The following is a 72089-nucleotide window of genomic DNA, read 5'->3' as shown; positions in this document are numbered from 1 at the left end:
TGGACTGAGCCAGGCAACTCTTGGGAACTCCTGAAGGTTACAAATAGACATGAGCTCCTAGCAATTTGCTGCCAAGTATTGGTGACAGCAATTCTCTACAGTCAGATAAGCAGATTAGACAAACTTTCAAAAACTTGACCAATTTCCTAGTTAAAACAGGAAAACTGCTTCATCAAAATGAACTTCCTATGAATAAGCAATTTTCTGAAATTAGGAGACACAATATGCTTCCAAAGAAGAAAGAAATCGCAAGTACCAGACCCTGTGTAAGAAAGATTTTCTTTGCTTTACCCCAAATCTCATGAATCTTATACTTTGTTTCAGCCTATGCTTTGGAAAACCAATTTCCCCCACACACTTCCCACGAGGACTCTGCACATATAGGGATGATTTTTCAACCCAGGAAGCTGAGTTTGATTATTTTAGACTTAAAGTTTTGGTTATTTTCATTTTGTTTTTAAGGCAAGTCAGAGAAAATCAAAAAGATTTTTTTAAAGTGATTTGTTAACATGCCCTGATTGGATAATAATTATAAGAAGATTATTTACAAATTGAATCATGCTAGAAAATGCTGCTAAATCTTGTCATGAGTTTCATAGAACCTTCACCCCTAATATGATTGCTTTATTGATACCCTTCTCAATCATATTCTCTGAGATTTCCAAAAGAGATTTTGTTTGGCCCTTGTGTTTAAAAGAATATTAACATAAGCTTTACGGGGTTGGCCTGCCATAACATCTTGTGTTGCCCTGAATTATTGGATCACATGAATTCTTTAAGAAAGCCTGATACGCTCACATTTACCCTTTGGTTTCTCACTGACAACAGCCGCACAGGCCCAGCTGTTCCCAGCAGCTGTTCAGTTCAGATCTGCCTGAGCTAAAATGCCTTCCAGCTAATGGAGGTCCCTAGGAGGGCTGCAGACAATCACCACGCCTGGGAATGGAGGCCAGTCCAAAGGGGGACAACCGGGGCCAAGAGAAGTAAGCAAATAACCCCCAGCCTGCCTCTGCCTCTCGTAGAGGAAAAAACTTAACTGTAAATGATTTCTGCCCTCCCGGGGCTTCACCTTCATAATGAGCTAAACCAGAGAAGGAGATCCCATTCCGCTCCAAGTGCATTATCACTGTAATAGGCGTCCAGGCTGCCCATCAAAGATCCCAGACCTGGGGTAGCAGTGCGGTGGAGGGGGTAAGCAAGAGGAGGGGGAGAAATTTACATACAGAGATAAGCTCGGACAGTCATTAAGAGAACCGGCCTTCACTTCAAAAAGACACGAACTCGGCACAGGTCTCCTGCCTGTTAAATATGTACAGCGTATGCTTATTTGATGATGAAAATCAGACGATGGCTATTTGAATGGAAATGAATTTTAATAAGCATTGGAGGCAGAAGTGGAAACTGGAAACCCTCCGTTCTCCCCTCTATAGCCAGGCACTGTCTTGAGCATTGTTACCACGAAGGGAAGAATGCTGGCTTGCTAACCATCAGTGAGGAAGAGTGCTCCCTCCTGCAGGTCTTTGTGGGTGACCATTAACCTTGTGGGTGGTCAGGCAGCGGAGGACCGCTGTCCCAGGGACATTTCCATATCCCTTAAGAAAAGCTAAATGTTGGGCTAGCCTCAGGGATCCTGCCTACAGAAAAAAAAAAAAAAAAAAAGGAGAATGCTCCCTTAGGAATTAGCATTTAGCACTTATATCACACTATTTTAAATTTGAAAAATTTTGCAGATACTTTGCACTTTTATAAAATTAAGTATAATGTGGTTATTGCTCATATCTTAGCCTGACAGAGAGACAGAAGAATCATCTGGTATTGGAAATCCTAATCTCCACCTCCTTTCTGAAATGAAAACTAACAAGAATCTTCTTGGGTTATTTACTTCTTATTGGCATTTTAGGACAGCCCAAGGAGACAGACATATTCTGGTGACCTTAAGAATTTATGACATATCTCCCTTTACTCCTAGCAAAACCACATGAAAACCATCCTGATAAAAAACAACAGAATAATTTTGAAATCCTTCCAAATAAATTTAGATTCTCAATGGCGGCCTTCATTTGGGAAACCCTGGATTCTCCAGTAACTATCTTTTCCCAGTTTTTTTTTCACACAAATTCATGTGGCTATTGTTTGTATCGCTCTGCAGGAGACCTGAATTTGTAAGATCACTGACCTTAAATTAATCCAAGCTCATTAAACCTGACCTTAAAAGGCACCACTTAAACCTTTCAGTAAAAATCCTGTGAGATAATAAACCCTAATAAAAGGGTTCTCTCTCTCTATCTCTTTTTCTTCTCTCTCTATCTCTCTCTTTTTCTCTCTCTCTCTCTCTCTCTCTCTCTCTCTCTCTCTCTCTCTCTCTCTCTCTCTCTCTCTCTCTCTCTCTCTCCTCTCTCCTTTTCCCCTCTCTCTCCTTCTCCATCTCTCTCTTTCTCAGTAACATGCATACAACCTGTTTGTTCATGCATTCTCTCTCCATAGCAGCCAAGCAGGCCTAGCAAACCTAGAAGTCACTTGTGGCCCAAGGCAGATGGCGTGGGCTACGAGCAGGGGGCTGGGCACAGCACTAGCTGGAGCTCAACGGGAACAGACTAAACTAGCCAGATGGGGACAGGGACTGAACTGGACTGAACCACTGGCAAAGAATTTCTAGATCTTGGCCTTTGTTCTGAGCCCAATGAAGACAAGACTGCACTTCTTTCACAGCAGGATGGAGGCGAACCTGGGACAGTTCTTTGATTTTGCTTCTATAATAAACCTTACCAAACCTTACCCTCCCAGAAGGGGGTCCCTGGAATGCTTTTCTTGAGACTCGGCGAAAGGGCCTTATTTTCCACCGTGACACATGCTGCTAAAGAGAGCCTGGAGCCTTTGTTAAGTTTCTCTATATTTTCTCCAAAGAGAGGAGGCTTTCTTTCAAACTATCCGATCTCTTTCCAGGCTTTTCCTGGGCGTGTGTTCTTATTCTACCTGATCTCTTTCCCAGATTTTCTCAGATTTGTCTCCTCTTTTTTGGTCACCATTCTGGCTTCTACTGTGCATGCACGAGGTAAAGGAACTTCCCCCTTAACCATTTTTCCCTCCCTGCTAATCTGAGGGAACTGGCCCGTTGTTGCCTGGGGTGATTGGAAAGCCAGACACTAATCCCTGTGGTGGAGTGACTCTGCTATTCCCTGAAGTATCTGTGAGACTGTAGCTTCCCAATCTCATGGCTCTCAGCCAATTGGCTCCCTTCTCTCTTGTTAATACCTAACTAGCTGTTTATGCTAACAAGATCTCATGATCCCACTGCCATCTCTAATGGTTCATTCAAGCTAGTAAATTTATTCTAGTTGATTTCATCCCAAACCAAATAAATTATGAAATTTTATGAAGGAAAGGAAGAAAATATTCCCATTGTCAACGTAACAGAATATCTGATACCTTTCATATCTCGATGTAGATTTTGTCATCAGCAAGAGCTGTGGCCTCTCTCTACAAGGTCCATGTCATGCTGTCAGAGATACTGAAGCCACTAACCCTGCTGTCCTCCAAAGCCTTAGGGAGAGAAGAGGGACCAGGAGGTCCTAGTGAGTCTTCCTTTCTTCCCACCCCAAAGCAAGCACTGCTCTCTTAACAGCATTTGCAAATGAATTTTCACCTATATGTGTGTCTACCATGTATTTTATATTGGAGGATTTGCCTTCTGAGGATTAAGACTTAGTCTCTGAGATTTTACCATGCAGTCCTTAACATTAGATAGAGAGATATAGATATAGATATAGATATAGATATAGATATAGATAGATGCATTTTTTTCTAAATTTCAATATTTAATGAGCAGGAGAGTGCAAGCACAAAGCGATCCTCTTACACACACACACACACACACACACACACACACAGTCAGCTGTCCCCCCACTCTGGAAAACTAACATTAACCTCTGTATTCCTTTTTGCTAGAAAGGTGCATTTTAAATTTTTAATGATGTGTTTAATGAAGTTATTCTTTCCCACTTTCATGTCCTCTTGAGCAACAATTACCAGCCCCACTCCTGGGGTCCCAGACGTAGGTAGCACAAAATAGTAAGAAGCTGGGACTGGGCTTGCAAAGGTCTCAGCCATTTTTCTCCCCATTATCGCCCTGTTAAACTGCTCCGGCTCCGACAGCCTAACAAGGTGCTAATGGGCCATACGTTCTAGCCCAGTTCACAGCAGGTTGTTTCAAATGGGGCGGGAGGTTGATTTGCATTGGAAATCTTCCCTTCTCTCCCTTGCTTTTTTGTTGGGCCCTTTGATTTCTCCTCCCCAGACACTCTCCAGGCTGACTTAGAATGGCACCAAATCACATCAGTTCAGAATCTGAATTGCCCGAGTTTAGCTTTTAAACGTGCCCCATTATTTCATCAAGTTGTGGAAACGGGGAGGAGTGAGGGGAAAGAAACAGAGTAGAGAGATTTTGAAATGAAAGGGGAGAGATGATGACAGATGGATGCAAATGTTGCTTTTAAAAGTGGCGAGGAGCAGCTGATGTTGGGGCATGAAATTAAATTAGTGCATCTGTGGCTGGATGCGTGTCATTCAGCCTCCTATTTTCTCCTCCGGAGGAGCTGGGCTACCTCATGATTAGCCAGCTTGCTTTCACAGGGCCGGGAACGCGTCCCTGCGTGCAAGACAGAGGCCCCTTTCATACAATGAGGCAGCTTGTGGGAAAACCTATCACACCAGGCGGCCCTCTCACCTCAGGATGTCCCTACTATCCTGGGCAGGAGCTGAAACCCTAGTTCCTGAGGCTAAAGGGAGGCCAAAGGGAGGTGTGTGTCAGGGTGAGGGGTAGTGGGATGGCGAGGATGAAAGAGAAATCAGCACACTTTCCAAGGAGACCGTGTTTACTAGTGGCCTGCGGTGAGCTGAACAAGTGGACAATCTGCCTTTGAAAACCCTGCCTGCCACGTGCCGGAAATGCTCAGAATGCATACATGTTTACAGCCATTTCTGCAGAGTAACGGACCGGGCTGTTTCTTCAGGGCGAGACGCCAGGATGCTCCCCATGAAGAACAGTGCTCAGTGGTCCACTTCCCTCCTGAAAGCTAAGCAGTCAGTCCCCCAGCGTCAGGGCCACGGCCAGGAAGGTTTATGGCACAGGGCAGCTCCCGGCTCTCTAGTCTTCACCCTTCATCTCACATCTCGATTCCCGTCCTCTCGTTCACCCCAAAGCTAACAGTCTAAGCCGGTTGTCCTCCAACCAGTGAGGTCAAGGTCGCTGCCTAATAGGCATAGCCTTGCTTTGGAACGATGGGCAGGAGAATAGGCTGCCCCAAATGTGCCCCTCGGACGTGTGGACTGTATTGAGCTGGGGACAATCAAGGCCCCAAAACTCAAAGAGTTTTGGTTTTTTGGGTTTTGGTTTGTTTGTTTGTTGTTGTTTTTTAGCTCCCCCTTAACTGCCTAAAAGAATTTAGGTAGAAAGCCTGGTCCAGAAAGAGAATTAACACCAGAAATAACTACAAAGTGTATAGGCTAGGTGTGCTGGGCTGAGGGAGCGCGGTAGGGCCTGTTTGTTCAGTCTCTGTTCCACACATGGCATGGGAAACATCTGTTTGCCAAACCTTTGCTGTTTCCATCTTCCTGTTAATTGCTTCCTTCCCTTAAAGCCCCAGATCCCTACCCCCTTGTCCTTAGCTCAGGATGTCATATAAGCCTGGATCGCCCGTCTTTTAACCTGCCCATGTGAGGCTTCTGTATGTACAAAATTAAATTTGCTTTTCTCTTCTTCATCTGCCTTGTGTCAATTTAATTATTAGACCAGCTGAGAGAACCCAGAAGGGTAGAATAAAATGTTCCTCCCCTAGAGTAAAAGCCAAATTAATAGGGGAGCCACATTATTCAGAAAGTTACATGAAACTTTAAAAAAAAAAAAATTTTAAGCAAAAGTTAATTTCTGGATATTTACAAAAGTTAATTCCTGGCTATTTACAGATCTAATCAAGACCCTTGCCCACTGACCATGGCCATATTCTATGGGTGGGATCACAGAGGTTGTTTTAGTAGGACATTATCCAGTGTCAACTTGAATCTATTTTTTTTTTAAAGAAAAACCATTAACTTAAAAGTATTATCATCAAGATAAAGGGGTCATTAAAATCTCCCTTTACCCACCAAACTATGCCATGGACTGAAAAACGAAAATAAAAAACTCTCACTATTTCTTGTTTCTTCTCTCAGCAAGGATGGGGTTCAGAACACACTAGTCCAAAATATGAAGTGAATTCGCATAGTGAATATTTTAAGTTGAAGGAATTTGAGAAATGGTGGGTTTAGAAAGGACTTTCTGACCTTCCCCTGAAACAGGTCACAAGACCCTCATGGGAAAGGTGCCCTTCCCACACCTGGAGGAAAGCAGCATCCTATCTTCAACACGGAGAGACTCTGATAGGGATCTATTGTAGATGGATGGACCTTGCTAAAATTCCCCAAGTTTACTACTCTTAGCTCATACCCCTCTGTTCTCTCACATTTCCCCACTACTGGCCACTCTCATCACACCTAGTTTGAAAACACTCAGCTTTGACCATTACTTTGGGTTTTTGCTTCTATATGAAGTCTCCCATATCATATAAAATGCATCCTATATAATAAAAGGCTAATATGCAAATTGACAAAACAGTGGAATAACCAATGGCTGTGACACGCACTGACCACCAGGGGGCAGATGCTAAAAGCAAGAGGAGCTCCCCTCTCACAGGGGGAGCTCCCCTCAGCCAGAAGCTGGGCTCACCACTGGGGAGTTCAGTGGTGGTGGCAGGAGCCTTTGCTGCCTCCGCGGAAGCGCTTAGGATGTCCAACTGGGAAGTGGGAGCGGGCCTAAGCGTCAGTTGGACATCCCCTGAGGACTCCCAGATTGGGAGAGGGTGCAGGCTGGGCTGAGGGGATAACACTCACCCCCCTACCTTCCGCCCCCCCCCCCCCAAGTTCATGAATTTCCTGTGTCAGGCCTCTAGTATTAAATAAATATGTATGTTCCCCCCCCCCTTGTATGTCTTTTGTTACAGAGCTTCAGATGAGAACCTATAATGGTAAATGGAAAATATTGATTTCTGCCCTACAGCAAGCAAAAGAGAAATAAGCGGGAAAGACATGCCCTTTCCATACAGACCATATAGGTGTTTTATGAAAAATACTTTCTCCAAATGGTTCTCACTATCAAGGAGGTGGCCCAGGTGTTGCTATTCACATCACCTGCTCAGGCAGAGCACCTGGCGAACACCATGTGGTCTGTCTTCAGGCAATTTTCAAGTTGTCTTTTTAGATTTCTTACGCTGGAATTGCATGCACACCAAAGATGAGGAATATATAACATCAGGGGAGGGGGGAAAAAGAAGAGAGTCCCATGTAAATGCATCGTGCAAGGTGTTCTTCCTGGATCCTCCCTCGCCTTACAGTTGCTTCACGTTATGCCTTACAGTCCAGGAAAATTCCCCATAGCATTTTTCGAGCAAGAGCATCACTGTACTGCTTGGTCCCCCCTCAGAGGTGATTAGCTAACAGCCCGTATTTGGCTCCTGTTGCTATTTCTTTCTCAGCCAAGTCTTGATTCCCTGAAGCACTTCTGATGTGGTTCTTGGAACTGTCTCCAATGTGCTAGCACTGATCTGCCCCAAGCAAAATGCTTTGCCCATCTGTGCCAGGAAGATTTTTGCATTGTTTTCCATCAATCTTGCTCTCTCCAAAGGAAGTGGATGAGAAAGAATGTCTCATTCCATTGTTGCCACTGTCCCATAACAAGAACCTTTGGTTCTCACTTAAGGAACATCAAGCCAGGAAAGTCAAATTGCATTGCTTTGGTAGTTGAACCTTAGTGGATATAAGACTGTGAAGTAGGTGATGTGTATCTTGAATTCTTTCTCACTTTCCTCTGCAGAGCACCCCTTGCTGTAGCATCTCCACTTCCTATCATTGTCCCCAGAGACCCCCACTATCAACTTTGACTGTTTTTACTATCTGTTTTCTAAGACTTTTTTTCCCCCCAAATTCACATAACAGCAGTTTATCTTATCGTTCCCACTGATGTGACAAAGGAATTAGAATAAAAATAATAATAATTGTGACATAATTTTGAGGCCCCTGTGGGCCACCACTAAGCTATTTTTGAGAGAAAGCAACTATATTGACTCATCACTTCACAGCGCATAGAAACACCGACCAGCTGTCCAATAGGGATTCGATAACTATTTGCTGGTTTCATTTTAGCAATAGGAGATAAACCTTCTCATTGTTCCCATCATTTCAAGTTGAACTGTACCTACAGATACCAACGTTCATTTGAAAATAAAGTGATTCTGGAACAAGTATCTGGTAACATTTTAACTGCCTTTAAAACTTCACTGTACACAGGAATCACTAGGGAATCTTGCTAAAATGCATATTTTTATTTATAAGGTTTGGGGAGGGGTCTGAAATCCTACTCTGATTCCATGCCTATGCCACCAAGTTTTCTGAGTTCTTATACCTAATTATTTAACTGGTGGCCTTGAGGAACTCCCAAACTTGCAATGGGTGTCAGAAATGATTGGTCTTGCAGACTAGACTGTTTCCTCTAACTTATCAACTTTGAAAACATTGTGCCAAGTGAATGAAGGGAGACAGAAAATGCCACATATCATATGATTGCATTTTTATGAAATGTTCAGCATAGGCAAATCCATAGGCACATGGAAAGTGGATTAGTGGTTACCAGGGGCTTAGACAGGGAAGAATGGGGAGTGACTGCTAAGAGGTGCAGGTAGGGTTGTTTTTTTTTGGAGCGATGAAAATGTTTTGGAATTAGATATGGTGATGGTTGCACAACTTTGTTAATATAATAAAACCCAGGGAATTGTATACTTTAAAAGGTTGAATTTTATAGTGTGTAGCTCAGTCTTGGCACCCAGTAGATTACCCTTGAACAGGCCCAGAGATGAAGAAAAAAAAATGGGGGGTATCTGGAGCTGGTAATTCAGCTTTCCCAATGCACCTCTGAGCATAAATCTGGGGGTGTAATTCTTCAGCACCCTCTGTTGGACTCCTCAGGAGCAACCCCTGGGAGAAGCTGGGGAGGAGCAGTAACAACCTGAAGTCAGCAGCCCTGGGCTGTGCTTCCTCATCTCACCAATACCCTTTGGATGGCAGTAAAGTTCAGCACCAGGTTCTCCATAGCCAAAGAACAAAACTCTTGTTTTAAAAAGTTGTTTTAAAAATAAACACCTTCTCTGTTTGTGTTTCTCATTACAGTGCCACTTTTGAGTCCTCCAGAAAGGGTCCGGTTGGATATTGGCTCTTAGACTTTTGACAGCTACTCCAGATGCCAGGAGATCCACTAGCAGTGATGGCTCTCAGAATTTTAATTGTGAAGTTTCTGCCAAGCCATTAACGTGGAACCAGAGTCCAGAAATGAAAGAAAATTAGAAATGAGAAGAAAACCAACCTCACCTGCTTCTGGATGGTCACCTCTCCCCTGGGCCAGGACAGGTTTTCCTCCGAAGTTGCTCTTTGCTGACATAGTGGGAGGAACTCTAGGATATGATTCCTGGTTCTGCCACTGATTCAGCACATGGTCTCGGGCAAGTCATTGTGCCGCACCAGTGTCACAATGACACTGAGAGGGGGCGGTGAAGGATTAGAAAAGACAGATAAGAGAAGAAAGCTGGGTCTGGGTGGGACACTGCCCTTTCTGATGGAGACAATGCCACAGCCTGTAAGCTGTGTCTTTATTTGATAGACAGATTCCACAAGGCAAAGTAAGAATGTGGTCAAGATGTTTACAACATTCTCCTTGGTTTCAAACCTACTCAATTACATGCACCTGAACTCTATCAAGCCCACATCACTCAGGCACATGGGGCCACGTGTTCGGACCATAGGTTCAAGCTTACAACTATAGGCTCTGGCTGTAACTGTGCTGGGAGGACTCTGCCCTCCAAGCTGGGACTTGCACATGGCCATGAGAGGACTGTGCCCTCTCCTTAGTCCGAGGCTTGAACCTGTCCAAACACTGTAGCCACTCTCCACAAGTCATTAAGCATTTCTGGTATTCCTAAAGATAGGATACCAATGCCTCGCCTTCTCAGCTCTCTAAGTGTTACCTGGACAAGGCACTTCTGTAGAAAATTTCTGCAGAGTGAGGCAGGGTGAAGAGGGATGCATGCCCAGGGCTCCCCAGGAACACCCCAAAAGAGCAGCCACTAAACCTAAGGTTGGGTTGGAAAAGCTTTCTGCACAGAGACACAAGTGGATTAAAAGAAAACATTCTTTCTCAAGAATTTGTTCGCTGTTAAAGACTATAAGAGGACACATCTAAAAACAAACATTTTTAGCCCCACACAGTTTGGCTCAGTGGATAGAGCATCAGCTCATAGACTGAAGCGTTCCAGGTTCTATTCTGGTCAAGGGCATGTACCTTGGTTGCAGGCTTGGTCTCTTCCCCTCCCTTCCACTCTCTAAAAATCAATGGAAAAATATCCTTCAGGTGAGGATTAATATAAATAAATAAATAAAATCAATTAAAAATAAGAATTCTTTATTTTATTTTATTTTATTATTATTATTTTTTTACAGAGAGGTAGGGAGAGAGAGGGATAGAGAGTTAGAAACATTGATGAGAGAAAAACAATTAGCTGCCTCCTGCACACCCCCTACTAGGGTTGTGCCCACAATTGAACCTGGGACCTTTTAGTCCTCAGGCGGAGGCTCCATCTACTGAGCCAAACTGATTTGGGCTAAAAAAGCATTTTTAATGGGTTTTCAAACTGATTGTGTCTCAAGCATCGTGGTGGCAATTTCACTTCCTCCATGGACATGTAATCACATTTAATCCTTTTCCTGAATCCTTGCAACAAACATTCCAGAGGTTATTATGCTCCCCGTCCTACAGATGAGAACATTAAGCACACAAAGTTTTCATAACTTGCTTAAATTTCATGTGACTGGTCCGTGACAGAGATGGGTTTTGAACCACAGCTTTCAGACCATAACACCCAAGTTCTGTCTACACTACAGTGCTGCGGTTCTCAGATCTGATGATAATCAAAACTGCCTCAGGCGTTATGAGGATTAATAGGCCCAGGACCAACTGCTACATCCTGTTATCCGTCTCCTCTATCCTTAAGGGGCTTCTTAAAATTTCATTTTTAACAGTGTTGCATCTTGCATGTTCTCCCTGCCTATTTCTTTCCCAGAAAATCCTCTGGATCATGTCCAGGAGGCAGCATAGAATAGTGGGCACATCCACAAGTTTGGAGTCGGTATCTGAGCTGGAATCTTTGCCAGCTATATAACCTTAAGCAACTTATTTAACTTAGTTAAACCAGCTAATTCAACTGTGCAAGGGAAATAATGCCTCCTGGGAGGGATTGTTACAAAGATTAAATCAGTTAATGACCAAAAATGGCTAACAAAGGGCTAGGCACAGGGTAAGTACGGAATAAATTGCACCTTGTGTTGCTTGACTCCACCCTGTTTAGAGGACAAGGAACAGCAGTGAAAGGAGCCAAAATCCAAATCCCTTTAAAGTCTGTCCCTGATAAGGGACAGTTCTGCCCAGGTGACCTCCACCAAGCACATGAATGCTGCCTCAAGAAATCCAAATGTTTCCTGTGACTCTTGTTTTCCAAAAGAACTTAGAAATGACAAAACAAAGATTACACTGCTTCACAATTAGGCATTTGGATGCTGATGAAAATCCCCTTGTTTTTAAAATATATTTTTCTCAATTTCAGAGAGGAAGAAAGGGAAAGAAACATCAATGAAGAGAGGGAATCATTGATTGGCTGACTTGTGCACGCCCCCTACTAGGGATCAAGTCTGAAGCCCTGCCATGTGCCCTGACCAGGGAATCTAACCCTGACCTCCTGATTCACAGGTATACGTTCAACCACTGAGCCGCACCAGCTGGGCTCAATCATTAATCAAAGATCACCTACTATATACTAGTCACTGGGAGATAAAAGAGAGATAAGCAGAACACAATCCCTGCCCTTGAACTCATGGTTTATTACAGAGGGTTAGATGAGGCCATAAATGACCACAATATAAGGAGCAATACGAGAAGCCCCATGAGAGAAGAAAAGTACTCTGAGAGTTCCAGGGAGGGAGAATTTAACCTTCATTTGGATCAAGACTTCATGAAGGAGGAGAATTCACACAACATTGAAAGATAGATAGGATTTTAAAAAAGTGAATATGAAACCAGACAACCAATGGGCTCGGGCTGCCTGTCACTACTTGAGCCAATTAAGCAGAGACAGGATTGAATCCAATCCTGCTTCCAGTATGAAAGAGCAGCAGGTCATCCACGAAAATCTGCTCTGCTTCCCTTCCTCCCCCCCATAAGCCTGTTGCTTATATTGGGCAGGAGGAAGATTACAGGGGGAAATAGGCAAAAGGAATAAGAATGGGTATCCAAAATGGGTATTACAGGCAATGTGGGCTAGGCGGGCCTCCATTGTTTGGGCAACAAGAATATTAATCTTGCCATATAATAGGAAGTTCTTCTTTTTTAAAATATCTTATTGATTTTTACCGAGAAGAAGGGAGAGGGATAGAGAGTTAGAGACATTGATGAGAGAGAGAGAGAGAGAGAGAGAGAGAGAGAGAGAGAGAGAGAGAGAGAAACATCAATCAGCTGCTTCCTGCACACCCCCTACTGGGGATGTGCCCACAACCAAATTACATGCCCTTGACCAGAATGGAACCTGGGACGCCTGAGTCCACAGGCTGACGATCAATCCACTGAGCCAAACTGGTTAGGCTAATAGGAAGTTCTTGAATGAGACTGAATTGCATTTCAAGGTTGACTTTCAGGTCCAAGGCTGACTCCCGGATCCTGGGGGCATACATCTCCCTCCCAGTCCGGTTAGAATGTGCTTTCTTTAATCAGAACAAAACAATCATGGTTAACAGAACATGATTACTATTTCTTACAACCAATAGTCCCCAATATTCTATTTCTGCCCCTAACCAAGGGGGCAGGCCAGAGATGTCAAGAGAAGACTGCAGGTGGAGGGGATAGCATCAGCCAAGGCAGGAAGGTGGTGTGAGGTCTGTCTTGTCTGAAGAACATCAAGAAGTCGCCTTTGTCCAGCACCAAAGCGAGACACGCATGTAAGTGGTGGGAGGAAAAGCAGGAGAGGTGGGTGGTGGCCATACATGGGGAAGCTTTCTAATTCTGGGGAGGAGGGAGGCAGAGATGAACTCAATTTAGGAATAAAGAGCCAATAACGCATTTTGAATGGGGGAGCAATATGATTGGATGTTTTTGTCACAGTTCATTAATCATGTGCTAAACAATACCTCTCAGGAGGTGATAAAGATGAAATGAGTCCAAATCAGTAAAGCATCTGACAAAACTTAAAAAGTGCAACATTGATTCTACTTCTCCCTTTTACAGCACTCCCTTTTCTGATTCTGAGTGTCTGCAACCTGCAAAAAATTGGGCCTAGGGTCTTGTTAAGACTCTGCTGGATGTGAATCTTTTCTTCCTTCCCAGGATCCAGCCACAGGAGCTACCCTGTGACCTGGGTCTAGAAAACCTCTAGGCAGAAGCCAGAGGGTACGTTTATATGACCGGTAGCTGTTTACCTTGGCCCCAAGAACTTAGAATTCCACAGCGCGAGCCCAGGCAACCTCACGCTCCCTGCCTGCATCCAGCCCGCCGGCGGGGAAGTGGCCCTCGCTCATCTTTTTTAATGTCTCTCTTCAGAGGCTCAGTTTGATTGACCAGCCACCGTCACTTGGCATTCAGGAAGTGTGCCTTCCCTCGTCCTCTCTCCACCGCACGGAGCTTACGGCGTGATTTGGGGGTCTGCAGCCTTTCATTTTCCCCTCCTTCTGCGAGGAGTCTTTTCTCCCTGATAAGAACCTTCTAGCAGCTTCATCAGGGCCATTGTTCCGAGGAGGCGGGTCTTCTCACAATGGATACCTGATGACTTTCTCCTTTCTGCAGACAAATCAGTCCTGGGAGAAAGGCCTCATTACCGCTCTCCTGCCATTAGTCTGAACAGGCCTGCTCCGGGCCACGCTCTGGCCCCTCCACGGAGGCAGGGCAGAAGGCAGGGAGAGTCTGTTTCTTGCCATTCATTTTTTTAAAACGTGGCTGCGAAAATACTTTCCCCGCTAATGGGATTTGAAGGAGACACAACTTGAGCACTCCTTAACCCTCACATCATCTTGCAAAGTCTTTTATAAACTCCGAAGTTAACTGCTTTTTTTCTGAGGTTCCTCCTGTCTCATCTAACTCGCTGCTTCATCTCCCCAGAGATAAAAAACGCACTGACCTCTCCCCGCCTCAAGCATCTCAGTGTCTTAAAATCAAAACCAGCTTTTCTGCTCCCTTCCCCCTACATAATTGCCCTTTTCTTTTGCTCTCACACCTGCAGCCTGGCTTCCCCCCAGCACACTCAAAAATCATGAATTAAGTGTCCATTGTGGTTAAGATGCTGTAATAGGCCTGGTGGGGGATAAATTACCCCTCCACCTTCTCTGCTTCACATTCTTGTATATCAGATAGGCCCCTTCTTCTAAAGGGCCAATCTTTCATAAGGCTGGAGTCCTTCTCCCACCTGATTTGCTTGTGATGTCCTCCAGGCAACAGACAAGTTGTCAAAGCAAGTATTTAATTACAGCTACTCATTAGGAAATATTTAAATCCGGATTTCCTAATCTAACTCTTTCTAAATTTCAACACGAAACCCCATGGAATTAGTTTCTTGCTCAGTCTTTGGCTGCCTGTTGGAGAAGGGGAAATAAGCTATTCAAGTTAAACTGAAAAGTCAACATCCAGATACTGGTAAAGGGGGGTGGAGAGGGGAGGAAACGTAGAGATCTATATTCACAGGTGAATTGAAAGAAAGAAAGAAAGGAAGGAAGGAAGGAAGGAAGGAAGGAAGGAAGGAAGGAAGGAAGGAAGGAAGGAAGGAAGGAAGGAAGAAAGGTAAAAACTCATGGAGAGAAATTTAGTGTTATAATTGAACTAGAGGTCCTTGCATGAATTTGTGAATGGGTGGGGTCCCAAGGGAAGTGGGGGGGAGGGGGGGACAAGGATGCGATTGGCCCTCCGGGCAGGCGGTGGGATGACCTTGCCAGCCTGGGATCCGGATCTGTCTCCCTGACATTTGCACCGGTTGTTTGGAGCCACCTGGCAGCCACTCTTATATATTATTTCTTGCTTACAGAGCGTCTAGGGAGGGGAAGTGGCTACAGTGCCCAAAGCTGTCTTCCAGGAAGCTGGTGGCACTGTTGGAATTGTGCCAGTGGCACTGGTCCATCAGTGCCTGGCCCATTCTCCAGAGACTGGACCTGTAGGACTACTGAGGGAGGGAGTTACTGCTGCCAGGCTGGTTGGTCACCAGGATGGGTTGGTCAGCTGAGCACTGTGGGAGCTCACTGACCATCAGAAGGCAGCTACTCCATTGAGCATCTGCCCCCCCTGGTGGCCAGGGCACATCAGAGCAACCAGTGGTTCCAGTGGTTCTGGTCATTCCAGTCATTCAGTCATTTGGCTGCTTAGGCTTTTATATATATAGATATAGATCATTTATGGAAGAAAAGCAAATACTGCAGCCTTCACTAACAATTACCTCTAAAGAGCAGAATCTGAAGGCAATTAGATGTTAAAGAGAGAGTTATGGGCATTGATTCGAGTAAATGAACATGGACAGCCAACATAGTTTTGATAGTAAAGCTGCACCCTCCTCTCTATCTCCCTTCATCCCTGTCACCCTTGATGACTGAGCAGAGCCAACACTCCATTGCCCATGCCATGGGTAGGAGGCACTAAACCTTCCTGAGGTCCAAGGCCTCCCCTGTGGGAACTGGGGCTTTGCCTGCATCATCTCACCTTCCCAACTACTGGATTTAGTTATTGGCATCTCCTTTCACAATGAGGGTCTCCTTTACTTATTTCCTTATTCTTGGCTGCAATGCAGTGAGCTGGGGTCATTGCATAAATGACACTTTGCTTTAGTCCCATTAAAGATTAGTATCCAAATGCTAAGGGAAGAGCTAAGAACAGGGATTTTCCTTCACCCAAGTGGGCCATTTCACATAGATTCATGTAGAAGTTCCTATAGATTCACCAGCTATAAGTAAACTAGGAACAAGTTCCAATGCCACCCCCTATCCTCCTAGCCCCTGTAGGGAAGATAAGGGGAATAGTTTCTACTCTAGGACAATAGTGCTCACAGCTCCAAACAGGGTGAGGACAGTGCTGATGGATGGACACTGTCTTGGTGGCCTGTGAATTCTGCAAAAGTGCTGAGTCCTCTTTCGGTCAGGAAGGGTGGTCAGTTTTATTGGCAGGTTCCAGCATGGACAGGTATGCTAGGGTGTCCCAGAGGAAGTGGCTACCTGAAGTGGGCATGGCTCTTAGAAGGTATGGTTAGATACCCATGTGCTGGGAATCATGCCAGAAGTTGTACTAATTCTTTTTTTTTAATATATACGTGTGTGTGTGTGTGTGTGTGTGTGTGTGTGTGTGTGTGTGTTTATTGACTTTTAGAGAGAGAGAAAGAGAGAGGACTAAAGAGAGAGAGAGAAATATCGATAAGAGTGAAGCATTGATCAGCTGCCTTCTGCGTGCCCCCTTCTAGGCATGACGCCTGCAACTTAGGCATGTGACCCGACTGGGAATCGAACCAGCAACCTCTTGGTTCATGGGTCTATGCTCAACCTCTGATCCTCACCAACCCGGGCTGTACTAATTCTTTCCAATCATATCCTTCAGAGTCAGCCATGGCTTTCTAAAACCTCACGTAGCATTTGTACCTAAATTAAAACAACATCACTGTAATAAAATAGAATCTCTTTACAACCGGGCTTCTTCATTTCAAATATTGATAAGAACGTACCTACTTCTTACAGATGCAATGATGATTAAATGAGATTATGCAGCTAAGCAGGTAGAACAGTGTCTGACATGTCCCTAAAGGTAGTCGACTCTTATTATTACTGCTGTTATTATACATTAAAGACTATAAGCTGTAACTTACTTCAGGTAGAAGCTGGGGTCTAATTGGAGAAAGTCATTTCAAGGTTCAGCCCCATAAAAAAAAGGAAATTTCTGGGGCATCCATATCATACACATTGCAGGCCTTGCAGTGGTGTGTCTTCCTTTCCAGTCTCAGCGAAAGCCTGCTGAGTGGAAGCAGGGAGAGTCAGGTAAAGGTCCCGCAGCCCAGCGGGCCATTCTTGACAATAAGTACAGGCTATTTTCCGCTCGTCTTGCAGTGGGGTTTGGCCAGCGGCTGAGTTGCAGCTCATGGGATGCATGAAGAAATGATGAGTGGCACTTTCAGGCCCATATAAACTCTCACATGGGAGCCTCCATTCTGTCTTTTCCCCCCACATATCCTGGCTGAATGGGGAAGATTTCAAATCCCTGGAGGACAGTGGAACTATAACGTGGCCCATCACCCAGGAAAGACAGCATGGACATGGAACTGCGACATGAGCAAAAAGTGAGCTTTTGTGGTATTAAGCCATAAGTACAGTGCCCTTTGTGATTCATTTTCCACAAATGTTGTTCATTCTCTCTTTGTATAGCAAGCTAATAAAGGACACAATGATGCATATAACACAAATATAAGAAGAAAAGTCTTAGACCTTTTCCATTAAAAAAAAAAATACTATCCTTGCTTAATGGCATAAAAAGCTTCCAATAAGCTGACTATAGCAGAAAGGATTGCTAAGTAAATCTTATTTCCATAATGAGAAAAAGACAGTCCCCTATGTGGTAAAATTATGTGCTTGAAACTATAACAAATATTATATGAATGGGATCTGTGAAGGGAAAGCCGGATAACATATCACAGTGATGTATTACCATCAGCTATAAGGAAATGAGCAGTAACATCGGGCATTATCCTAGACTGCAAAAGAAGTATCAGAGTTATATCAGCTTCCAGAACGTCACTGCAACCACCTCATCAGAGAGGTTCTGCCCCTTTATCCAGTGGTGGCAACAAGGAGGAGCTGGCTGATGACCTGGCGGGGACGCCTGCCCTGGGTGGGGATGGCTAGAGGACAGCTGTGTCCCCTGCACACCCTGAGAGCTTGTGTCCAAGGAAAGGAGCTGGATGATTCTGCACAACCTCCAAATTCCTTCAGTTTTGCAATTGCTGTTTTGGGGGCTTCTTGACATAATAGTGTTATAACTTATTTTGTAAAATTTTCCAATGAGAGAGAGAGAGAGAGAGAGAGAGAGAGAGAGAGAGAGAGAGAGAGAGAGAGAGGAAGAAGGAGGAGGAGGAGGAGGAGGAGGAGGAGGAGGAGGAGGAGGAGGAGGAGGAGAAGGAAGGAAGGAAGGAAGGAAGGAAGGAAGGAAGGAAGGAAGGAAGGAAGGAAGGAAGGAAGGAAGGGAGTTTGCAGGTAATGAGGCCTTCGTGGCTGATTTCCTGATGCTCTTTTGGAAATAAAATGATACTGATTGGCATTACCTGAGCTCTTACTAACTCAGGGATTAAGAGAGGTGGAAGGAACGTGGATACTCTCATCAAGAAGAGGTATCTGTATTTCAAAGCAGGAAGGTCATTTTGCAGCTTCCCTGTTTATCCGAGAGAGAGAGAGAGAAAATAAGTTAGGGATAAAGAAAATAGCTAAGATCTAGTGTTAATTGAAGATCAATCAGAAGTGAACCTGCATTACTTCCAAAATGATAGTGCTAATTGATGGAAAGCTAGGATTCCGTTTACAAGCAGATGGTGCGCATGCAAATTTTCACAATTCAAGTAATCAAAAATGTAGCTCTCCTGCCATATTTGTTTACCCCTTCAACATCCAGAAATGAGCACCTTCCAAGACACATAGGTGAGAGAAACAAACTTCCTTTTTTTGTTTGTTTAATTGGTTTAATTGAATGGGTACCCACATTGTGGTTGGGTGGGGGCAGGGTTTGGGCAGTGAGTCAATACATACATATGACCAAACATAAATTGCCAGTAAGCTTTCTGTTGAACTGCTATTGCGCATGAAATCTCTGTTCCCAGCAATGAGAAATTTGCAGGCCGGTCACATTCATCACCAGGAAAAGCCCTGGATTTTATGCTGCTGTTGTATTTGGTGGCTTGTTTTAATTAGAGACCGGGAAATTGATCAGTTTTAGCCTACTGAGCACGGATTTGGGCTTAGGTTCTTATTCCTGTCGCCATTTTCAGAATTAATTTCTGCAGTTCTTCAGCTGCATCAGCACTTGACCCCGAGTTCACATAAATCCAAACAGCTGGTGGAGTTGGCCAATGCAAACAAGCAAATTCATAAAGTAAAAATAAAATAAAATAAAAATCACTGTTTAAGTGAAAAAGGTGATCTCAATGCAGTAGGAAGAGCTTAAACTCCACCTTTTTAATGAGAAGCAAAGGGCTGTGGACAGAATTTACTCTGAAGGCACCTTAGCAAAGGCAAAATTTAAGGTAAAACATATGTTTCTATTTTTCATTTTTTAAAAGAAAATATAAAATGCTTTAAAATTTTTTTTTTTTTTAAGAGGGAAAAGTAGAGAGAGAAACATCCACTGGTTGCCTCTTGCGTGCACTCTGACCAGGACCAAACCTGTAACCTGGGTATGTGCCCTGACCAGGAATGGAACTGGCAACCTTTAGGCGCAGGAGACAATGCTCAACCAACCAAGCCACACCAGAGCAAAACAAATGTTTTTTTAAATGGCACTATCTCAACAACCTAAAGAGCCTATGGCACGATACCCACATGTAGCTTTTAACCCTGAATGAATGTAGCATTCTGTAAACACTTGCCCATCCCATATTTCCTCCCTCTCTCTCTCTCTCTCTCTCTCTCTCTCTCTCTCTCTCTCTCTCTCTCTCTCACACACACACACACACACACACACACACACACACACACCAGGCCAAAGCCATGGGTTTTCAATGCAAAGATGGCATGCTGTCCTAAACAGACACATGCAGCATTTAATGAAAGCCATTATTTTGGAAGCAAATGATTCCTTTCATTTTTAAGATAGCAATGTCAAGTACAATGTGAACTTGCATTTCAGAAAAACAGTGGTACACAGGTGACCTAGAGTGGAAAACAAGAAAGAGAAAGAGGAGGAGGGGGGCTTTGAGAGGAAAAGATCTCACCAGATGAGGAAAGGAATGTTCTGTAAGAAATAAAAGCCACACCACTCTAGAGCACAGCCAAGCACGACCTATCTGCCTGCTTACATGCATGAACAGACATGGAACGAGTCAGCTGTCCCTCAGCTCCTCCAGGCATCTCCGAGAGGACAGTGGGTGAGGGTCAAGGGACATGGGTCTGTTCTGGGCACCAACCAACCACATGAGACACTGACCAAGCCCTGCACACTCTCTGGGTCCCCATTTCCTCATCTACAGAATAAGGGGTTTATACCATTCAGAGTTGCCCAAAATGAGTTTGTCAAAACTCCAGTTCCAAGGATGATTTTATAAGATGAAAAAGTAAAAAAATACTGATTTACAGTAAAGTAAATGGTTCTGCTGAAACCGGTTTTGCTAGGTGGATAGAGCATCGGCCTGCGGACTGAAGGGTCCCGGGTTCGATTCTGGTCAAGGGCATGTACATTGGTTGCGGGCACATCCCCAGTAGGGGGTGTGCAGGAGGCAGCTGATCAATGATTCTCTCTCATCGATGCTTCTGACTCTCTGTCCCTCTCTCTTCCTCTCTGTAAAAAATCAATAAAATATATTTTAAATAAATAAATAAAATAAATGGTTCTATAGTCAATAAAATTAGGGAAACACGGGGTTAAACACAGGCGGTATCTTTACTACAGAGCCTGTCAGCCTGTGGTATTGTGTGTCATAGGCATGTTACTTCTCTTCCTGGCACACACTCATGTCCTGTTTGTTTACTATATATCATCCACTTGGCCCTCCAATCAGAATGCCAGCTTCATGAGGATAAGGCCCTGGTTTGCCTTGAAGGGCAGTGATATGTTGACAAAGGCTGGTTCTGTGGGTGTATAACCTCTATTTACGTAGATCCAACACTTGATGGGTCTACTAATGCTCTGTGGTCGCTGGAGTAAAATTCTTCATACTTTTTGACAATGCAAGCCAGATTTTCACTTGTCACTGGGCCCCGAAAATTACAGATCCTGTCCTGATATTAACCAAAAGCACACACTCCAGAGACAGGTAACTGACTAACGCCCAGTTCTGCCACTTGCTGCCTGTTTAGTTTTGGACAACTTAGTTTGACCCTGGTGACCCTCAGTTTCCTCATCCATTAAACGGGATGATAATGACTGGACATGCTCATAGGGCCACTACAAAGTTTAAATGAGTTAGTGTAAGTAGGACACTTTGAATTGGGTCTGGAATGTTGAAAGTATCATTTATGCCTGACATATCACAGCCCACCTCCCAACATATATAATTATTAAATTAATGAGTAAACATGCTGCCATGTTCATGCTAATCTTCCAAAAAGGAAAATATAATACATAGATGGCCATTGTACCATTTGACTTCAGAAACTGTGCTCTTCCAAAAGGTATACAATGAAGGTTTCTTTTTTCTTTTTTAACCCTTTCTGCTAGCCACCCCATATCTCTCCTTGGAGACAACCAATGCCACGAATTTAAGTATCTTTCTGATAGTCTAGCAGATACAAGCAAATGTATAATTTTAAATTTTTACCATTTGTGACACATAACATATGTGTGTGTGTGTGTATTTGTGACATATATGTCCTTTGATGAGAATCCCTCCTTTTATATAGCTTCCTACCTGTGTTGCTTCCTCAAATACCAGTGAATCCAGGAGAGTTGAGCTGGCCTTTATTTTCTGTATTCTCATAGTTCCTAACACAGGGCAAGGCACATAGACACTTGCTTTATCAATGCACAGTTTGACTTTACTCTTCTCTCTGTGTATTTCCCTCCCTCTACCCTTCCCTCTCTCCAGCTCTCCTTTCTCTCTCTTTTAATGCAGCTCTTCTGAGTAGCAGATGCTAACTTCCTTTCAGCTTCTTATATTGATTTTTAGGAAATCCACAAAGTCTCCAGATAAGAGAGAATACACGGGAAGACAAACATCAGACACAAAATAGCTGAAGGACATTTGCTTTTAGAATAGTCCAGGGTGGCTTTATTTGGCCAGATAAATGTTTTCCCTTTAATGGGAAGCAAAGACTCCAGCTACATAGAGACACCCGAGTCCCCACATAATCACAAGTGCACCTCTGGAGAGCCAAAGGCCAAGTGGGGAGCTAGAGTCACCTCCAACCACAAGAAGGTGATTCAGGACTCGCTGGGTTTCAGCCACTACCCACATTCCCTGGGAGTCAGTGACACACCCCCCCCCCCAACACACACACACACACACACACACAGGCATCTCCTCGCTGGTAGCCTATTTGGGGGCTAGCAAGCATGGGCGCTCCCTTCAGCACCTCTGGGCCATCCCCACCATAGGCATCTCCCCAGCTGCCTGTATTTCCCTCACACTCCAGGTACCTCTGAGAGGCAGCGGCAACCCCTGGTGCTCAGGAGATCAGCAAGGAAGCTAAGGGCACCGTGGCAAGTCCTGCGGCTGCAGCTGCTCCCACCGTCCATTAATAATGGAGGCACAGAAATCACATCAGTTAAGGTTTTACTTAACTTTGAGGTCAACAAGAGCCTATTTGCTTAGGCAGCGTGCAGAAGAGAAGCAAGCACTTGCTCTTGGATCATCTGTGCTTGGCTTTTCATTCAAAAAAAAGGGGGGAGGGGATATACTGATGTTCTTCATACCCTTTAAAAATGTGGGCCTGACCGTTTCTGAAAGCCAGTCTCCTGCCCAATTTTGTGCTCTTTCCTTTCCTCCTCTAGATCACTGGAGCTAGCACGTCTCCTCCCACCCCAAGCCCTTTCTTACTCCTCCCTCCTCCCTCCTCTCTTCTCCCTCCTCCCTCCTGCCATAGAGATACTGTGGGCACAGGCTGGAGAAAGGCTGTGGGAGCTTTGAGTGGCACCTCCAGACCTCAGTCAGTGGATCAGAGTGTAAGGGCAGGGAAGGTGGTGGGGAAAGTGGCCTCAGGACCTTGAAACTAAGGTTCTGATGTTCAGTGTTTGGGACAAGATAACTGGAGTCCATAAGGTGTAAAGAATGAGGAGTGTGCGAACAGGGTTTGGATCCTGGTTTAGTTCCTTACTACGTGCCCTTCATCAAACTACTCTCTACTAGTAATCCTCTATTTCTCCATCTGTGAAGGGTGGTTGTGACCATACTGACCTTATATGATCACTGTGAGATCTGCCTGACATAGTGCATGAGGGAATAAGTACTCATCAGTTCTTATCAATGACTTCCAATTAATAAAGCACTGATGCCCATCTGGTGTGGCTCAGTGGTTGAGCAACGACCCATGAGCCAGGAGGTTACGGTTCAATTCTGGGTCAAGGCACATGCCTGGGTTGCGGGCCCTATACCCAGTAGGGGGCATGCAGGAGGCAGCCTAACAATGATTCTCTCTCATTGATGTTTCTATCTCCCTCTCCTTCTTCCTTCTGCTCTGAAATCAATAAAAATGTGGTGTTGTTGTTGTTGTTGTTTTTAATAAAAAACCACTGAAATTCTTAACGTAAAGGTGTTTTTTTGTTTGTTTGTTTATTTGTTTGTTTGTTTTTTAATTTAAGCAAGTGCTTTATTCATTATGGTTGTTTTCTCCTAGTGGTTCCCCAGACTCTTCATGGGGAGCCCATGCCTGGCAGCTGCCCTGGCGGAGGCCACCACAGGGAGAGAAGGCGGTGCCTGGCCTGCAGTGGCCACGGCCCCAAACACTTGCCTGAGTGCACTGGGAGATTGCGGGAGGAAGCTCAGGGTGCTCCCTATGCAGAACTGCAATTCACCAGCCTCCCCTGGAAAGGGGAATGAAGTGGAGGAGGACTTTCTATCCTGTTTGCAGCCTCCAGGGCATCCTCCACCCCCTGCCTCGGTCCTTTGCATGTTTACCAGTCGGAGCCCAGAAAGGAACAGTGCAAGCAATCTGCTGTTATGATTATAATTGTTTATGCTTCTTAATAGGATCATCATCATTCGGATCATTTCTGTTGTTATTCTTACTTAATGCCTACACAGCCCGGCTCTCAAGGTTCACACGCGGGAGATGCCGGTTGCCTGGGGTCAGGCTCCTGGGCCAGCCAGGCAGCGAGGACAGTCGCTCTCTTTCACTCATCGCCCAGTGAGCTCCCCCCCTGACAGCTCCCCCTTTTTCTGCCTGCCCTTCTCAGAGACAATCTGGAAGTCATTTCACAAGGTCTGGAGGGAATTGCAATGGTAGTCTCCCGCCACTAGGTGGCAGGCAACGCGACGTGCATTTTCCCAGCAAGCTATTAACAGCCCTCATAAAGGACCCCCTCTGTCTCCAAGCATTTAGTCCCTCTAATAAAATCAGTAAATCTCGGGCTCATTTCTGATTTCAAGTCTAACTCGCTCCACGTCTGCGAGCACCCTGGGCTTGCCTGTCGTCGCGCTCTGCCCTTCAGGGATTCATCATCACAACCCCTGATGGCTGCAAACCTGTGTGTCTGCAGCGGCTTATAGATTGCAGAGCAGGGCAGCGCTGGCAGCGCTCTTTCGCAGGCGGGGTCTCATGTGACAAACAGACTGTCCATCCGTACAGAACCGGCCACCATGCAGCTCCATTATGCTGATCAGCAGTGTGCACGCAGACACCCACTGATTCATTTGCATCCACTTTCTGTGAGCACAGCTGCTACACAACATCCTGGAAGGACTGCAGCATCATAAGGAAGTCAACAAGTGAGAGGCATCCCTTGAGCCCAGTCTCTGTGGAACCTGAAGCTGCCACCACGCTTCCCTTCTGCCCCGGATGGGGAGGCCAGCAGCCAAAGGCCAAGTTCACCAGGTTGTGCACCTTGGGAGCAGCTTTTCCCAGTAGGACCTGGTAATGCCACCCCATGGGGAGCCTGGTCTGTTCTCTCACTAAAAAAGGAACCAGCTACCGCTTGTCATTTGCATATACGCCAGCATGAGTTAAGTCACCCTTGCACTTCAGGAATAAATGAGTTCATTAGAGAAGAGAATGAGTCATTCCTGCCTGCATGTGTGTGTGTCGGGGGTGTGTGGTGGGGAGAGGGTGGAAGGGATATGCTACTTCCATCTCTTTTAATGTTACAACTCAATCAGAAGAGGTCTGATTCCTTTTCTTAACAACTAGTAGCCCTGAGCAGGAATCCTTGCACCAGTAGCTCTCTGCAGGGCCTGGCCACTTCACACCCACTGCCCAGAGGCTCTCCGCACTCAGAGGCCCATCCATGGCTGGGCACAGAATGCTTGCCTTGTCTCCATGGTGAGGAAACAAGCATTCTGCCAGGCCGCTCACGCTGCCCGCTCTCAGCGGCCACCCCCCTGGGACTGGGGGACTGGGGCGAGGTTGAGAGGATTGGGTGCTGCCATCTTGTGGCTATGGGCGCCACCATCTTTGTGATGGAGTGATGGTTAATTTGCATATTATCTTTTTATTAGATAGGATGGAAAGCTTTTCTCCAGCCTGAAGTTCAGAGTCACATCACTGCCTATACTGCAGAATACCTTGCTTTCTGGTGTGAACTCCGAATGACTCACATTTATTTCATGAAATCAGCATAAAAGCCAAAAAATGTATTGGTCTGGGGAGCGAGTTTGTCCATCGAGTAATATTCCTATTAGTGTAGCTATTCAGCTGTGGGGGAAAAAAACATTGTGTTCCAATAATTAAATAGAGCAGGTGATGGTTATGGCTTCCACATTAGAAACTCTGCTATTTACATATTGCATATATTTTATTACAGGGCTGGAGGGAAATGAACTGTGCATAATTTTCAAAAATGCCTGGTTGCAAGTGGAGGTTATAGAAAGCCACAGCTGCTTCCCTGGACTGGTTTTTAATCAAGAACCTTCTTCTCCCTCCAGCCCCTGAGAAGGCTCTGTCCAGTCTCCCAGTCATCCCCTGTCCCCTGTCTCCCAGAGCTGGCCTCCAGTGCCTTTTGCAATGTGTCTTGCTGCTTCTGAATGCAAGATGCATCATAGGGTGCAAATTGTGTGAAGGGATTTGCAGAATGGACAGAGCAAAATCTCACCAGTTTCATTTCATCTGTGCCCCGAGCAGACTTTATAAAGCAATAAAGACTGAATGTCTGAGGACTTAAAAGAAATGTGCTGCGTTATCATCATCAATTTATGAAACTCCCACAAGGAAGAAGACACGATCCAAAACATACAAATTGCACAGTTGCTGCCTCTGGACGTTTAAATGGCAAAGAACGAAATGTTGAAATTGGATATTACTTTTCTCTCTTACCCCCTCTCGCCTTCTTTTCTCCTTTCTTCTTCTCCTTTTCTCTTTGCCTCTGAGTTGGGGCATTTTCGCTGGCGATTAGAGGTTGGAGGAGGCTCTGGATGCAATAGCTCAGAAGATTACTGAAGTGTGAACCAGTTCTAAATCCTGGATGGGGGCTAGGACAGCAAGGGAAAGTTGCAAGGCGTGTGCTTGTGTGTGTGTGTGTGTGTGTGTGTGTGTGTAGAGGAGTAAGAGTTAGATGAGGATCAGAAGGAAAAGGAACAGAGATATTCACTCTGCCCTGCGTTCACGCTCTTGCTGTTACATATTCTTTCTTTCTACTTCCATGGGTCTAGTCTTTAGGAATTGTTGACCATAAGGACATTTTCAGGGCCTCCCTCCCTTCCATCTGTGGACAGGACTATAAGCCTCATAGTCACTGTATAAACATGCCTCTGTGTTTATAATGTGTTGGGCATCATGGAAACACAGCTGACCAGGGCACATCACTCTGGAGGATGTCACAGCCCTGTGCAGAGGACAATTCTGTAATCCCAGCACAGAGGAACATGTTCTAAAAGGGATGAGCAGAGTAATATGGTAGCAATCAATCTGCCCTGACTGGGACAGCCTCGGAGGAGAGGGGACAGCTTATGTGAGGCTGAGGGAGAGAGGGATTCTGCAGGATTCGGGGCAGAGAGAAGGGCACACACGTGGACAAAAGCACGGAGCTTCTGGCGAGGGCATATTCTGATGAAGAACCCTGGAGGCTGAAGTCACGAACTTGGTTGGGGGCCACAGCGAGCTTTTGATTGCAACTAATAACATGTGACTGGAGCTGAGGATTGAGGTAAGGGAGGGTTATTTCTGTTTCTTGTTTTTAAGGGAAATTTCCCCAGAAGAACTTAGTATCTCAAGGAACTCAAGAACAAAAATGTCGGTAGGCCTCGGGAACAATGGAAGCAGGGGGTTGTCTATTGTCAGTGACCAGTCATCCCGGGGGTTAGCGGGGAAGGGGAAGCACAGCGGGGAGGAGTGCAGAGCAGACAATCGCAGGGGTGCCCACTCCACCATGGACTTCATTCTCACACAACAGAGAAATCCCTCCAGCTTCAAAGAGACAAGACGTGGTCAGACCCAATCGGCTTCCAAGAGACAGCAACTCTGCTTGGGATTCATTATAGCATCGAATGATGTTATGGCCAGAAAGTGCTTCTTCCTGGCCAACCTGCTGCCGGTTCAACTCCCTTCAGAGAGCAGGAACCACTCGCTTCGTGGCCACAGACTCAAAGGCAGCTGGTAAGCTGTTCCTATAATGTGTCCCCTGGACTCAACAGGGAGCAAAATTGAGTCTACACTGACAAGGAGTTTGAAGTCGGGGAACCAAGAAGACAGCAAAGAACCCCCTCCCCCCCCCCAATCAATTAGCATCTGAGTATTTGGGTACATCTGTCTGTCTGTCCTCTTCTGCAGACTGGCTCTGGGAAAGAAACACCCCTCCACACCTATCTCCACCCCAACTCCAGGCAGTTTTTGGGCTGGTTGAGGGCTTGAACCCAGCATGGACAGCCCTGGAAACAAGAGCTCCTCTCTGCTCTCTGTGGTTCAGTCCTAGCACCAGGAAAGCTCTCCTTACGCAAAGCCTGCTGGGCCCAAAGCAGGGGAGCAGGCAGCAGATGAGACAGGGTCCAGCCCACGGCATAGGAACCCCTTCGCCCAGAGGAGAACATGTCCTGAGACTTTATTGCCTTTGATGAATGCTCAGCACTTCTTGAAAGAGTGAGTGGCCTGAAAACCAGGATGCTGAGGGCCCAGCCATGGGCGGGGAAAGAGGCAGATACTTGCTGCTGAGAAAGAGGGGACCAGAGTTAAACCTGTCACGATAGGGCAGGTCAGCCACTACTGCCAAGAACCAGGGCCAAGGAGGAAAAGCCCCGACTGGGTGCCTGGGTGGGACTAGGGTGTGTGTGGGCGGCACACGAAGGAGGTGTGATGCCCCTAGTGTGACCTGGTGATTCTGCCACCCACAGGGGTGACACTGGTCTGAGAAACACAGGTCTCAGCACTCCGGCCCCAACCCCAAACCTAAACTCTCAGCTTAGTTACAAACAAAGCCTGTACCTTGTGGAGGGGTGGGGAGTGTGGGCACAGGTTTGCATGATCTCCCCCGCACACACTGGAGTCTGAAAGCTTTGTTTTAAGGGAGGCTGAGGCCTATCTACCAGGGACTGGGCTGGGTTGGGGGGAAAGTCTCCCTTGGCCTTGCTCAACGTGAGCTCGGCGCGCCCTCTGCTGGCCCCTGCGTGCACCGCACGTCTCGGGAAAGCGGCAGGCCGCCACATACAAATGGACTCCTTGTAGTTAAGCTGTCAGTTCTAATGTATTTATTTGACTCTCTGCTGTTAAAATGATTTTTCTACAGCACGGTGGTTATTTACGACTATTGTCAGTACAAGGCCATGAGAAGGCAGCAGCCGCCGCAAAACAGCAACAGCTGAAGGGACGCTTCTGTCTGGGAGGCCTGGGGCTTTGGTGACAGCCTTTCCTGTGGACTTGGCGGCTGTTGTTTACTTACTGTGCAGTGGGGGCTTCTGGGCTCACTCATCTATGAGGCAGAACACACTGCCCTCGGCCCTCAGCCCTCAGCCCTCAGTCCACAGCCCACAGCCCTTAACTCACAGCCCTCAGCCCACAGCCGACTGGCTGGGCTCCCTAGAGGGGCTCTTGCCCAGGACAGACAGCCCATCCCTCTTCTGCAGAAAGAATTTTCATAGAGACCTTGGGATGAACCTGCAGATTCCCTGTGTCCCAAACCAAGCCCTCCTTATGCAGATGTGTTGAGTCCTAAGGGGCTGGACCTGGACCCTGATGTCCTGTACTTTATTACTTCTTACTTTCTAGGCCTGGGTTTCCCAAAATGTGACAGCAGCATCCCTATCACCTGGGAACTTGTTAGAAATGCACGTTCTCAGGTCCTGACCTATTGGATGAAAATGGGGAAAGGGGAGCCCTCTGTTAGGACAAGCCCCCAGGTGGCTCTGATGCATAGTCAAGGTTGAGGACCACTGCTCTGCACATTTAGACATCAAGGTAAACCTGGTGTTTATAGAGGTCAGTACTCCTGCACCCCAACTCCTCCTCTCCCCCTTCTTTTAAAGTCTCCTGGAATCCAACGTGGTCCCATCCTCCCCTGGAGCTGATTTGGGAAAAGGTCTGCTCTGGCCGGCGGTTGCCCTTCAGCATGTGTGGCCTGAGAGAGGCAGGGCCGGGCAGTGGTTAATGGCACAGGTACCTGCTGTCAGTCTGCTCAGATTCAGCTTGGCAACCTCAGGCAAAGCACTTAATCTTGATATAATGAACATACCAATAATAGTCATATGGATTGAGTGGGTTAATACAGTCAAGTTCTTGGAGAGCACCGGCACACAGTGAGTGTTCATAAGTGCTAACTGTTATTAGCTGTGCAATGCTGGCTCCCCTGTCCATCTGTCTGAGCCGCGGCCATCACGCAGAGCTGGGGGTAGACCACTTGTTGTCAGAAAACCTGTGTTTATATATGGCTTTTGTCACTTATAAGCTACAGCACTTAGAGCAAACCACTTAGGTTCTTTGTGTCTCAAATTTCTCATCTAAAAATCAACAGCTACCTCAAGTTTTCATATAAATTATCCCACATACTTTTGCACAAGCATTTGTGCTAGGAAGAACAAGCCTGCACTATCCCCTTGAGACACATGAAACAACAAGGGCTCAGAGAGGTCAAGTCACCTGCCCAAGGTCACACAGCCAGCTGCAGGCGGAATCAAGACTGGAACCCGTTCCCTCTGACTCCAGGCGCCATGCATTTGTATGAGATCATGTATGCGAGAGAGGGATACAAATGACGGTTATTATTTTTGTTGTTTTGGAAGAGCAATCAGAAGAAAGGCATCCCATTTCCCGACTATGAATTCAGGAAATCAAAATAACAAACCATAAAGTCCCTCTGGGAAAGAAAAATCAATAATACCAAAAAGGAAACAAAACAAAAACACAGAGCACAGCATTCCGCTACCAAGATTGAGAGGAAATCGCAGAAATAAATGGAGAAGCAACACCAGCATTTTCTGGGAGATGTATCTGTGCGCCCGAAAGGTGCTGTTGACAGCGGGAGCTGAAGGCCTATTTATCCCGGGACAGGCGGGCCTTGTCTGTTTAGCATTTATATGGCGCTGTCTTCTCAGCAGTGGCTAGGCGCCCCGCAAGGATCAGGGGGGAAAGGGTCATTGCGGGGAGCATGGGAGCAGCATGGGTGCTGGGCAGGAAGGACCCTGAAGACGCCCTGAGGGTCTCCCAGCTTCATCCACCTCACCCCGAGTGGGGAAGAGATCCTGAGACCAGTGCTGCTGCTCTTAGCATGGGACTCACACAAATGAGTTCCTGGAACTCTCAACATAATCCTTCCCAACATACTCTCCCCTCTCCCCGCCCCCAAACAAAATCCCGAGGCCTGCTCTCTGCTCTCTCAGGCCCCTCAGTGTACCCCCAAAACCATTCACAGACACCTCCTCTCCTCGACCCATTCTCAATGTCCCCACCTGACTCGCAGCCCCGCTCCTCCTGTCTAATCTTATTTCCCTGGGCGAAGGGTGCCCTGGACGTGGTGGTGAGACGGAGGAAGTGGAGACCTGGCCCGCAGTTGCAGTTCTCTCCTATGAACTCGGAACCATGAATATGTCGCTTAGCGTTCACACACCTGGGCTCCACCTGCAGGAAGATGGAGGGCTCTTTTGAAGAGGAAATTGGTGAAACACCTGTATTGTGTCTCAAGGTGCTGTTCCTTTCTTAGCTTTTCTAGGAGCCCAAGGAATCTGGCTAAAAGGGGTAAAATAAGGGTTTTCTTTATTTGAATAGAAAGAGTGCAAAGAAACAGTAGAGAGTCTGTTGTTGTCATCAGAAGCAAGAATTTGCATCTGTACAAGGGAAGTTTATATCCTGAGATGTGATTTTTAAAATTTTCTGGATATCCCTTTTTAGTCTAGAAAGTCCCTTTGGTCTGGAAAGTCCCAGCGCATGGAATTCTCCTGTAATCTGGGCAAAGCAACCACTGGCCCGGACAGCCTAGCCCTGAGACGCTCTGCTCTCTGGGAGAAGGGCTTACTGAGCAGAGGATCAGGCAGTGGTGAGGAAAAGGGCAGCGAGAGAGGTACAGAGTTGGAGAGGGAAGCTGGCTTTGGCCTATAAGTAGTACAGCATGTGCCTTCCGTTTCTCCCGCTCACGGGGGGGCTCTGGGGCTCTGGCCTGGGAGATGCTTCCCTCACAGGCAGCCCATGGTTAGAGCTTCACTGACACAGACCTGGTCATGGCAGCAGAGTGAGGTGCAGACAGCAGAGTGAGGTGCAGACACAGGGACACAGATCTGGCCATGACAACACGGTGAGGTGCAGACACATGGACACAGACCTGGCCATTGCAGCAGGGTGAGGTGCAGACACACGGACACAAACCTGGTCATGACAACACACGGTGAGATGCAGAAACACAGACACAGACCTAGCCATGACAGCACAGTGAGATGCAGACACATGGACACAGACCTGGCCATGACAACACAGTGAGATGCAGACACATGGACACAGACCTGGTCATGACAACACGGTGAGGTGCAGACACAGCAGCTTAGTTTTCCTAAGCCCTCTTGAGTCTCAGTGATATAGTTGGGACCAGAAGTTCCCATGGCAGCTCCTTCTCACTCACCACCAAGGAGGGAGGGCAGCTGGTTGACATCTGATAGGCTTGCCAAGAGACTCACGGTGACGGGAGAGGGGAGCCTGGGGCAGAGACTAGACATGGTTAGAACAACAGAAGAGGAATTGCAGTCACATCTATGATCGACCACGTGCTCACTGTGTTAGACTTCAAGCTTTTGAAGTGAATTTAATTCCCATACCAGAAGGGAGGTATCATTAAGGTCTAATTTACAGATGAGGAAACTGAGGGTCAGGAAGGTTAAGCAACTTTTCCAGGATCATCTCCGCAGTGAAGGAAGCACCGGGATTGTTACCTGTCTGCTACCTGCAAACCCTGGGGTGCTCTTCGCACTCTCTGACCACAGCATCCTCAGGCAGACGTCATTCCGGAGGGAGAAGGGTGAGGCAGCTGCCAACCCTTACAACCTACAGCGTCTCCATCCCCTCCCACGCCCCCTCCCCTCGGCAGGAGGGCTTGTAACCCACAGCCAGGCTCTGCCCACCACGGAAACGCTGGCTGAGATGGCTTTTTGTTAAAATGCATGTGTATTTTTGGAAATGGGCTGGAGTGTAAGTGTATAAAAGGCTGGGTCAGACAGTGCCTGGGGCTGTGGGTGGGGAGGAGGCTGGCACATTTCCAAAGAAAGCTGGAGCAGCAGCTTCAAAAAGTGGTTTGATATTTTCCCCGCTGATTTTGATCTTAAAAATATTTGGAGCCCCAGACAGGCCCAGCAGCTTTGGCCAACGGGGTCTCTGACCCCCACAAACTCACTGCCTTACTGAAGAGGTGGCTAGATAACAGAACTCATATGCTTGATAGAAAGTGGGGGAGGAAAAGAGAGAGAGAGAAAGAGAGAGAGAGAGAGAGAGAGAGAGAGAGAGAGAGAGAGAGATGGAGATAGGTGGCTGGGTTTCAGAGTTGTCAACCAGAAGCACAGTGGAGAGGCAGGCGCTCCGTGGGATCCAGGAGGCACCCCCCTCTGACTCCCTGACCTCTGGGAATCCCAGAATGATGCCTGAGCTGGTCTCCTTCTTTCACTGAGAAGGCCAACGACATAGCCACTCAGCTCCTGAGCTCTCCGTCGCTCTCCCTCCGACCAGTGACAAGATGGCTCTGATGAGCTCCCAGAGGAGTTGCCGCCTCTTGGGCGATTCCCCGTTTCATGCTCCCCCCTAGTTGTCCCCAAGTGAAGACGCAGAAGTAGACACTGTGGTTATCCACCCGATTCAGTCACACTATTCACATCTGAGTGACGGCCTAAGGCTACGGGCTGTGCTCCCTGCGTGATGCTGGGGGCCCCCACAGAGCCTCCACGCCCCAGGCCCTGGGACCTCAAGGGTGCTGGCTGGGTAACCACCTTCCACAAATCTCACCTTCCGTCTGCCTCTCCCACCTCTACACACACGCACACACAGAGCACACCTACCATGTACATAATCTCAGGGCCAAACACCCGGCCAGCATGCCTGAAATTCAGTCCCAAACGCTCCTAATCAAATATCTTCATAAAAGACCATGGGACAGCATGAGCACAAGGACACATAAGAACAGTCTAAAAGGAAACGCTCACTGAAACACTAGGAATGGTTGTCTCTGGATAGAAGAGCAGAATTTTCTTCTATTAATGTTGTTATAAGATTTTTATAATGAGAATGGATTCTATTTCAGTAAGAGACACTTTGATTTTTTTTTTTTTTTTTTTTAACACAGAGTATCTACTGGGGGTAATATGTGGAAACCTAATCAGTTGCCTTGGATTTGAGAACTACACGAGAGAGAGGCCCTGTGAAAAATGATAAGGGTCCCGTGGTTTGGGAGAGTGGAAAAGTCCAGAAAGCTGGGCGTTGAAAGGGGCTCCAGGAGAACCAGGAAGGTAAATTAATCTTTTTAAAAATAAACATTCTGGGGTCAGTCCTTGGGCTTTAGTTTCTTTACCTGTAAGACAAAAGTGTTGCAGCCCTAGCCGGGTTGCTCAATGTTTAGAGCACATGTGTCAAACACAAGGCCCGCGGGCCAAATCCAGCCCGCCAGGCCTTGCAATGTGGCCCGCACCGCGCTGTCATCACTGCACTCCGCTGTCAGTTTATGACATTGTCAGTTTATGACTGTTCAGTAAACCATTCGGCCCGTGATTTAGGCTGGATTTTAGATTTTGGCCCCTTCTCTGAATGAGTTCGACACCCCTAGTTTAGAGCATCGATCCATGGACTGAAGGGTCAAGGGTTCAATTCGGTCAAGGGCACGTACCTCAGTTGCAAACTCCATCGTCCAGCGCTGGTCCGGGCCCATGCAGGAGGCAACCAATCCATGTGAAACATATTGCTGTTTCTCTCTGCCTCTCCCTCTCCCTCCCACTCTCTCTAAAAATCAATGGGGGGGGGGGGTAGCATCTTCATGTGAGGATTAACAACAGCAACAAAAAAGTGTTGCAGAATGATCCTGAGGATACTCCCCAGGTTGTGAGACACTGTCATTATGTGTAGTCAGCCTTTTGTGTTCTCTTCTTGCCTCCCTTATGTGTGAGGCCTGGAGGGCAATCCTAAATCCTCCGGATCAAAATCACAGCACTTCCAGCTCCGAGCACACCCCAGGGACACGGAGGGCCTCCCCGAAGGATGCCATGGCTCTGAGCAAAGCATCCAGACTTGTTAAGCTATTGCCTGACTCTCGGTAATCATGAGTCCATATCATGGCAATACCCACACTTCCTTCTCTTCCACCACTTAAATATTTTTGCAGAAGGATATCTCAAAGAAGCTTCACATCTTTTTCGGATCTCAGAATCTATGGAGCAAAAGTGCAGTGACAAAATCACGGTCTTGGCATTGGCCAGACCAGGATTTGAATCCCAGCCCTGCCTCTCCCAAGCTGTGTGATAGGAATGATGTTATTCAACATCTTTGATCCTCCCCTTTCTCTTGCTGAAACCATGCTGATACCTCACATATAATTTGCTGGCTGTGGATTGAAAAAGATAAAGTGTTTTGCATGGGGCACTTGAAAGACAGCTTCCCTCTCCCTGATAAGTTAATTCCCACTTGCTTTCACCAAGCCCAGTGGTCGGCAAACTCATTAGTCAACAGAACCAAATACCAACAGTACAACGATTGAAATTTCTTTGGAGAACCAAATTTTTTAAACTTAAACTCCTTCTAACGCCACTTCTTCAAAATAGACATGCCCAGGTCATGGTATTTTGTGAAAGAACCACACTCAAGGGGTCAAAGAGTCGCATGTGGCTCGCGAGCCACAGTTTGCCGACCACTGACCAAGCCCATTTCCTCTTGCCCCAAATTGAGGAGGCACTGAAAAACCATGCACACTCTCTCCGGCTGAATCAGTTCATTCTTCCCAGGTTCAAGTCTCAGGCATCAACCTTAACACTCAGGATCGACATCCACCCCCTACAACCTCAAGAAACATCTGCTCAAGAGATCTTTCCCTGCTACGTAGTTTCTTCTCTGCCTGAACTGTAACACACACACACACACACACACACACACACACACACACACACACACAGAGCCTTCGCTCACATCTACTCTTCTGTGGCACCAGGTTGACTAAATGTGTAAAGAGATGCCCTGACCTAACACCACCGGCTAAAAGCCTTCAGATGGTGCCACTTTGATTATAATCCTGGCCTTCTCTTCCCATTATCTCGATGGCAACCCCACGAGACACATCACATACATAATGCATTCTGACTTGCATCTGGACTATGCGGTCTGGAGTGGGAGGTTAGGGCGGAAGCATATGCCTCCTGCTTAAAATTCAATTATTCAGATTCAGTTGTTTCTCCTGCTCCTAGTCCCCACCAGCGCAGAGGCTGGGGTTTTCATCAGATTCCCTCCAACTGCCAGCACCGGCACCAGAAGAGACTGGCTTCTGCTCAAGCCAACAGCTGCCATTTGGTGTGGCTGTTGTTACAGTGCATTGTTTGGGGTCTGGGGGTCCGAAGGTGCAGGAGACATAGTGGAAACCCTGAAGGACTTCGCATCCCCAATAGATGCAGGGATGTATGTGCATTTAACCCCAGCAATGCATGACAAGGGCAATTTTCACATGAAAGATAAAGCAATATAAGAGTGCAGAGGAGAAAGCAATTAATTATTTCTGCAAAGGGAGGAAGGGATCAGTCCGTTAAGATCTCTTATCTGCAGCCTGGGTGATGAAACACTATATGCTCACAGGAAAGATAGATTTGAATCAAACAAAGCAAAATTAAGGTGCTGGGCATGGTCGTAAGTGTAAGGGTGGAGATGGGGCACTGGGGTGGTTATAGCGAGAACAGAAAAAGAAATCACTGTCTGAAAATAGCTAACAGCCCTTCTCAGCCTCTCTCCTTTGCTCATGCGGGTTCTCTTGCCTCCATGTCCCTATACCCCACCCTTTACCATCTGAAACCCCATTAATTCTTCAAAGCTCCAATCCTACCTCCTTTAAGGGTTCCTCGTCCCTAGTAGAATTATTAGTTTTTCCCTATATCGTTTGTGTGTGTTTTTTTAATCCTCAACTGGAGATATGTTTCTATTGATTTTAGAGAGAGAGGAAAGAAGGGAGGGAAGAAGGGAAGGAGAGGGAGAGGAGAAGGAAGAGAGAGAGAGAAACATCAATGTGAGATAGCAACATCGATGGGTTGGCTCTCATATGTGTCCCAACTGGGGATCGAACCCGAAACCTAGGTATGTGCCCTGTCTGGGAATTGAACCTGAAACCTTTCGATGGGACGATGCTCCAACCAACTGAGCCACCCCGCCAGGGCAGCATATCACTTGCTTTTGTACTTGCTCTCATAGCATTTTGGGGCCCAACTCTAATGGCATTCACCTGTGACTGGTGGTACACATTTGTGTTGATAGCAGAAAGCCTGTTGTAGTCACATTTGTATTCTGGTGTAGCTCACATGTGCTAAGCACTGCACAGATACTAAATAGATGTTCTTTGCCAGAAAAGCCAGTGGCAAATATAAACCCAGTATAAAATATATAATGAGATACTACGCATGTTTTGGGTCACATTTGTAATGGGAAGTATTTACCACTTTTATGAGCTATAGAAATAGTTTTCTAACTGCCTGCTCAAAATCCTCCTGGGTATCTCAAAGGGACCTCCCACTGAGCTCATTCATATCTCCCAGAGCCAACCAAACTGGTTCTTTTTAAGCCATCACTGGTTCTATGAAGGGCACTGTGGTCCATGCAATTCTATTAGGCAGAAAGAAGACCTTGGGTAAATTTGATACCCATCCTGTTACACACCTTGGTTTTACTTCCCAAATGTGTCTCAATTTTCATCTTGAAAGCCACTTCCATGTTCAAGGGGCCATGGGCTTTCACCTAGAAACCCTGCATCTCCCTTGCCCCCTGCTCCTCCAACCTATTCCAAAGGCTCCTCACGCTCCCTTTCATCACTTCCCCTCGCCCTGGAGTGAAGACTGGCACCTCACCACAGACACCAACGCCTTGCCTGCTCTTGTCCAGCAGCTGGCAAACATCTTTCATTCACAGAGCATCCTTAGTGAATAGTTTAGGCTTTGCAGACCACATGAACTTCGCTGCAACTACTCAACTCTGCCACTGTGGTACACAAGCATCCACAGATTATATAGGAAACAATTGGCATGCATGTGTTTCAATAAAACTTTACTGACAAAAGATGAACACAGAAGGTTGGATTAGTCTGGAGGGCCGTGGTGTGTAAACCGCTGGGCTAGCCCAAAGTGACCACTCCAGCTTCATTTCTCTCCATTCTCCATCCTCTACTCTCTCAGGGCATCATCATGCCCTCTCCTCCCATAGTGCTTTGCTCAGGCTGGCCCGCCTCTGTCTGCAATGCTTCTAACTTTTTACCACTTTACCAACTTATTCTTATTCTTCCTCAAATCTCACTTAGCTGTCACTTCTTCAGGCAACTTTCCTTGACTCTTAAGCTAAGTCAAGTCCCCAGCTAAATGCTCTACAAACATTTCATTCGTTTCCTTTGTAGGACTCATCACAATTTGTAAGTACATTTGTTTAATGTCAGACTCTTCCCTGTTGACCACAAGTTCCATGAAGGCAAGTCCTGTTTTGCTCAGTGTTAGCCCCATACCATCCTAATACTGTGCTTCTCACAGAGCAGGTATTGGTGATGAACAAGTAAATTGATGAACAAATGCCAAGGATGGAATGTATGAATAATAATTGAAGGACTGCCTGAGGTTGTCATATTATGGTGGAAATTGTCAATTGCTACAAACTTTCTGAAGAGCAACATGTCACTATATCTCAAAACCCTTAAAAATGTATATATCATTTGACTTAGCAATTGTGCTTCTTGGAATTTACTTAAGGAAATAACTATGGTTGTATATAAAGATTTATGAGCAGAGATTTTGATCATGCCATAATAACCAGTTGATTTTAAATACATTGAAAACCATCTAAATGTCCAAAAAATAATAGGAGGTTACTTTAATGAATTCATCAATTGAAACCATTTACTATGCGGCTGTTAGTAATAATCTTTTAAAATCAAATTTAATGACTTGAAAAAATGATCACCGTATATGGTTCGGTTAGGGCTGGCTACATAATAATTTGCACAGCCCAGTAGAAAATGAAAATGTGGGGTTAATAAGCAGGGAAAAATTACATTCCTTTCTCTCATGGTCTCTCCCTTGACACGGCACCTTTTTGCTCCTTAATGTTGTTCTCAGTAAGGAAAAATTAAGCATTTAAATTATTAGCATGAATTTCACAATTTGCCTTTCTGTTGTACAATAAAAGCTTAAAATATATATAACAAAGCCATTTAACTCCCTTGCAGAATTACCAAAACTACACGATTCATATTTTGAAGTTTGTACACATGTATTTCTTTCTTGCCAAAACTGTGGAAATGAATTCACAGAGTGAATTCAACTGTTTTTATTTCACTTCTTGGTACACACACAACCTACCAAACACTCTGTATTTTTAGCTTACTGCTGAGTAAAGAAGAACGGAAAGGAAGGAGAACAATGGGGTGCCCTATTTTTCCCTTTCTTTCAATGTCATCATTTTTGGCATAATAACTGACTAATAGAGGAAAGTACCATGAGTAAGAGAAGTTAATGGTAGGGTTTTTTGGTCAGCCATGTTTCTTAGGACACCATTGCCTTCTTCCTGCATCAGAAGCAAGCTCTGCTTCAAATGGAAAGGATGGCCTCTCACTACTGTCAGCATCCCCACTTGCTCAGTCAAAGACATAAGCACTTGCTTGCCTGGTACCTGCCTTTCATCTCCTGAAAGGCCCATGCATTGTGGACCCACGGCGACTCCATGCTCATGGGCCCAGTGAATAGTATTTGCCAATGGGGCAGCAAGAACTGGAGTCACCAGGATTACATGGGTCTCCTCTGCTCACATGCACGTCCCAGAGGACTTCACTTACAAAACTCTTAAACTCAAAGATGTACTTATTCAGAATTTCACAATGGCAACAGCAGAGCGTTAAATCAAGTAGAAGCCACACTCACATGAAGCCAGTCTGCAGACAGTGGAAATAACTACACATTGATCTTAATTTGGCTTTGAAAACACACACATGCACACACACACACACATGCACACACATGATCATGCTCACATGCACCCAGATAACACACTGAAATATCAATATTAACTGTCTCATGGTTTTCTAAAGGACTTAAGATTTTTTTTTTTTTTGCGTGTGTCCTGCTGTGTTTTCTACAGTAAACATGTCACCTAGCCGAAACCAGTTTGGCTCAGTGGATACAGCATCAGCCTGCAGACTGAGGGGTTCGATTCTGGTCAAGGGCATGTACCTTGGTTGCGGGCACATCCCCAGTGGGGAGAGGGAGTGCAGGAGGTGGCTGATCAATGTTTCTCTCTCATCCATGTTTCTAACTCTCTGTCCCTCTCCCTTCCTCTCTGTAAAAAATCAGTAAAATGTATTTAAAAAAAACAAAAACATGTCGCCTATGTGTAATAGTAAATATATTGTGTATTTATAAGATGGATGCTTAGGAAGCCACCCCTTTACGCAGCCGCAGTGAGCAGCATGGCAGGTGGGTGAACAGGCCCTCCTCAATGTGCATTCTCAAGGCGCAGCCAGTTTCATGTCACCACTTGGAAGCATGCTTCCCCCCCCCACCCCCCCGTTCCCACCAGGGTGGGTAGAGAGCATGCCAGATGGCAGAATGACTTTGTAGTCCGTTTAAGATAGCTTCATCTATCGTTGGTACCGTTTAAGCACTCAAAATTGTGTCACCTTCTAGTCTTTGCCAATAATGTCATCATTTGATGTGGAGACGCTGCATACTATTAAAATGGTAATATGATTTAAAAATATGCCTCAGCAGCCAGCTCGTTCTGACTGGAGTATTTATTTTGCTTCTCCAAACCTTTTATTATTTTTTTTTCCTGGAGCCACAGTAAGAGAGGAGCAAGGATTAAGTTCAAGTGTGTAAATATCTTCTTCATCCTTGTTTCATTTGTTTCTTTTTTATTTTTTTATTTTTATGGATGAGATAGGTTTGGCAAATATTACTAGCCTAGAGGAAGTCAGGCTAGGACAAGGGAACTCTTGTTCAAATGTCACTGTCTGAAATACTGCCTTATTCATTTTTACCCAACGTACCTCACCCAGCCTGGAATGTAGTAGGTGCTCAATAAATCTGTGAAATGAATGAATAACTTGCTGCATGGATGCATACACATATGAAGTGATGGATTTATTCAGGTAGCATTTTTAATTAAAAGTTCTTCTTCAGTCCCAGCTGGCAGAACTGACTTCATTTAGGGACAAAATAGAAAACTATATACATGGTAGAGTTTAACCAACAGGGCCACTCAGCTCAAAACCTTTCTTACCAGCGTGCCTGGAATTCCACCAAAAAGATTCATTCTTTGGGTTAAATCATTTCTTCCTTCCTTCCTTTTTTTTTTTTTAAAGCAAACAAGTTGAACTTTTCTTTTTACTACACTATTGTGTACCATTAAGGTGTACAATGTACTGTTTGAAACACATAATTATGAAATTATTACTCACATAAAATGTCAGCTAACACCATCATGTCATATAATTGCATTAAGATTTACTCTCCTAACAACTTCCACGCACATAATACAGTATAATTAACTATAGTCACTGTGCTGACATTGGAGCCCCAGAACTTTTTGTCTTACATCAGGAAGTTTGTACCTTTCAAACACATCTCCCCATTTTCTCCATCCCCCACCCCAGCAACCAGCCATTCTATGTCTGTTTCTGAATTTACCTTGTTTAGATTCCACATGTCTGTGAGATCCTACAGCATTTTCTTTCTGTCTGACTTACTTCACTTAACATAATGCCCTCAAGTTTTACCCAGGATGTAGCAAAAGGCAGAATTTTCTTCTTTATGTCTGAATAATATTCCATTATGTATAACAGCAATTTTTAACCTTTTTCAGCTCATGGCACACATAAACTAATTACTATAATTTTGCAGCACACCAAAACATACATTTTTTTGCCGATCTGACAAAAAAAATAGGTATAATTTTTATCCATTCATACTGGACAGCTATTGTGTCTTGGTGGTTGTCATTTTTTATTTATTTATTTTTTTTTTTACAACCTAAGGGAAAACAGGTCGGAGCCTCTGACTAAACAGTCAGGTGTTACATGTTTTAAAAATTCTTGTGGCACATTAATGTGCCATGGCACACTGTTGAAAGCCGCTAATATACACCATTGTGTGTGTGTGTGTGTGTGTGTGTGTGTGTGTGTGTGTGTGTGACAACTTTATCCATTCATCCCTTGCTGGATACCTCGATTGTTCCCATATCTTGGCTGTTGTAAATAATGCTGCAGTGAGCATGAGGGTACAGATGCTTCTTCAAGACCCAGATTTCAGTTCCCAGCAGTAGGATTGCTGATCACATGGTCCTTCTATTTTCCATATTTTGAGGAACCTCTGTGCCATTTTCCACAGTGGCTGCACCAATTTAAATTCCCACCAAGTGCACAAGGGTTCCCTTTCCCTTACATCCTTGCCATTGGCAGTCATTCATTTCTGAAGTCTCCTTTCAAAATTCAAAAACCCACTGGAGAGGATAACAGAGTAACACCCTATTCTTCAGTCCAGTTTAGCTTACTAGTTAACTAGTGTCCCCTGGAAAAGTCGAGAACCGGCTTTTATGGCTGAGTGTGGATGGGGCGGAGGGACCAGGCATCCACCATGATGCTAAGGAGGGGTATCCAGGATAGCGGGAGAGTGGCATGAGTGCTCTGGGGCTAGGAAAGAGAATGGAGAGGTTAATAAGAGCCACATGAGGGAAGAAAAATATTGAGAGAAAGGGAAATTAAATAAATTTTATCTATTTCAATTTTCTCCCTGGGTTGATCCTCCTTTCTATTTGCTTTTTGTTTTTTGTTTTTTAGTGATGCCCCAGCACTCTCTGGCTATTCACCCAGATCCTGGTTTTCTACGTAAATGTATTCTTATTTACTCTATGTTAAGTGTCTGGCAGAGCTAGGGGAGGCAGTTGAAAATGGGGTGGTTAAAAGAATTAAAACGTCACAGGGATTTAACCCACCTCATGGAAATGGAGTCTTGGTAAGGGATCCAGGTATTGAAAAAGGGATTAAGTTCCAGGTCTGACTCCATTGGTTTCTTAAGTGAAATAAGAGGAAGAAAAGGACAGAATGGAACAGAACCAAATGAAATGGCTTGGCATTGAAAGGGATGCTGTTGCATTTTTATGCAGAGAATATATAATTTCAGCCACGGAGAAACTGAATATATCTGAGAATAAATCATAGAGCAGCATCACACACGGAAAGAAGAGAGATGACTAAGCTGTCCATAAGATTTAGGTTAGGGGGAAAAATGTAGGTTATTAATGGATGTTGGGTATCTAGAGATTAAATAATGTTTTTCTCATTCAATTTGTGTTTGTTTAATTCAGATACAGGCCGGGCAGTATTCCTCTGACTTCAAGATAAATATAAGTTTGAATTCCAATAAACAAGTCACCCATCTCCTTGAATCCACATGCAGCGTCCTTGAGTCAAACCTAGTTCCGCATCCAAAACCGTGAGAGATGGGGAGGAGGGAGGGGGGAGAGAATTGAACAGAGTAAAAACAAGAAGCAATTTTCTTCCTTGTTTAATCGTGGAAAGGTTGCTTTACTATCCTTCCTTTCCACATTGTGAGCCTTCAGGGAAGAGTAAGAAATTTCCATCCTGCTTACCCAAGTCATTATCAGAGTAGATTAGAGCTAGGTGCCTCGCATGCAAATAGACCAACTTGACAAAAAAATAAATTGGAATTTAGATAGCAACAAATAAACTGGATTGAAGGCTAATTTCAGTGGCTTGCCCTTGCACCAGTGGAGCTGAAACTAGGACAGAATTCTTGAATGGCTTAGCTCCACTCTCTCCTCCAAATACTCTCTATCTCTCTCTTCATCCTCCCTCCCCTCCGTCACAAACACACCCACACCAGCACCCAAGCTCCTTCTACTTCAAGGTAATAGTTATCATCACCCCACATGTCACATCATCAAGTGTCTCTGCCTGTGTTTTCAAGGCACAGTTGGGTACCATAGGATACTTGCTGGAACAAGTCATCTCTTAGTCACATCCTGCTCACCTATGTGTTTTTCAGAAAATACCCCAGGCACTCATTTTCTGGATACATTATTCCAACCACTCTCCCCAACTCCTCTCTACACCTTCCCAACCTCTCACCAACTCCTTGTCTATACCTCTGAAGACATCTTGTAGCAAAATTTTAAAAGTCAGTAAAGTCTGTCTTGGGGTCATCCTGCCTGTAACTCCCACCATTTCCCCATTCCTGGTGTCACCATAAGTTGTTCAGTGCCCTCAAGCTTCCACTTCTCTCACACCAAACACTGCTTCCAGAAGCCTCACACTTATCACCTATACATTGGTATGATTATATTTTTATCTAAGACATTAGGGCCTTAAGGCCAATGAGAAGTCCTCCCTTGGGACCCCAATAAGGGCCTTTCATTAGTTAATAACTGAAATTATACCTCTGAAGTGGTGTTTCTCAATCATGGTCTGAGAACTGAGCGTCAGAATCCCCTAGCAACCTAGTTAGGCATGTAGTCAGCTGGGTTGTTTCTTCACCCCAAATTCACTAAATAAGTCCTGTTTGGGTGAGCCCCAAATCTGCCCTACAATAAAGCATCTAATGCCTCTGAAGCCCAGCAAAGTTTATGAACTTCAGGTCTTAGGACAATCAACATGAAAGTTTATGCATCCCCAGCAACTGAGCTTCCTTAGGGATCACCTAGACCCTCCCTCCTCCATCTTCCAGATGTGGAATTAGCCCAGAGCTGCTGCATGACTTATAAAAAATTACACTCCTGATTAGCAGAAGAGAGAACATTCTAAAGCAAGCTTTTTGCCTCCAAACCCAGGATGTCCCCCCTGCATTCCAAAATGAGATTAAGAATGACATAAACTAAGAGCCTACTCATATAAAGCGACTATTGAAAACAGCCTAAAAACAGAACAATACCTTTCAGACACTCTTTGAATTATAGTTTATCACGTATCCAGCTGTTCAGTAAAAGATTTCTTAGGCCCAACATAGAGACTTCAGACAGAAATTCTAATTTTCCCTTCACATCCTGGTCCCCTTCCTGTGATTAAGCTCATCACATTGGATATAAATATCTGAGCCTATTGATTTCAGAAATTCCTTTACCTTCAACTACCTCTGGGTATTTGGTCAGGACAGGGGGAGGAAACGGCCAGAATGTGATCGATACTGAAAGAAGGGGCTCCTGAGCTGCCTAAGTAAAGAGCGAAGATTACATACAGGATGTGAAGGCTCTGAAAGAGGCTCTTTCAAGCCCGAAGAGGCCAGGATGAATTTGAGAAGAATAGAGGAAGGTTTTGGAAACAAGATTTTGGTCATGATGACTTGTGATGAGAATGAACTATTTATAAATACCAGAATGGTCATCTCTCATAATAATAAGGGATCTTTTGAAACAGGTGGCTCAAACCCTTGTGACTTCACTCTTCCAATGGACCACATAGGAACCCCCAGTGACTGAGTCTCAAGATGCTACATCCCATGGTTAGATCTTCCAACTTTTAGAAAGTTTAGCTTTTCATTGGCCTGAAACTAGACCTGATCCACCTGAGGAAACTAGAAAATAAGGATGGAAGAGCAGAGACAAAATGGATATAAAACTCACACGGGGTGAGTTAACAAAGGAAAGACCTTTCATTGACAACTGACAGATCACATCCTGAAGCAGGCTAGGCAGGTTTGTTTGTGTTTTTTATAACATGAAGAGAGTGTTTTCCATCCCCAAAACTCCCATTTTATTTCTTGCTAATTCTAATCATTCCCCGGAGGGCAATTTCCCTTGACTAAATAAGGTTCCTCAGGTGTAATGAACCGTAAAAAAGAGGAATAGGCTCTTCCCCACTTAGAAAAAAACCACCACAGGCGAACAAGGGAAGCATCTTGCTTTCTTTAGCCCAGAAAAAGTGGGGCAGAGGCTCTCCGATAGGGGGCAGGCTTTGAAGTCCAACTCAGGAGACCCAGGCTTCAAAGCAGCAGGAAGGATTGAGCCAGACAGAGGATCAATGCCCACCGGTGTTCTTCCTGTGCATGAGAGATTCTAACAGAGCCCAGAAACTCTTGTAAAGGGACTCTCAGTCATTAAAGCCCCTCTCATCTCAAGGATGAGTGTTCTGTGAGATAATACTAACCTGTGCCCAGCCATCACTTCAGAGAAGCATGGCCCATTTAGAAATGAGTTAGAAGCTCCATGTAGGATTTGGTGACCTCAGGAAGTTGTCTTCCAGAGTGTGGGTTCCACAGATGTTTCTTCAAAGATGGAAAAGGCTTATTACTTTTAAACACACACACACACACACACACACACACTGAGCTGATCTCCCACAGCTGGCTTCAGAGTATGCGTGAAGCTCTGGGCCTTTCATCAGGGCTAGAATGGCAGAGACAGGAAGAATATTCATTCTTTGCAGGCATATTATGAGAATAAATGATCTCTCCTGGTCATTTGTTGGGAGTAGATACACAAACACAGGTTTTAGAAAGGATTAGGTTATTTATAACAGGTCTTCATGAGCCTGAGAAATAGAAAACTAAATGGCAACTAAAAATATTATTAAGCTAAAAATATATTCAGGGACAGATTTGTCTCCCCAATTACCCCCCCCCCCATACACACCACCACAACCACCACCTCATATTGATTCTAATAGGCAGCAAGCTGTATTCCCTCAGCACCAAACATCTGGAGGGTGAACAATTCAGTCAAACACTGTACGCCAGTCGACAATGTTGCCAAAAACATGGATATTTAGAATAATCAGGGTAACTATCTGTATTTTTTTTCTTTTTTCCTTTCCCCAAACTTTCTAAAATGACACTTAGTGAAAGAACATTGAAAACTAACTACAAAGCACCCTTGAAATAGAAAGTGTAGTCATCATTGAGGTCTCATTTCTCTGAAAAATTGATATGAATCCTTTAGAAACATTTTGAGTAAAAAACAATTTCTTGACTATCAATCAACGGTACTGTATATATTTCCCCAGCACCACCTCTCCCACTCCGAATGTTACAGAAGCAGCTTAGGAAAATGAGAGAATAACAATAAATGATATTACAATGTTGCTTTGAAATGAGATTTTGGTTGTATGCAGCAGGGGAGAAACAGATGGGAGAGAAATGTACCCAGAGAGGATGATTTTTGTTTAAATAAGTTCATAATATGTGAAATGCACAATGGAAGCTGACAGGGGAAGTGGAGGATCATTGTTTGAATAAGCATCAATATAAACACAGATGCAAAAGAAATTGGCTTGGGAGATGGGAGAGCCTAGCCTGAATAATGTTGTATACCAATAAAAACCATAAAAGGGGGGAAAATATATAGAGTAGATGATTATTTCTGTGATGCTTAAGATGCACATTTTCACAGATATCAAGGGGAAAGGAAAATATGGCTTAGCTATCCCTGAGTTGGCCATTTTTGCTATAGTTCATAATTCTTCCAGGTTTCACCAAATTGGGGCCTGTCTATCTACTTGACTATATGCTAAGCAGACCTCTGTCTTGGAATGAGAGAGGCTGTATGTGGGTCAGTCCTGGGACATATAAAATATGGAGATGGGAAATGTGCACAGATTCAACCCAACTCCCAGGCCTTGTTCACATTCACTCTAGTTAATGAGAATCACAAAATGTTCAGGGCATGCAGAGGCCAGAGGGGCTGTCCTTCCTTGTGCTCACCTCGCCATCACTCCTATCACGCTCTGGGGACCCCCTCTCTTCCCCGTGCCTTTCTGTTCCTTCACTGTTTGCCAGGTTACAGTACCGTGGGGGGAGAGAATTATATTTGTTGGTGATACAGTAATATTTATCAAATATATCTATAGAAAGAGCAACTACTCCTCATCATCACTTACTCTTCCACTCCCCTTTATGAAAAACATTTTTATTGTATCCATAAAAAGTCACCAAGGATTATAATAGTTTGTAAAAAGCACAAGATGCCTGGCAGGCATTGTGGAAAGTGAATTGTCTACATCATCTCACTTGAGCCTCACAATAATCTGTAAAGTAGGCTGATTACCTCCTATTTACAGATAGGGAACATGAGTCTGAGATATACTAAACAAGATGGCTAAGACGACATTAAGAAGAGCTATTCAGGAGAGCCAGATGCAGGTCTCCTGAAGTTCATGGCTGGCCGCCTTGACTCAATAGTCATGATTGATTTTACAAGCATGGCATTATTTGAGGGGTATGGGCAAAGTTCACACTCACCCCAGTCTCTTTTTCAGAGGTGCCTGAAATGTCACCATTAATAATTCAACATTTCGTATGAAGCACTGCTCTCTCCTTGCAGGGCTCATTTTGCAAGAGCCCATGTAAAAAAAAAAAAAAAGCGTAAATGATCCCCCTTAATCTATGACAATTAAAACCCCAAAACTCTGAGAGATGGAAAGAACAGATGATATAAAAAGTAGGCAGGAAGAAAGAGAAGGCACCAAAAATGACCTTTATCTCCTTCATTTTTTCCCATAAGCAATGCTTGTGAAGAGGATGAAAAATAAAAAATAGTGGGACAGATTTGGATTAGACATAAATGTATTCCTAAATATAAACATTGGCTTGGTTAATAACAAGAACCTAAGGAGTGCCCTTCCTCAGAGATTTTCAAGGTGAGAGACCTCTCTTGGCTGAGTTGAAGAACTTGCCAGAACACAGAAGAAGGACCAGATGATCCCCAGAGGAGGCTCCCCACGCTGCTGTCCAGGGCTCTGGTGCTGAACTGATTGACAATCCACTCAGAGCTCGGTGAGGTACACCCATCCTGCTCCATGCTATGCCTGTTATTATGGACAGAAGCAGCAGCTCTTCTCTGTGAGAAGGGTCATTGTGGAAAAGCAATTCCCTTGTGTTAAGAGCCAGGAGAAAAGAAGGCTTAGAGCTCTTTGTTATGAATAAGTGAAAGAGGAAGACGCTTCATAAAAAATTACAAGCAATAGTCTTTTCAACAAGGTAATACTATTCTGATTGGTCTGATATGTGGCCATTCTGGCAGTGTTGTCTGAAGAGAGGTAACTGTACTGAGAAGTTCACAATGTATTTGGGTGAATGAGCTTTTTCTTCCAAATCAACATATTATTCTCTCTGACCAACTGCAACTCGTAGCTCAATGAACAATGATGGGATTTTATTTTAAATTTATTTATTTATTTGTTTATTTATTTCTGGGTTTTGAAAACTCTTAGAATGTGCATCTCTGAGTTCCAAGCCCCCAAGCATATAAATTCTTTTATTTTTCAGTTAATTCGTAGATTTGGGATAAAAAATCAGAGAAACATTTAAAAAATATATTTTTATTGATTTCAGAGGCTCCATATATTTCAATGTTCTCAGCCTTGGCTCTGACATGACAAAGGTGTGGCAGAAACACAAATTAGAATGTTACCTGCCATACTGTTTTCTCTATTTCCTTGTGATAACCCCTGTTCCCACTGTTGACAAGGGGCCACTCCAGGGCCAGAGAACAAAGATGCCACACTGTCAGCTTCCAAGATAAAGAGCTGAAATGTCTGGTGTAAGAAAGAAAATAAATGCTCCTAAGTAAAGCATTTCTGCCCAAATCCCTCCCAGGAAGAGGGAGAAAAGAGTTGAGAGGATCTTGGAAGCAGAGATCCATCTTTGTGTCATGACCCTCATCCTATCCCACCCCAATAATTTGGAAGAGGGGAGTAGAACAAGAACCTGGTCCCACCTGGATTTACAATATTCAGCATCCCTTGCAGCGACCCCTGTGGCTTTGGGCAGGTGAACAATAAAGCGGAGAGGCTGTAAGAGGGTATGTTAGATAGAGCAAGGATCCCTGACAGCCCCTCCATGTTTCTATGATCACAAAATGACTCAGAGCTAAGTGATCTGCAAACTCATGATACGGTTTAGGGAGGGCCAAGGAAGGACATATGTATGCACTGGACCCTGGAGGTCTGAACAAGAAAAATGAAGAGCAACTCTTATAAACCTGGATGGTGGAGGCTATAGCAAAACCAAAACACTTCAGTGAATGAGGATAATTGAACACCTTGTGGTGGGGTCAGTGTGAAAGGGGGTCTCTCAAAGACCAACACTGACATTGTGACTTAAAGGATGACTGCTAGGACCAAAAAGGGTGGAACTGGGAAAATGGACAGCCCTGCCCAGATGACAACCTCTAGTTTTTCTCCAAGTCTAGAATGAAACTAAACTGTACCTTTATTTGCCTGAGAAGACACTACGTAAGACTAAGCTGAAGGTGACTAGATTAAGTTTCTGCATTCGGTGAAATGAGGGCTCAGATTCAGAAAATTAAATTGGCTTTTAGAAAAATGAAGAGATTCGTTTATGTTCACCTGATCCTTGTTCGTAAAAATTCATACACAACAAACAAGTTATGCTCCATGGAGACACGTGTATTACATATTGTTAAGAAACAATGTAAATAAGGATGTGCCATTGGAATCATATAAGCTCTGTATCATTAGTGCTAAGCACTGAGTGAATTTGAGTTGCTCAAATAAACTCTTCCATTCTGAGCTAGGGTTGCTATAGGAGATAACTGCAAGGCACCATCCCATTAGAATACTTTCTCCAATTAATTATGCAAATGGTTATTAATTATTAATTAGGACATTTAGTGATGTTATTAAGAACTTGGAAGATAAATCTTTTTGACTTGTATTTAACTGGTGGATTATATAAGCAATAAAGTATACATGAGCAATAGCTGCATAATTACATTTTATGAATAGCAAAAACCTGTAAGGGATGTGGAGAGATTTAATTGACATTTAACAAGATAACTACAGCAAATTAATTAGAAATTATCTGCTAAAATATGAATTAACTTATAATAATATTTTAACCAGCCACTCTATGATGCTAGCGTCTTCTTATTGTTGCTAAAATACCTAAACAAAATACCCTGCTAGTTAAGATGATAGTGCTAATTTGTCTCCCAAATAATCAATCAGGTTTTATTGAGATTTATTGTCTAATCAGGAGATATTAGAGAACAAAAGGAAGTATGTCATGTAGTTCCTGCCACTATGAGATTCACAGCAGAGCTGGAGGGAAAGAACTCAGCACAAGGGACTGAGGGGAGTGAGAACATTACAGGGATTACACATCCTGACTCACTATGCCTCAGTTTTCTCATCCATAAAATGGGAATGATAACACTTAGCTCAAGGTTTGTTGTGCAAATACCTATCTCAGTGCCTGGTACTTCAGAATCTTTCAGGAAAGATCAGCTTTGTTCTAATCTTACTTTGTGATTCTGAGAAGAAAATACAATCAGTGAAAGAAATTGACACAGGTGCAAAAGGATGTGCTTTCCAGTTGTTCCATGAAGCAAGTTTGTAAACATAAACCTGGAATAATCTAATTCGCATCAAAGATGCAGTAGTCAAATCAATGGTGATGGATTCATACTACAGAGCAGTACCCTCCAGGCAATCAGAGTGAGCCTCATCCTGATGGACTAACATGCATGAACGTCCAGAAATTCCACAAAATATAAAAGCACATGCCATTTATATTAAAAATGGCCACATTCAATATAAATACTACTTATCTTCTGTAAGCATAAAAAAAAAACACCTGAATATATAACACAACCACTTAACCTCTGTGCAAGGAGGAAAGAAGGACTGGAATGAGTGATCAAAGGGAGCCTTAGCCTTGTCTATAGATTTCATTTTTAAAGGCTATTTAGATGATATCACTTGGGCAATTAAAATTTAAATTATAAAAAATGAGGTCAGAATGCAGATGAGGCAGCAGAGTGGTTTGAAGGATGGGGGATGAGCAGGGAGTGGGAACGATGGAGAATGTTCTTTCAGTCCTGCGCCTGGGCTTCCGCAAGACAGTCCTTACAGACATTCATGGAGGCTGTGGAGGCAGGGAGAGGCCTGATGGGGTGAAACCAGAAAGAAGGGGAAATGGGTGAGTAGTCTGAAAGGGGGAATGGTACAGACAGCAGACAGAGGAGTTTAAACCTGGGAGGAGACACGGAGAAGTGGCTGTGGGGCCTGGAGCAGGGAAGGGGCACCTGGCAGGATTATTTCACAAGGAACAAGGAGAACAGGGGCCGCCCAGAGAGGCTGCAGAAGGCACTCAGGTATGCAGGACCCAACACCTGACAGTGGAAATGGAGAGGAAAGGGTCAATCTGGGAGGCATTTGGAAGCAAATAGGAACTGATGAAGGGGAGGGATGAGTGGGAGTTTATTTCAAACTGTTGATCTAGAAATTTGAAGGTACAGAGAGTGGTAACTCAGAGAAAAATGTGGCTTGTGAGCAGAGGACAAGGGCTCTATTAAAATAAATAATAATTTTATTTATTTTTATTTGAGAGGGAGGGAGGAAAGGAGACAGGGAGGGAGGGAGGGAGGGAGGGAGGGAGGGAGGGAGGGAGGGAGAGAGAGAGAGAGAGAGAGAGAGAGAGAGAGAGAGAGAGAGAGAGAGACAGACAGACATCAATGGTGAGAGTCATTGGTCAGCTGCCTCCTGCACACCTCCCACTAGGTATCAAGCCCACAACCCAGACATGTGCCCTTGACCGGAAACAAACCCGGGACCCTTCAGTCTGCAGGCTGACACTCTAGCCACTGAGCCAAACCAGCTAGGGCTAGGGTTCACTTTTAAAATGTAGAATTCTAGATGATGTTGAACCTCTAAGCAGAAATGTCCGATGGGTGCATTGAGTGCATGCCTATGACATTCTAGCTTCCTTCTGAGGGGTGTCAGCAAAAGCCATGGGACTGTATAAAGTCCCCAAGGATAGGAAGGAGTGAAATGAGTGTGAAAAGGGAAAACCAGAGAGTCAAGACCTGGGGGACAGGGGGAGAGGGAGTCATAGGCGTACTCACTCAGAAGTTCAATGTTCCTATCGTATATTTGAGTCTCCTCCATTCCGATGCTCTATTTACCAAGAGCAGTTGCCTCTAAAGAATAACCTATCCACACCAAGAGGAGGGGATGAACAGGGAGTGGAAAACATGGAGAACGTTCTTTCTTCAGATGTAACTGTTTAAACTAAAGGAAGCCCCGAGGCTGGCTTTCCAGTGAAGCTAGGGAAGCTGCATGCGGTCTGTCCTGAGAATATCTTTCCCCAGATCTGCATTCCCCTCTGCCCTCCTGTTTGAATAAAGGAAGCACTGTGCTGAGAAACAGCTGCTGTTTCCACTGGCTGAGCCTCTCCCAGGGGCCCCTCACCTTCCCCAGAAGCGTGACTGACTCAATGCCTGAATCTGTGCACTGGGCTGCTGGTCAGTGGACTCGGACATTGTGATTAAACTCATATAACAACCTCCCCATGCACGTATGGGCACTTGGACTCAAGACCTCATTTCTTGTATCCATTTGACCTCACAACACCCCTTCCAAGAAGGAAAAGGAGGAGAGTCATGCGTATTTTCCCCTCAAGGTTTATTTCTTTTGTGAAAAAGATAGAATACAGTATTTTACCAAGATTCTTTGGTAACTTACTGATGGGAAGCAATTAGTGCCTAATCCTATATAATAAAAATGTATAATAGTATGCAAATTGTCCCCTAGACCGAGAATTGTCTATGAGTTGGACCAGAGGGTGGGATTGGCAGGGGGATGGGAGGGAGTACCCGGCCAGCAGCCAACAGCTGCTAGGAACCCTTACCGGTGCATGAATTTCATGCACTGGGCCTCTAGTAAAAATAACAGATGTGAATTGCCAGGTACTGTGCGAAAGCTTGTATCTGCATCATCTCCTTTATAATGCTCCTCATTTTAATATGAGGATACTGAGGCTTTCTAGGACAACTAGTCAGGAGGAAGAAATGCCAGCACCAAAGTCCAGGTCATCGGACACCACTGCACTGCATTGTCAGGACTTGGGTCTTAGTGCTTTTTGGTTTAGATTCTTCTTTCAGTTGACCCATCATATTAGTCAGGGTTTGGCAGAGAAGCAGGATCAATAGGAGATGGGTAATTATAGTTCTAGATACAAATATATATTAAAATAAAATGGTTTAATTTGTAAATGTAGAATTCTAGATAATAGTTGGACATCTAAATGGAATTGTTTGCATATATGTACGTGTATGTGTATGTGTATATGTCTACACATGTCGTGTGTGTGTGTATGTGTGTGTGTGTGTGTGTGTGTGTGTGTGTGTATGTAACAAGGAATTGGATCACATAATGATGTGATTATGGAAGCTGGAAAGTCCTATGACCTGCAGTCAGTGAGCTTGAGATCCAGGAGAAATGGTGGTATAATTTCAATCCACTCAGAAACCATCGGCTTGAGACCCAAGAAGAGCTAATGTTTTAGTTCAAGTCCAAAGGCAGAATACAACAAACAAACAAACCAAAAACAATGCCCCAATGCAAGGCAGTCAAACAGGAGGACTTCCTCCTGACTTGCAAGAGGGCCAGCCTTTTGTTCTGCTCAGTTTCTACAACCGAATGGATGAGGCCCACCTGCATTGAGGACAGCTCTCTGCTCTACTCCATCTATCAATTCCAATGTTAATCTCCCTCCAGAAGCACCCTCACAGGCACACCCACAATAATGTCTGACCTCATACCTGGCACCTGTGACCCAGGGAAGTTGTCACATAGCATTCACCATCATACTCACGTTCTTCCCCAGAATTACTTTGGTAGATGGGGAATGTGGATTTTTCCCCCCAATCCCATCCCTCTGAATTTCTCTTCTGGGAGAGGAAGGTGATCATAGGAAGGTAGAAGGAACCATATCACCGTCATTTGGCAACTTGGTCCCAAAGTGGTCCAGCAGAGACCATGTAATTCTCCTTCAATGCTATGCCAGAAAAGGCCTTTACTGGAAAGGAAGCTGGACTAGATGGTCAAGGATTTTCCAACTCCCAGATTCTATACTCTGGATCAGTTTGCTCTTTCTGGACCCCTTTTCCTCATCTCCTGGTGATGAAGGAAGCTTCAGAACTCAGTGAGGACAAGACTTTAGTAAAACTCACAAGATTGCTGCAAAGATAAATATTTGCATGTATAAACAGCACTTCTAATGACTCCTGCCACATGGCTAACATACCAAAGTTGCCACCACTGATGCTATTATAACAGAAAGCAGGCCCATTTCACTTATCAGTCCCTGTCTATGCAGTAATCAGGCTAGAAAGTCATTTGTCGCCACCTGGTGGCCCCTAACCACACTACCCATGTAGGTCAACCTACCTGAACACAATTGAATACAAGAAGTACAGGCAAACTTATGTGTCTAAATGGAAATAAAGTGTGGGGGTGCAGGTGGGGAGTGGGGTTGGGGTGAGTATGTACCAATGATATGTAACCTTCACCCCCTTAAGTTTATTTTTAGCTTCCTGCTCCTTGGTGACAGGAACTGTCTCATCAAGAAAGCACTGCTGCACGGGCACTAAATGCATGTTTCTCTTATAAATCAAGAAATGTGTCTTATTATTTTTAAGCATCTATTTACAAGATTAGTAAAATGTATGGAAAGACAGCATGTGCTCTGATTAAATGGAGCACGGCCAGTGTAGCTTGGAGGGGCAAACTTGAGTGACTCTGATAGTCTGGAGACCCACACAGGGTTTTCAATGAAATCCAGGCCAAAGCGCCTTAGGCTCGGAGTGTTAAGGTTTTAGCAAGCTCAAGCAGAGAGCAGGCTTCAAACTCAACCTCGCCTCCTTTCCTGCCAGAAACCAGAACTTCACAGAGACATTGTTTAGGGGGAAAAAATAGGCAGTCTCCTTCCATTTCTCCAAATGTCAGAGTGAAGTCCAACAGAAAGCAATTAACAGATGTCTGCCCAGCAGAGAGTGTGGGAGTTCGAGGCAGAAATGAGCACAGGCATATCTTAGCATATCACAGGGTGGCCCCATTTACTCCCCATTACCCAGCTAAAAATAACCTCCCCACTGCCTCAGCTTTCTCTCCTGATGAGCATCAATCCCAACAGGTTAACTCTTTCCCCTTGAAAGTTTCCTTAAACAAGTGGCAAGTGAGAAAACGAAATTAGAACTCTGCTCAGGTGCGAATTCCTCCAGGGGCAAGGTGAGCATCTCCCTGGAATTGGAGGTGCGGGTCAGCCATCGCCAAAGAGTCCCAACCACTTTCTTCCGGCCCCATCGGCCCCCTCCCAGAGGGAGGCAAACAACCCACTGTCCCCGAGAGGGTGGGATTGTGTGTGGTTTTATCGCAAGATCTTGTTTGTGACATAAAATGAGCAAATCACAAAGCATCTAACATGATTAATTTCTCACTGGGCTGTCAGAGCACTGTCGCCAACTGACAGTTCTGTCATAAGTGTCATTTATAACGCCACGAGTCTATTCCCCCGTCAATGTCATTAGACAATTATACTCGGTTTACAAAGAGAAAGGGGACGCGAGGAAAGCCATGTGTAACGCTTAAGCAATTATATACTTTGCTCTTCCTGGGTGGCAATCCCTGCCAACAATTAAATCTTACTTGATTTGTTCGTTTAAGCAAATTATCAATTATTTGGAGGCATCAGCCTGGTAATTTTGTTCCCCTCGGCTGGCAGCAGCCACCGTGCACTGCCTGGATTGATATCAACAGGATGGACACAGAGCTTTGGTAATTAGCCCTCTCAGCGCCTGAGCCTGCAGCTACCCCCCACCCCCACCCCTTACTGTGCGCACACTGGTGGGTTTCCTTTGTCAGGCTTGGCATGTGGGTGAGACCACAGATCCTGTGAGCTGTTTTAAGTAAAGATCGCTCTTCCAATAGTCTTTCTTTTTTCCTTTCTTCTTTAGATTTTGGTAAATGCAACCTGTAATGCAGTTATGCCTGCCTTTCCTCCCTCCCTCCCCGCTCTTTTTTTTTTCTCCATGCTATGGGGCCACTTGTTTAAATTCCAACCCATGTTCCCAGATACTTGCTACATGTCTATGAGAGTATGCTGTCTCAATGGCTATGTTCCCAAGAATGGCCTCGCAAATAATCCTTTCCGATTACTATGTGACATCGTTAGGAAAGCACGTGTACATGTGTGGGGAGAGGACTGGAGCTTGTGAAGATGAAAAAGACAAAGACAGAAGGACACTCTTGAACTCTATAAGGGATTCTCTTTGGAATGGGGTGTCTGAGGTCTGGCCTGGAAAGGTCAAGTGTCTTTCAAGAGCAGCAGGAAACCGGCCAAGGAGGCCTTGAACCAGTTATCAGATTAGGGATGTTTAGACCAAGTGTGGTCTGGACAATTGCGACGTAAGCCTTGAGTCTTCATTTAGGCCTGACCCATCCCTGGTGGATTCCAGATCCAGGTACATGACTGCTCTGGGTTCCAAGTTCTATGACATTGGCTTCTTTCTGGCATCCGTGGTAGACAGCTATTGTTCCCTCAAAATATTTTTCTTTTCTAGAATGGAATCTGGTAATTTTTTTTAGCAGGACCATTCCATGCCCACTCCAGACCATGTACTTTAGGTGAGGCTGACCCCACTCTCGGCTCTAGGGGTGAGCCCCTACCTGGCCAAGGCATGACCAATGAGAGCATCCTGTCTCCCCAGTCAAGGCAAATAGTCCAGGGAAGGAAGATGAGCCAGACTGACCCAATGAGAGGCTGCACTGAGCTTTTCCGGGTGCAGATAAGATAGAGTTTGAGTCTGAAAATGCTTTTTTGCGGAAAAGTGTGCCTAAAAACGAAACCAGCAGAGAAGGGCAGAGAGAGGGCAGCAGGTGTTAGTGGAGCATCTGGTCCAGTGTGTATGAAGCTAATGACTCCTTGGACTGTTTATCTGGATGGACCAGTATGCTTCCTTTTCGCCCAGGCGTGGTCAGATGGGTTCCTGTAACTTGCAATCAGGGGGATCCTGCCTACTCCAGATTTTCTCTTTAGTTCCCCCCTTCTTCCCTTATGTGAGCCCATCCAGTCTGTCTGTGTCTGTTTCTGTTCCTGATTACTGATATAAGGGTTCCCATTCTGTCCCTTTGTTGTAGTGTCGCTTTGGTTTGGTAAGTTGTCCAAACTCTCTCACCATCTCCACCTAAGGAGTCTTAGCGTGGAGTATTGCCATCCAGCTGGCTGTTTAAAATCCTAACCTGAATTTAGAGGCTTTCTCATTGGCTGGCTGGATCAAAGCCAATTAACTCTAGTGCAGCTAAGGCAAATGTATTATTCAGGTATACCTTTCCAATTTAGCAATAATTAAATGAAGAGAGAGAGAGAGAGAGAGAGAGAGAGAGAGAGAGAGAGAGAGAGAGAGAGAGAGAGAGACTGAGAGAGAGAGAGAGAGAGAGAGAGAGAGAGAGAGAGAGAGAGAAAGGAAAGAAGGAAAGGAGGGAGAGAGGGAGGGAAGGAGGGAGGGAGGGAAACTGACAGTTAACAGTAAACATGTTTATGTTTAGAACACAGAGTCTAGAGATGTAGGTATAAGCTTTAATTAAATGCTTCATCTGCTTTGGTTGTCATATAGCTTATAGTCGATGATTAAGAAAATATGTTAGTCATGTCCTGGAGGCCTGCCTGTAGAGCAAGTTCCAGAACAAAAATGTTTAAACGTATACTTTGCTGGAGATAGTAGAAAAATGCACCTGATTAAGCATAAAGCACTCATAGCTTAAATAATAACAAAAGTCCCAAGACCTTTAGTTTCTGCTTTTTTGCTTTAAAGATAGTCTAATTGATGCACAATCATGAGATGTTTTGTAGAAACTTGCTTGGTACTTCAGCCCAGTTAGGTCACCTGACCACAGCTACAAAGACTCCAGACTAGATGATACAGGAGCTAACTGAATTGGACAAAGAAAAACCGCTGAAGCTTGCACAAGGACTGACCAATTGGCTTCATCATAATCCCTAGTCTCTAACCTTCAATATTAGCCTTAAAAAAAAAACCTTGATTAAAAGCCATCAAGGCATTTGTGTTTTCAATGGTAACTTCCTGTTCTCCTTGCTCAGTGACCTGCAAATAAATTACCCTAATTTCTCTCCTGCAAACCCCCATATTCAGTGTTTGGCTCTGCTGTGCTTTGAGTGGGTAACAGAAAGAAGAAAAGAAAAAAAGGAGAAGAGAGATGGTAGCACAGATCATGGACAGCGTCTCCCACCCCCACATCCCATGGAAACACAATGTCATGGTGTCATGCTGCCCCTTCCTGAGGGCACAGGTGCTTCAGAACCTTCAAGCTGGCCTTTTAGGAACGTGTGAGAGTCTGGCCTATACCACCATCGTGATCAACTGTTCAGTGTGAATGCTCTCAAGTCTCTCCATTTTCCAATATTCTTTCCCTGCATAGACACATTCATACAAACTCTCCTTCCGGTACACTTCTCTCTAGTTCTCTTGCTATGTCAGCATCCCATCACCCCTTTGAGCGCCGTTGCCCTGATTCTGCCTCAGGCACCAGGAGTCTCCAGCCCTTACAAGATGTCTACTATAAAACCACCTGTTGATATATAACACAGAGGGGATTGCTTGTATGCACCACAGGGAACACGTGGAAAGAGATCTCCCGAGGGCGGGCAGGGTTAGTCATCACACCTGGCATGGCACCTGGACAGGTGTTGGCTGCCAAAGAGAAGCCCGGCACAAAGTGGAGAGCTGAGCCCACTGGGTGCCTGCTTGTCCACAACACAACTCCTGCCAATGATGTTCTACTAAATTGACAGGCTTTCTGGATGAATCAATTGGATCTTTTATCATCTGGTTGACTCAGAAACAGTTCTCCCTTGAGCTCTTTAGTTTGCAAAAGATAAATACACACTGACCAGAAAGAACAATTGTGCAGAATAAACGTGTGATGTCTAGTTTCATTTTGCAAGCAGAATCAGAGGGGGGAAGAGAGATAGATAGATAGAGAGAGTTGGGGAGAGGGAAAAGAGAGAAAGAGGGGAATGGCACCTGTTAGCAACTCCCCCACCCCCGAGCTGTGCTGTGTTGGAAGCCCAGGTATGCCCTGCCCCAGCGGCTGTGGTTGGGACCCAGGTGCTTTTTGGAACATGAAAGTGATGCTGTGGTTGATGTCAGAACTCATGTCAGGGGAAAAAAATCTAAGTTACATTTAAAAGGAATCTACCTTTTTATCTTTTAACCTTAGGCCTTCCCCAGCCATGCAGAAAAATCAATCTTGGCTAATCCACTGACCAAGAAAAAGGAAAAAGAACACAGGAGAACCTTGCATTAAACAGCTGCTTGATGCTTAAAGAGCTATCTGAGGGAAGGTGATCTGAGAGCTCACCGGCAGGAGCGCAGGCACAGGGGGCTGAATTTGGAACTTCTTATCCACATCCCTTGGCTGGTCATTAGCCAGCAAGGGAAAGGATACCGTTACCTTACATTAGACATCGGACTTCAAAAATCCTTGAAATTTCCTAAGGAGCCCCTTCGACCTATTGAGCTGATGCTAAGCAGGTGACTTCATGGTGGGCCCTGAGACACTTTCCAGGGAGGCGCTGGCCACTCCAGAAAGACAAAGCACATGATTAGAGAGATGGAGCTCACAGACCCACCACACACTCGAGGTAGAGGAGGACTAAAGATTAAGTTTAATCACGTGATCAGTGATTTGATTAGCCATGCCTACTTAATGAAACTGGGGGGGAAAAAAGTTTCTGGACACGGAAACTCAGAAGTGTCCCTGGTTGATGAACATGCTCGTGTACCTGGAGGGCGGTGCACCCTGACTCCCTGGGACTAGAAGCTCCTGCACCCGGACCCTCCTTGACCTTGCCCAATATACCTCTTCATCTGGCTGTTTGTTTGCATCCTTTATAATAAAAATGGTCATTAGAAGCAGAGAGCTTTCCTGAGTTCTGTGAGTCATTCTAGGAATTACAGAACCTGAGGAGGTTGTGAGAAACCCAAAATGTACAGTCAACTGGGCAGGAGTGTGGGGAGCTGGTGAACAAAGTAAGAGCAGCCTTGTTGGGGAACTTGACCTTTAACACATGGGATCTGACCCTACCTCCAGGTGCTTTTAGCGTCATAATTGAACTGAATTTTAGGACACTCAGTTGGTGTCAGAATATTGGTGCTTAAACATACTACCTATTGGACATGCCCAAGTAAATTGTGGCCTCTGAGACTAGTACCACCTTACATTTTTTTAAAAATATATATATTTTATTGATTTTTTACAGAGAGAAAGAGAGAAGGATAGAGAGTTAGAAACATAGATCAGCTGCCTCCTGCACAACCCCCACTGGGGATGCGCCCACAACCAAGATACATGCCCTTGACCAGAATCGAACCTGGGACCTTTCAGTCTGCAGGCCGACTCTCTATCCACTGAGCCAAACCAACCGGTTTTGGCCCACCTTACATTTTTATGGCAAGAGGAAAATTGGTATCTAAACGTACTAGTTCGTTCCCCTCCTGGAGGCATCCAGTGTTACTAATTACCACTGTCCTACTCTAGAACCCCCAACTCACCCCACTATTCAGACAAGTTCAAGATTCAGGCTGGGGCTGGCTCTCCTGCTTGGAGAAGAGATTGATGGAAAGCAGGGCTCTGAGGCGCACTGTACATAGTGCATAACAAACACCCTTTTAAGATGAGAATTATTAAAGCACCAACATATTATTATCCAAAATGTCTGAAATGACTTTCCTTCTCTTTTTGGCCTTTCAGACCATGTTGAAAGCTTTACCTAATGCCCACTCTAACAGATTAGAATCTTCTGAGAGAAAAGAGTCAACATGCATCACACATCACAGCGCCACCCTGCCTCGTTTCCATGCGGGTTCACAGTTAGACATTCCCTGGTTTAGGAGAAAGAGCATTTGCGAAATGACTCTTGGGGCTTAATTGGCATTTCTTTCCTTGGCCTGCTGATATAATGCAGGAGAGGAGGCTGCAGAGCCATTTAAGAACATTAGCATTGTTCCTAAATACCCAAGTCCAAGGTTAGTGAATACAATGGGAGAAGCTCAAAGAGCACCTAGGGAGATTAAAGGAGGTTTGGAAGCTGAACATGTGATTCTAATGAACTTGAGCTCTGCCTCGCGGAAGAAGAATCTAAATACATTAGGGCCAACAGAGCAGCAGACGGGAGGCAGGTACCTCAATGTGAGAGATGTTGTTCTCAGTAACTTGCAAAACGCTGCAAGTAGATCTGAGGGGGTTTGAAGCCGTGAGCCACTACAGGGTGCTGTTTTGATTTCCCAGCTGTTGGTGAGAGAGATGGCCCCTGACAGGGTGTCAGAGCCACACCATATGCACTCCTGTTGCCCTGGTGCCCCTCACAGTCAAGGCCACTGCTTGGTTCCCTCTTCTCACTGTGTAGAGCACATGTGTCAAACACAAGGCCCGCGGGCCAAATCCAGCCCGCCAGGCCTTGCAATGTGGCTCGCACCGCGCTGTCATCACTGCACTCCGCTGTCAGTTTATGACATTGTCAGTTTATGACTGTTCAGTAAACCATTCGGCCCGCGATTTAGGCTGGATTTTAGATTTTGGCCCCTTCTCTGATTGAGTTCGACACCCCTAGTGTAGAGGAATTAACTTGTTTGGGGAAGAGTGTATAATAGGTTAGTACCACATATAAGTAATTTTCAGTGTGTGTGTATGTGTGTGTTTAATTTCAATACAATGGTCAGCTGCGTAGGGCCAATGTAATAACATTTAAACACTCTGCATCAAAAATGGACAAAATATATACATTTTAAATGACTTTCAATTTTGAGTCTGAAATTGCAAAGTGGGCACCTTATAAAACACTGATCTTCCTGTTGAGTTTCTAGATGACGGGGGACACGACTCTGACACCAACTACAGCTGGGCAAAACGTCACAGGAATCCTCTACACAAAGCCCTCACCAGACACGGATTCTGAGATCCCCAGGCCTCCCTCACTCCTGACCAACTGGCTACAAATTCTGGGGTTCACATTATCCCCTTGTGTTCAATCATATGCTAGAATGATGCATACATGTCAGGAAAGCGCTATTGTTATGCTCTGTTATATTACAGCAAAAGGATAGAAGTCAGAACCAGCCCATGTATCCAAATGGGAGACAGCATTGTCTTGGGGGGTCCCCAACATGAAGATTCCTTTGACCTCTCTCTAGAGAGTCAGTAGGGGTCACTCTCCCGGCACACTGATGTGTGGCTGTGCACAAATTATTACACAGCAGGGAAGCTCACCTGAGCAGCTATGTCCATAGTTTTTATTTGGACTTCTTTCCAGAGGCATGATCGATTAAGTCATTGCCTCCCCCGCCCCTCATGATTTCCCCCTCTTCCCTCAGGCTTGATCTGATATCATGATGTCTCAAAGCCCTAAACTTCTAATCACATGGTTGGTCTTTCCAGCATGGCTAATTGGAATCCTAAATCTTTTCCTTAGCATAAGCTACCTAGTAAAAACAACCTCCCAGGCTTCTATTACAAGGAAAATTCCACAGGTTTAGAGGCTACTTCCCAGGGACTGAGGACAAAGACCTGCCAAATTATTTATCATACCAGGCAAATGTGATTAAGGACATTTAAGGGGCGAAGGAATGGCGTACAGTGAGAGCTAATAAAGTAATCTAGCAAGAAAAACCCAAATTCTAGTTAGATTATATTATACCATCTTGAGCAAGTCAATCACCTTGGGTCACAAATTTGTTCTCTTTACTCGTAACAATAATTACTGATGCCATTGAATCAGTGCTTACTATGCAACAGATGTATGCAGCAAACTTAGCCTACTTAATCACATTTATTCTTCACAATAAACTTGCAAATTTTTTCATTTTATTATCTCCATTTTTGTAAAGGGTGGAGAGGTGACTGAAACCCTCAGAGGTTAAATAACTTGTTTGAATAACTGGAGGAGTTGACCCTCAAAACAAAAAACAGTGGGAGTCTGTGCCTAACACTATACAACACTATACTGACAATCCTTTCCTCGGTTAACAGGCATATTGGGGAAATAAATGAGACTGATATGAATTACTATAATCTGAAAGAGAACCTTATAATTCAAGGTTATAAAATTACCATTATTATTATGTCATGGATTATTACTATTAGCAGTGTTATTTTATTCTTATACTAACACAAATCTGTCTACTTTTTCTAAAAAATGGTTTGTACTTTCTTAGGACTTTCTGTTAGGAAGAAAAAACTCAAAGAGAAGGCAATTCTTTCAAATATATTGAGCAAAATTCCATGGAGTCGCCCAAAAGTTTGTTGAGTATAACACCTGCTGTGTGCCACAGTACTTGCAACTTTGAAGGGACAGAAAGATGAGTAAGACATAGACTCTGTTAGTAATGCAATAATGCAACACAAGATAGATACTTATGGCACTTGACATATTGTTTGTCAAGATACTTGGGGCACTTAACATATTGTTTGTATGTCAAGTGCCCCAAAAGACACAGAACAGAGAGAGACAGAGAGAACACATAATCTTCAAGGGTTCAAGGAGAATTTCATATCCAAACCTTAAAGGATGGATGAAATTTTGAACAACTTGTAGAAGGGAGTCTGGTAGCAAAATCAAGGCTTAATGAGTACATAGTGTAGTGGTAACATATTATTGGGATGAGCACAAAATTCAAAAGTCTGGCTTAATATTAGCTTTATGATGTTGGGCAAGGCTCTAGCTCCTCAAGCACCACATTATCCATTAAAAAAAGGAAAGGAAGGGAAGGGGAAGGGGAAGGGGAGGAGGATGAGGAGGGGAGAAGAAAAGGGAGGGCGAGGGGGAGGGGAAGGGGAAGGAGAAGGGAAGGGAAAAGGGGAGGAAGGAAGAAAGGAAAGGAGGGAGGGAGGGAAGGAGTCCCTAGCTCTTAAAGCTTTTGTTGGGATTAAATAAGAAATATGCTAAAAAACATATTCCATGAACTAAAAAAAACATTGAAAAAATACTAGGTTTTTAAGTTTTCTATATTTGTCTGTCTGAATTGCTGAAAATCAGTAGGGTTATGATAGAAAATGTCAATGAAAAAAAGTATTGGAGCCATACTAGGAAGGGTGGGAATTCTTGGGCTAGAATGCCAGGGTGAGAAGGCTGAGCTTTGTCCAATGGGAACGAAGAATTCAGCTCATGTCTTCCTTTGTGTTGCTTTGTCTGGTTGAAGGTAATCATGAGAGCACTGATGCCTATTGTTTCAGGATAGCAAACATTAACTCCCCAAAAAAAGTAAAACTGTTCGTCTGGAATTTCAATGAGTATAAACATGGAATGTGGCCAAAGTCTGTTTCTGAAGGTTGTTTGAGCAGGTTTACCTTTTCAGTGGTAACACTTCAGAGGTGAACTGAGAAATGTCTGAAGACAATAACCTGGATTTGGCACAGTCCCGTCTAAAAGAGAGATTAGGGGTCAGGTGTTCTGTGAAGTCCCTTCTGGCCTGAATACTTGGCACACTTCCGTCAGTAAGTTGAACGTAATTCTCTTTCTGCCTCTCAGCTCACCTTACTAGTATACAGACAATGGAAGCAGAGACAAGACAGGTGATTCCACATTTGGCCAGTCAGAGGGTAGAAAGAAATAGCTATCGCTTGAAGTATCCAAAGCATGCATGTACAATTAATTTTCAATTAAGTAGAGATTCCAAAGGGATTTAGCTTAAGTAATTCTGACAGTAAAAATTTAATTAAGTTGTGTTAATTAACTCATAATTATCTAGGTATGCTTGATAGGGGAGCTAGAACTTAAAGATCTTTATTTTTAACACCTGGATTAACTATTTTAAATTAGTTTATATAAAATATTCAAACATACAAAAAAAAGTAGAGAGGATAATATGTAATGCATCTTGATATACTCTTCCTTCACCCATATTCAACAACTGTCAAGATTTTATCATATTGTTACATTGATGGTATGGATTTCCATTTGTTTACATCTACTTTTGTATCTTTTAAATATGTATAAAAGTTTTCTAGATATAAATTTTGTTAAGTTTATGCCTAAGTATTTTTTTCTATTTTGTTGTTACTATTAATATAAATGGAGTTTTCTCTTTCATTAAAATTTCTAATTAGTTATTGCTTGTTTATGGCATGAATATTGATTCCTATTACTTGATTTTTCAACCTGCCATTCTACAAAATTCTATTATAGTTTATAATAATCTTTTTAATTAGTTCTCTTATGTTTTCCAAATATAGGTCTTCATTATTATTACTTCTAGAAATTCTACAATTTTGTTTCATTTTTCCCTTTGACCCAAGAATCTTTAAGAGAGGGTTTTGATAATTTATTAATTATTTCTGATTTAATGGCATTTATTAAAAAAGCTAGTCTATTATTTCTATTTTCTAATTTTAACTGATGCTTTTTTCTTTGTTCTTTAAACTTTAACTTTTTATTTTGTTGAATTTATTGAGTTGACATTAATAAAATTACATAGCTTTTAGGAGTACATTCTATCATACATCTGTATATTGTATGTGTGTTCACCACTCAAAGGCCAGTCTCCTTTCATCACCATTTATCACCCTTTTACCAAACTCTTCCACCTCCCTCCGTCCCACCTTACCCCTGGTAATCACCATATGGTTATCTGTGTTTATGAGGGTTTTTTCCCCTTTGCTTAATCCCTTCACCTTTTTCACCCAGCCCCCCAACCACCTTTCTCTCTGACACTTGTTAGTCTGTTCTCTGTATCTATGAGTCTTGTTTTTATTTTATATGTTAGTTTATTTTGTTCATGAGATTCCACATATAAGTGAAATCACATGGTACTTATCTTTCTCTGACTGGTTTACTTCACTTAGCATAATACTCTACAGGTCCATCTTTCTGTTACGTTACAACTTCACTTTCTGAATAGATATTAGCAATTATACTCTACTGGGAATTGTATTCTTTAAATTTATAACATGTTCTTCATCTCTTTCAATGTTTTTTGGCATAATATCTATATTTTCTAATATTCAGATTATTTTCTATGCTTCCTTTTTATTTTCTATTGGCTGGTTTATCTTTATGTATAGTTTTATTAACCTTTCTGATTTACTTTATTTTCTTAGTATGTCTCAGATTACAGCATGGATTTTGTTTTGCTAAGATCATAATGCTTTCCTTTAAATAGGTGTGTGAAACCCATTTACATTTATTGATATAATCAATATTGTTCTTTGCTTCACTCATATTGTATTTTATGCTTTTTTGTTGAAGCATGTTAAATTGTTGATTGTCTATGGTTTAGAAAGTACAAAAATGTGCTTTTCATATTTCAATCAAATATGTACATATATACATATATCTATGACTTTTTATGTCCATAAATATACATAACATATATACAAAGTCCTTTACTTTGTGATTTGTTTTTTTGTTTCTTTTGACATTACATAGGGTATCATTTATGCTCTAGTGATTATCATTAATTAATACTGATTCCTTATATAGTAATTTTGGCTAATAATTTTTTTCTCTCCTGCTCCCCCCATCATTCATTTTAAGTCACTCGTATTAATTTAATGATAAGTTTTAAACATTAAAAAAGTTCAAGCTTAACTACTTGAATTGTCAGCTTCAGTTTGTAGTCTCTTACTCCAACCTAAGGCATAACTGGCAATCTGTAAAATTATTCTTTCCATTTACTCTCTCCCTTCTACTCCCATTTCTGTTAGTTTTATTAGTTGACACTGTTCAAACACATGTCAACACTATCTCCTTTTTAAACATCTCCAATTTTTAGTGTTGTTCTACGGTTATATGTATTCACCCTTACCTCCATGATAAATCTTTAAATTGTAGAATATATGTTCTCTAAAGATCACAGAGTCCAAGACTCTCATTTAATAGGAAAGACAAGCCCAGAGAGTGAAAGCAACTTCCTCAAGGCCAATTCACAAAGCAACAAAGCCAAAGGTGAAATATCACTTTCGCAGGATCTTGGTGTTAGAAGGGAACTCGGGAATCACGTGGTCCATCTTCTCACCCATTACAGAAATCCCCAAAAGAGAGGCAGCCAGTATTCCCTTGCATACCCTACATGCCTAACTTTAACTGTTCCCCTTAGAGTAAACAAAGTCTTTTTATCTTTTTACTTTTTTTGACTTTGAAAAGTATAAGTTGAGACAGACAAGGATGAATTGAAGCCAGATGCTATTTTTGTTGTTGTTTGCTGTTCCGTTATTCTCAGTTTAGAAACTGGCTTGGAAGCACCTCTAGGTTAATTCACAGTCTGAGTCAAAAATCATGTTCAAGTTCAACTAGTCTAATGTGATTCATTATTCTCTGCTTATACATGTCTGGCAGCTCCCTCTATCACCAATTATTTGGGAGTTCTTCCTAAAGTGAGATGATGCACATGAGAATATATGTGGCGTATACAGTACTGTGTAAATGTAAGAAATTATTGTTAGAATTTTTTCATGTTGAATCAAATTTCTTTCTCTATAATTTTCAACCATTGTTCTTGGCCTGCCTTCTGAAGCTATGCAGAATCAGTCTCATCATTCTTTTACTCTACAGTTCTTGAAAGACAGCTATTGGACTCAGACCTCAAAACAAATGCCTTCAGAGAAAGGTTAATTTTAAAGCTTATTCTTATCATTTCTCCTGATAATGTTCAAGTACATCATCATAGGGTATATTAAGAGATGGTAACAAGTATGTAACATGCCAAAACCGGTTTGGCTCAGTGGATAGAGCGTCGGCCTGCGGACTGAAGGGTCCCAGGTTCGATTCCGGTCAAGGGCATGTATCTTGGTTGCGGGCACATCCCCAGTAGGGGGTGTGCAAGAGGCAGGTGATCAATGATTCTCATCGATGTTTCTAGTTCTCTATCCCTCTCCCTTCCTCTCTGTAAAAAGTCAATAATATATATATATATATATATATATATATATATATATTTTTTTTTTTTTTTTAAAGTATGTAACATACTCCTGTTAAACTGTCCTGTGAACTGGGATTCAGAAATCATACTTCCTACATTCAAAACTGTAGTGAGCATCATGAGGTTAATAAATGTTACCAAGAAAGATGTCTGTATTTTCACTTTTATTCCCTATTGAATTAACATAAATATAGATTTGTGTACGCTGGCATGTACCCACTTACTCACATCCCAGTTAAGAAATAGAACGTTTCTGTTACCCATGTAGCTGCTTTGTGCCCATCACCAATCTCATTTGTTTTCCTATTCTCTTAGAGACCACTTCACTGTATTTTCTGTTTATCAATCTCGTTTCTATTTATTATTTTGTGACATATATCTTTATTTCTAAACAATATACTATTTAGTTTTACATATTTAAAAATCGTATGTAAATGGAATTCCACTATATGTTCCTGGATCTTGCTTTTTTTTGTCCCATTTCATATTCCTGAGGTGCATCTATGTTGCTGTATACTGCTATAGTTCATCTGTTTTCACAGGTGTATAGTATTCCATTTATTCAACAATATATGTTTATTTATTCTATAGTTGATGGATATTTGGGCTGTTTATAATACATGGCTATCACAGAGAGTGCTAGTATTATATAAACATTCCTCTGCATGTCACCTGGCCTAATATGTACCAGAGTTTCTTTAGGTATATATCAAGGATAATAGTTACTAGGTTAAAAAGTATGTGCATTTTCAAGTATACTAGATAATACCAAGTTTTTTCCAACATGTTGGTGCCATTTTTTACTTTCACAGGCTTTGTGTAAGAGTTCTGATTAATCCACATTCTTGTCAAATTTTATATGGTCAGGTCTTGATTTTCATCAATATAATGAATGTGAAATATCTCATTATGGTTTCAATTTGCATTTTCCTACTAAAAAGGTTATTTTTTTTTCTAATTTGGTGCTTCTCAGAAATGATTATTTTTTTTTTACTGGATTATTCATCTTTGTCTTCTTTTAGTTAACTCATTTTTATAGGCATCTGTATTGTTCTTGAGATGTTCTTTATAGATTCTGGATATGAATCTTTTGATCGTTATGTTGCATGTCACCAAACTTGTATCTAATTTCCTTCACTTCCTCTATGTTGCTCTTTGAAAAATAAAACTTAATTTTAATCTAGTTTCATTGGATGGCCTGTATATGCATAAAATAATTCACCAGTCTGGAGCTTGCCTATTCATTTACATTACAGTTTATTTTGGTGAGCAGATATTTTCAATTTTGACATATGATTTATTACTTTTTAAAAATTGCTGTTTTTAGTATATAATTAAGAGAACATTTTAACTCTAGGTTGTCAAGATATCCTCCTATATTATTTTCTAAAACTTTTATCATTTTAATTTTAGATCGATGAATTAATGGTTTTATATAGCAAGGTTGAGGTTTATAAATTTTTTTCCATATAGACATCCAGTTATCCAACCACAATTGTTGAAAAGGCTTTCCTTTTCCATTTTATAGCTTTTGGTGTCTTTGTCAAAAATCAGTTGACTCTCTAATTGTGGGTATATTTTTAAATTCTCTATTCTGTCTTGGTAGTTTCTACCCAATATGTCTTAAAATATTTTTTCTACTTCTTTCTCAACCTCTTCTCCTGGCTACCAATTACACATATATTGGATTGCTTAATATTGTCATATAGGTCTCTAAAGCTTTCTAAAAATTATTCAATAATTTTCTCTTTCTTTCCCAGTTCTGTAATTTCTATTGTCCTAGTTTTATGTTAACTGACTCTTCTGCCATCTCCAATTTGCTATTAAACCCATTCCATGAATTCTTCATTTCAGTTACGGTAGTTTTCAGCTCTAGAATTTCCATTTTGTTTCTTTTTCATAGGTTTTAGTTCTCTGCTTATATTTCCCATCTGCTCGTAATGAATAGGTCTTCCTCTAAATCCGCGGACATGTTCACTGAAGCTGCTTTAGAGTCCCCCTATCCTCATTGCAACATCTGCATTATCTTGGAATTGGGATTTATTAACTTATTTTATTCTTGCTATGGGTCACATTTTTGTGTTTCTTTCACATGTCTATTGGTTATGGATGGATACTGGACATTATGCAAATTCTGTAGAGTCTGGATTCATTATTTTCCCCTGAAGAATAATTTTTTTTTTTAAACTCAGCTGGACTCAACCTCCAAATTTTGTCTCTCTTGCAATGGACAGAAGCTTAAATCCTCAGTTCTTCAAGCTTCCACTGTTCTTGTTGTTGTTGTGTTTGTTTCTTTCACACCTTCTGCTGGAATCTCCCCTGTGCAAGGAGAGCTGATGGTCATCCAGGACTGCAGTGGATTACATATGTAGATTTGGGGGTTCACCCTTCTGTGGGTCCACCTAGGATTTTCCACCTAATTTTCTACCATTTTTTTTACTAGTCTCGATTTCTGTTCTCTAAAACTGTAAGCCAATAAGGCTGTGGCATTCTACCCAAGCAGCTTTACTGCCTTGGGGAATGCCACAAAGGAAATGATTTCCATCACAGTTCATCCTTCAAGGGTTGACTCCTTATAGTGTCTTTCTGTTTCAGGTAACTCCGGTTTTTCAAAAATGTTGGATAATTCTAAAAATATTTTTCCATACTTTCCAATTGTTATCTGAGGAAAGATTAGTTCAGCCAGGCTACTCTACTGCTACTAGAAGCCAGAACAAATAATGTCTCCTTTAAATTACACTTTCCAAATGTTTGCTGCTGGGTATAGAGATGCAATTGACTTTTGCATATTAAATGTATATCCAACATCCTCGTTTGACTCCTTTTTATCCCAATAAATTAGATCACCGTAGGTTTTCTACATATACAATAACAGAATCACAAAAAATCACATTTTCATTTCTTTTTTGCTAATTCTCCTACCTTTTATTGTGTTTTCCTGCCTTTCTATTTTGGCTGGGAGTTTCAGTGCAGTGCTTTAGTGTTCTCTTACATTTTTATTCTGGCTAGGAATTTCAGTGGTGAGAATAAACACCCTTGACTTGTCTATTTTATGAGAAATGTTTTTAACATTTCACCACTGAATATCACAGTTGCTTTCAGTGTCTTGTGATTTGAATTTAACTTTAAAGAAATTTTCAATTTTTGCTGGTTTCCTAAGAGTTTTAAAAAATAGTATATATGTACAGAATTCTATAAGTAACTTTTCTATTTTTATGGAAATAACCTTGCGGTTTTTCATTTTTTCTTTTAATTTGTTAATCCATTGGATTATATTAGTAATTAATAGTTCAATGTTAAATTAATCTTACACTGCAGAATCTTAAATTAATCTTACACAAATTATTCGTTAATATAGCACTAGATGCTATTTGCTAGTATTTTGTTTAGGAATTTTGCATCTATGTTCCTAAGATATATTAACCTATACGGATTATTTCCTTTACCATTGTTCAGTTATTGGTATTAATTTTGCAAACCTCATAAATGTGTTGAAAATTGTTCTCTTTTTACTAAATTCTGCAATTCAGGTAAACAGAAAAGTATTTCTTTGAATTTTAGAATTTGGTAGAAAAGAAAAAAATTTATGGCTTGGTAATATTTTTATGGTAAGATTTTTACTACAGATTCAATATTTTAATTGTTATAATGTAGTCAGCTTTCTGTTTCTTATTTGGGGATATTTTATGCACTTCATTCACTTACAACTTTATGGCATAGATTTGATCATAATTTCCTTTTATTATTCTTTTTATCTCTGTATCACT

Source organism: Pipistrellus hanaki (assembly GCF_964339955.1).
Source record: "Pipistrellus hanaki genome assembly, chromosome: 18".
Classification (NCBI taxonomy): domain Eukaryota; kingdom Metazoa; phylum Chordata; class Mammalia; order Chiroptera; family Vespertilionidae; genus Pipistrellus; species Pipistrellus hanaki.
This window is presented reverse-complemented; position numbering follows the sequence as displayed.